Below are 72,089 nucleotides of genomic sequence, written 5' to 3'. Positions count from 1 at the left end.
CAGAGCAGTAAATAGATGGAACAGAGGTCTACCAAAATAAATAATGCTCTGTCAGACAACTCATTTTAAAAGAGGTTAAGAATGGTTTTGAAGGTGAAAAAAAATAAGTTCTGGCATGAATGATCAAATAATCTGGGGAGCTCTGATGCTGTTGGGACCATGGAAGTGCCGTGTGTGGAATACAATTGATCAGACTGAATAATATAGAATGAAATGTTTTATTGGTATCTTGGAGTTTCTCTCAATTATCTTCAAAAACCATGGAGAAATTTCAGATTTTCTTGATGATTATTCACCTCACACAGAAGGTTAAGTATATTAGATTGAGTCCTTTGACAGTGTAAATTGTAAATGATCTACTGGCAGAAACGGGTTCAATGAGCCACATAGCACTTTTCTCAATTCAAGACTTTTTTATGTTCTGAACTGTTTATTCGCTAACCATCAAGACTTGCTCTCCAGAATTGTCTAATCATGAAAATAATTGATGGCAAACAATATTTTGAAGAAAAGTGCAGGAAAGACAAAATCAATCTGCAACCAGGGCCAGAATTTTCACATTGTAAAGCGTGTGGGGTTGGGAGCGGGTCAGCAGTTAAAAGTGCTGAAATTGACAGTGCGTTGGGAACCTGCCGTCATCCCAGTGACTTCACATTTAACTGTTGTGCGTTTCGAAGCGGCGACAGCAGCAGAAGCAGTACCGCAGAAAAATCAACGCCGGGCACTCAAAGACCCAGCTAAGAGAGCCCTATACAGCCAGCGCCTCACTGCTAACCTGGCGACCCTCGATGACCCCAAGACGCAGAATGCCCACAGTGCTTGGTCTGCCCTCCAGGCCACCATAACCAGTGCCTGCAAAGAGACACTTTGTTACTCAACCAGGAAACACCAGGACTGGTTTGATGAGAATGACCAGGAGATCCAAGAGCTAATAAATCACAAGCGCAGGGCATTTCTGAACCGAATTCAACAACCCAACGCGGGAGCAGCAAAGCAGCTTTACAGACAGCTTAAGGCTGAGGTTCAACTAAAAACCCGGGACCTAAAGAATAGATGGTGAGTGGAGAAAGCACAGGAGAGTCAGCAGCTGGCTGACAGCCATGACGTGCGAGGATTCTTCACCGCAGTCAAGGCCACCTACAGCCCAAGCACCCAAGGCCCCACCCTACTGCTGGCCAAGAATGGGGAGATACTCATCAAGGACACCGAGGCAGTCAGGACCTGTTGGAAGGAGCACTTCGAAGATCTACTTAACCGAGACTCTGCCTTTGACTCGAGTGTCCTTGACTCCATCCCGCAGCATGCTACCCACCACCATCTCAGCAAAACCCCAGCCCTGCACGAGGTAGAAAAGGCCATCCACCAGCTCGAGAACAACAAGGCATCAGGAACGAATGGAATCCCCGCTGAGGCACTAAAGTATGGCGGAGAGGCACTATTGGCACGAATGCATGATCTCATCTCTCTCATCTGGAAGGAGGAGAGCATGCTGGGAGATCGCAGAGATGCAGTAATCATGACCATCTTTTTAAAAAAAAAAAGGGACAAGTCTGACTGCGACAACTGCAGAAGAATCCACTGTTATCAGCCATTGGGAAGGTCATCACTCGAATCCTCCTCTACCGTCTTCTCCCTGTGGCTGAGGAGTTCCTCCCGGAGTCACAATGCGGATTCCATCCACTACAGGATACAACGGACATGATCTTTACGGCACAACAACTGCAAGGTAAATGCAGGGAACAAGGCCAACCCATTTACATGGCCTTCTTTGACCTTACAAAGGCCTTCGACATGTTGACTATGGAGCGTCCTCCTCCGTTTCGGCTGCCCCCCAAAATATGTCGCCATCTTCCACCTGCTCTACGACAACATGCAAGCTATGAGCCTGACCAATGGACCCACCACAGACCCAATTCACGTCCGGACCGGGGTCAAGCAGGACTACTTCATCACGCCAACCCTTTTCTCGATCTTCCTCGCTGCAATGCTCCACCTCACACTCAACAAGCTCCCTGCTGGAGTGGAACTAAACTACTGAACCAGTGGGAACCTGTTCAACCTTCGTCGTCTCCAGGCCAGATCCAAGACCGTCCCATCCTCTGTTGTCGAGCTACAGTACGCGGACGACACTTGCGTCTGCGCACATTCAGAGACTGAACTCCAAGTCATCGTCAACATCTTCACAGAGGCATACGAAAGCATGGACCTTACACTAAACATCCGTAAGACAAAGGTCCTCCACCAACCTGACCCCGCCACACAGCACTGCCCCCTAGTCATAGTCATTAAGATCCACGGGGTGTCCCTGGAAAATGTGAACCACATTCCATACCTCGGGAGCCTATTATCAGCAGGGGCAGACATTGACGACGAGGTTCAACACCGCCTCCAGTGCGCCAGCGCAGCCTTCGGCCACCTGAGGAAAAGAGTTTTCAAAGATCAGGCCCTCAAATCTGCCACCAAGCTCATGGCCTATAGGGCTGCAGTGATACCCGCCCTCCTGTATGGCTCAGACATGGACCATATACAGTAGACACCTCAAATCGCTGGAGAAATACCACCAACGCTGTAAACGCAAGATCCTGCAAATCCCCTGCGAGGACAGACGCACCAACATTCGCGTCCTCGATCAGGCCAACATCCCCAACATTGAAGCACTGACCACATTCGACCAGCTCCGTTGGGCAGGCCACATTGTTCACATGCCTGACACAAGATTTCCAAAGCAAGCACTTTACTCTCAACTCCTACATGGCAAGTGAGCCCCAGGTGGGTAGAGGAAACATTTCAAGGACACTCTCGAAGCCTCCTTGATAAAATGCAACATCCGCACAGGCGGGTGACCTCATTGAGGTAATTAACTGCTCATTGAGAGACCTTTAACAGCCTTTTTAACATGAGATTTCAACTTTAACTGGTTGCGCACGGGATTCACGGCCCTCGGGAAGCTCACCTGTGAAGGCAAGGCGGGAGCTCAGTGGCCATTGTGCTACTTCATTAAGTGACAGCTGGAAAAAGCATAAATACACACAGCTTACACCAGCTTCCTTGCCTAAGGGAAAGGCTCTTGCTGCCACCATTTTGTGCATAGGTTTTGCTTTCAGAAGTTTACAGGTCATTTCTGCAACTCTCACTGCATTGGAAGTCAGTCTCACTACATTGGAGGATTGTGCCTCTGATCTCCACTTTACCTGCCATCTATCAGATCAGCATAGGTGCCTCTTATGCTGTCTCACCTTGGATCTTAGATTTAGACCAAGATGAGCCCCAACACCAACAACACCATCTACATCAGCAACACCACCAGTAGCAACAACAACACCAGCAGCCTTCTCCTCACTGACCTGATGATCCACAGGAGAGAAGGGATCAGCACTGTGTCAGAGGCGATACCCCCAACACGGTGTACAGGACGTGGATGAGCTTCCTGGAAAAGACTGAGCAGCAGTGCTTCAGGAGGCTCAAGCTATCGTGCCAGATTATGGCAGACATTTGTAGCTTGCTGGAAGAACACCTGTTGCCCAGAGATCCTGGTGAAAACGCCTTACCAATGGCTGTCAAAGTTACCACCGCCCTCAAATTCTTCATCTCAGGCTCTTTCCAGGGATCTGCAGCAGATATTTGCAGAAGTCACCGATGCCATGTTTCACAAGTCAGCCAATTATGTAAACTTTGCCACTGATGAAGCCAGTGTTGCTGAACGAGCGCTCGGCTTTGCTACTCTGGCTGGCTTACCACAGGTGCAGGGCATCATCGATTGCATTCATGTGGTCATCAGGGCACCCCCATATCATCCAGGAGTGTTTATGAACCGTAAATGCTTCCACTCCCTCAATGCGCAGCTCGTCTGCAACCATAGGAAGATCATCATTCACTTTTTAAAAAAGGAGGGAGAGAGAAAACAGGGAATTATAGACCGGTCAGCCTGACATCGGTAGTGGGTAAAATGATGGAATCAATTATTAAGGATGTCATAGCAGTGCATTTGGAAAGAGGTGACATGATAGGTCCAAGTCAGCATGGATTTGTGAAAGGGAAATCATGCTTGACAAATCTTCTGGAATTTTTTGAGGATGTTTCCAGTAGAGTGGACAAGGGAGAACCAGTTGATGTGGTATATTTGGACTTTCAGAAGGCTTTTGACAAGGTCCCACACAAGAGATTAATGTGCAAAGTTAAAGCACATGGGATTGGGGGTAGTGTGCTGACTTGGATTGAGAACTGGTTATCAGACAGGAAGCAAAGAGGAGTAAATGGGGACATTTCAGAATGGCAGGCAGTGACTAGTGGGGTACCGCAAGGTTCTATGCTGGGGCCCCAGCTGTTTACACTGTACATTAATGATTTAGACGAGGGGATTAAATGTAGTATCTCCAAATTTGCAGATGACACTAAGTTGGGTGGCAGTGTGAGCTGCGAGGAGGATGCTATGAGGCTGCAGAGCGACTTGGATAGGATAGGTGAGTGGGCAAATGCATGGCAGCTGAAGTATAATGTGGATAAATGTGAGGTTATCCACTTTGGTGGTAAAAACAGAGAGACAGACTATTATCTGAATGGTGACAGGTTAGGAAAAGGGGAGGTGCAACGAGGTGCATGGTACATCAGTCATTGAAGGTTGGCATGCAGGTACAGCAGGCGGTTAAGAAAGCAAATGGCATGTTGGCCTTCATAGCGAGGCGATTTGAGTACAGGGGCATGGAGGTATTGCTATAGTTGTACAGGGCCTTGGTGAGGCCACACCTGGAGTATTGTGTACAGTTTTGGTCTCCTAACCTGAGGAAGGACATTCTTGCTATTGAGGGAGTGCAGCGAAGGTTCACCAGACTGATTCCCAGGATGGCGGGACTGACCTATCAAGAAAGACTGGATCAACTGGGCTTGTATTCACTGGAGTTCGGAAGAATGAGAGGGGACCTCATAGAAACGTTTAAAATTCTGATGGGTTTAGACAGGTTAGATGCAGGAAGAATGTTCCCAATGTTGGGGAAGTGCAGAACCAGGGGTCACAGTCTAAGGATAAGGGGTAAGCCATTTAGGACCGAGATGAGGAGAAACATCTTCACCCAGAGAGTGGTGAACCTGTGAAATTCTCTACCACAGAAAGTTGTTGAGGCCAATTCACTAAATATATTCAAAAAGGAGTTCGATGAAGTCCTTACTACTAGGGGGAATCAAGGGGTATGGCGAGAAAGCAGGAATGGGGTACTGAAGTTGCATGTTCAGCCATGAACTCATTGAATGGCGGTGCAGGCTAGAAGGGCCGAATGGCCTACTCCTGCACCTATTTTCTATGTTTCTATGTTTCTATCATGCAAGTGTGTGCCAGATTCCCAGGGAGTTATCATGATTCATTCATACTGCGTCTGTCATAAGAGCATATGAAATAAGAGCAGTAGTAGGCCATTAAGCCCCTCGATCCTGCTCTGCCATTCAATAAGATCATGGATGATCTTCTACCTCAACTCCACTTTCCTGCACTATCCCGTTTTACCTTGATTCCCTTAATATCCAAAAATCTATCGATCTCATTCTTGAATATACTCCACAGCCCTCTGGGGTAGAGAATTCCAAAGATTCACCATCCTCTGAGTGAAGAAATTTTGGCCTCATATCAATCCTAAATGACCGACCCTTTATTCTGAGATTGTGATCTCTGGTTCTGGACTCCCCAGCCAGAGAAAACATCCTCCCTGCATCTACCCTGTCAAGCCCTGTAATAATTTTGTGTGTTTTAATGAGGTCGTCTTTCATTCTTCTAAACTCTAGAGAACATAGGCCTAGTCTACTCAGTCTCTCCTCATAGGACAATCACCCCATCCCAGGAATCAGTAAGGTGAACCTTTGTTGCACTCCCTCTATGGCAAATATATCCATCCTTAGGTAAGGAGACCAAAACTGTACACAATACTCTGGGTGCGCTCTCACCAGAGCCTTATATAACTGCAATAATACGTCATTACTTTTTGTCATGTATGTAAGCTTGGGGTTACTAGCCACCAGGGGGCGCCACTGTCGGAGGTCATTGGGTTGTATGCATGTGTGTGTGTGCCAGATATATAAAGGAAGCCACCATATAAGGTGGGCACTTTGGGCCCAAATAAAGTTGAGCCAGGTTTGCACCTGAGTGAGTTTACAGTATTCAGTCTATCAAGTTATTACATACATAACATTTGGCGACGAGATAACGCAAGAACCTTCAGATGCAAAATGAGCACCATTGGAATTCTGGAGAGATTCGTGGAGGGAGAGGACTGGTCGGATTTTATCGATCACCTGGACCAGTACTTCGTGGGCAACAAAATGGAGGAAGCTACTGACGCAGTTAGGTGCAGGGCAGTTTTCCTCACTGTTTGTGGTCTGAAAATCTATGGCCTCATAAAGAATCTCATCTCGCCTCCATGTCCAATGGACAAGGACTATGAGGAATTGTGTTTCTCTGGTACGTGACCATCTCAAACCAAAAGAAGGCATCATCATCTCACGCTATCGATTCGACACACATGTTCGCTCTGAGGGCCAGGATGTGTTGGAATTCGTCGCCGACCTAAGATGTCTTGCTGGGCCATGTAAGTTCAAAGACGCGTTGGGAGACATGCTGCGAGATTTCTTCGTAATAGGATTTAACCACTAGGTGATCCTTTGGAAGTTATTGACTGCGGAGACGCTGGATTTGAGCAAGGCCATCGCGATTGCCCAGGCATGCATGATGACAGATGATAATTTAAGGCAGATATCATCGAAGAGTCAGAGCTCCACGGCAAGTACTGTAAACAAGATTGTGTCATCGTATGGCAGAGCTGCTTATGGCAGGGCCTACTCGACTGCGTATGTGAAACCTGTAGCTGCTCAAAGTCTACCAACGGGTACGAATCCGAATTCACCCTGTTGGTGTGGTGGGGGCAATCATTGGCATCATCAGTGTCGTTTTAAACAGTACATCTGTAAAGGCTGTTCGAAAGTGGGGCATCTTCAGCGAATGTGTCCATAACTGAGCAAGCATGCTGCATTTCACCACATGGATGATGCCGACCAGTCCAGCGCGGACCGGATATTCAACCCGAGATACCCGAGGAGGAAGAGTATGGACTGTATTCATTCCTGACAAAGAGCCAACCGATAATGGTTAATGTGAAACTAAATGGCGTGCCGGTATCGATGGAATTGGTCACGGGTGCAAGTCAGTCAATAATGAGCCAAAGGACATTCGACAAGCCGCGGGACACTAAGGCTGTGAAGCCTAAGCTGAGTCCAGTCAATGCCAAGTTGCATACTTACACCAAAGAACTCATACTGGTGATTGGCAGTGCAGTAGTCAAGGTGGCGTTTGATGGTGTGGTTCATGATCTACCATTATGGATTGTTTCAGGAAATGGTCCAACGCTGTTCAGCAGGAATTGGCTTGAAAAAATCAAATGGAATTGGAATGATATCAAAGCATTGTCATCGGTGGATGACACTGTGTGCTCAAGTGCTGAGCAAGTTTCCCTCGCTGTTTGAACAGGACATTGGCAATTTCACGGGAGCCAAAGTGCAGATTCACCTGGACTTGGGTGCAAGACCCGTCCATCACAAAGCTCGGGCTGTTCTGTACATGATGAGAGAGAAGGTCGAAATTAAGCTGGACAAACTCCAACGTGAAGGGTTCCTATCACCGGTCGAATTTAACGAATGGGCCAGTCCCATTGTTCCTGTATTGAAGAGTGATGGCAAGGTTACGATCAACCTATTTTCAAAACAGGATCAGTACCCATTGCTGAAGGCTGATGACCTGTTTGCAACATTAGTCGGTGGGAAGTCGTTTACCAAACTGGATCTGACGTCAGCCTATATGACACAGGAGCTCGTCGACACGTCGAAGAAACTTACGTGCATCAACATTCATAAAGGACTGTATCTACAACAGGTGCCCTTTTGGAATTCGCTCGGTTGCAGCCATATTTCAGAGGAACATAGAGAGTCTACTGAAGTCCATCTCTAGTACCGTCGTGTTTCAAGATGACATTCTGGTCACAGGCCATGACACTGCCGAACACCTGAACAACCTTGAAGAGGTTCTACATCTGGACAAAGTGGGACTCGGTGAAACGTTCGAAGTGTGTCTTCATGGCACTGGAAATTGAATTTCTGGGGAGGAAGATTGCTGCTGATGGCATCAGGCCTTCAGATTCGAAAACCAAGGCCATCAAAAATGCACCCAGGCCTCAGAATGTGACGGAGCTGCGTTAGTTGCTAGGTCTACTCAACTACTTCGGTAATTTCTTACTTAGATTGAGCACTTTATTAGAGCCACTGCACATGCTGCTCAGAAAAGGCGACAACTGGGTTTGGGGTGTGTCTCAAGAGAGAGTTTTCGAGAAAGCTACAAATCTGCTTTACTCTAACAAGTTGCTGGTACATTATGATCCGTATAAGCATCTAGTATTGGCCTGTGATGCTTCATCATATGGGGTTGGCTGCGTGCTCCAACAAGCTAATGAGTAGGGTAAACTACAATCTATTGCGTATGCTTCGCAAAGTTTGGCAAAGGCGGAAAGAGCCTACAACATGGTAGAAAAAGAAGCTTTAGCCTGTGTGCATGGGGTTAAAAAGATGCATCAGTACCTGTTTGGTCTATGTTTTGAACTCGAAACGGATCACAAGCTAGTCATTTCATTGTTTTCGGAAAACAAAGGTATCAATACCAATGTATCGTCCCACATCCAGAGATAGGCACTGACATTATCTGCCTATGATCACCGAGAATTGTGCCGATGCACTGAGCCGTCTGCCTTTGGCCACACCAGAGGTGGAGACGCCACAACCTACAGATCTACTGTTAGTTATGGATGCTTTTGAAAGTGAAGGAATCCCTGTCACTGCTCAACAAGTTCGGATCTGGACCAGACAGGACCCAATTTTATTGGTTGTAAAATGTTGTGTCCTTAGTGGTGATTGGTCTGCTATACCTATGGAAATGTGTGATGAGACCAAACCTTACAACCGTCGCAAAGATGAATTTTCCATTTAGTCAGATTATTTACTGTGGGGTAATCGGGTTATTATGCCTAAGAAAGACAGAGAAATTTGTACATGATCTACACAGCTGTCATCCTGGTATTGTCATGATGAAAGCCATCGCCAAGTCTCACGTATGGTGGCCTGGCATTGACTCTGCTCTGGAATCATGTGTGCATCAGTACAACACTTACATGCAGCTAAGCAAAATACCAGCGGAATCTTTGCTGAGTCTGTGGTTGTGGCCATCTAAACCATGGTCCAGGATCCACATCAACTTTGCGGGTCCTTTCCTGGGTAAGATGGTTTTTGTTATGGTGGATGGATATTCCAAGTGGATAGAGTGTATAATCATGTCATCCAGCACATCCACAGCTACCATTGAGAGCCTTCGTGGCATGTTTGCTACTCATGGTCTGCCTGACATCGTTGTGAGCGACAACAGATTTTGCTTCACCAGTCTGGAGTTTCAAGAGTTCATAAAACTCAATGGTATTAAACATGTGAGGTCAACACCATTCAAACCTGCTTCTAATGGTCAAGCAGAGCATGCTGTCCAATCAAGCAGAGGATGAAATGTGTGAACTCAGGGTTCACTGCAGACTCGCTTGTCATGCATATTGCTTAGTTGCAGGACAAGACCCGACACGCTTACCGGGGTCTCCCCTGCTGAACTATTGATGAAGAGAAGTCTCAAGACCAAGCTCTCTCTCGTCCATCCTGACTTGAATGATTGTGTTGAAAACAGACGTCAAAATCAGCAGTGGTATCATGATCGTGCTGCTGTGTCACGCGACATCTCTGTTAACGAACCTGTGCATGTGCTAAATTATGGTCAAGGTCCCAAGTGGGTCACTGGTACTGTTATGGCCAAGGAGGGTAACAGAGTGTTTATTGTTATGCTCAATAATGGGCAAACATGCAGGAAACATGTTGATCAGATAAAGCTGCGGCACATGGATGAACTGGAACAAGTTGAGGAAGATACGATCAGTGACCAACCAACCTGTATTCATTCATCAGAGGACTTCGCCGTCATCAATGAATCTGGACTTTCAATTTCTGACATGGTCATTGCTGCTCCCATCAGATCGGCTATCCAGCCTCCAGTCATAACTGACTCAGAACGCTCGCCCAGAACTGGAGTTGAACTGAGACGATCAATTCGTGAGCGGAAAGCCCCGGAACGTCTTAACCTGTAAAAAGACTAATACTAAGACCTTGAAGGGGGATGTCGTCATGTATGTATGCTTGGGGTTACTAGCCACCAGGGGGCACCACTGTCGGAGATCATTGGGTATAAAGGAAGCCACCATGTAAGGTGGGCACTTTGGGCCCGAATAAAGTTGGGCTAGGTTTGCACCTGAATGAGTTTACAGTATTCAGTCTATCGAGTTATTACATACATAACACTTTTATACTGTCATCCTCTTGTAATAAAGGCCAACATACCATTTGCTTTCTTAATTGCTTGTTGTCCCTGCATGTTAACTTTCTGTGATTCATGTACAAGGACACCCAAGTTCCTCATAACAACAACATTTCCGAATCCCTCACCATTTAAAAAATACTCTGCTTTTCTATTTTTTTCTACCAAAGTGGGTAACTTCACATTTCTCCACATTATATTCCATTGGCCATTTTCTTGCCCACTCACTTAGCCTGTCTATATCTCCTTGAAGCCTCTTTGCATCCTCCTCACAACTTACATTCCCACCTAGCTTTGTATCATCAGCGACTTGGATATATTACATTTGATCCCCTCATCCAAACCATTGATAAAGATTGTGAATAGCTGAGGCCCAAGCACCGATCCTTGCGGAACCTCACTAGTTGCAGCCTGCCAACCCAAAAATTACCCGTTTATTCCTACTCTTTGTTTTCTGTCCATTAACCAATCCTCAATCCATGTTAGTATATTACCCCCAGTCCATGAGCCCGAATTTTGTTTAAGAACCTCTTATCGAATACATTCTGAAAATCCAAATACACCACATCCACTGGTTCCTCCTTATCTATTCTGCTAGTTACAATCTCAAAAAAATCTAACAGATTTGTCAAACATGATTTCCTTTCCATAAATCCATGTTGACTCTGCCCAATCCTATTATTATTTTCTAATGCCCTGTGACCACATCTTTAATGTTGGGGTGAAAATTGCAGCCTCGCAGGATGCATATGGAGTGCAAGGCCTCGCAAAAGCCGATTCTCGGGGTGCAATGCCCATACGGGGGTTGGGGTGATTCGCACATTGGGATGTAGTTGAATGCGGCATTATACTCCCCTTTCTTGATCTCGTTAAATCTCTTCTGGCATTGAATCCAGGAGTGACTGACAACAGCCTTGCTGTGCATTTCTTCGGCGATCTCCAGCCATGCCCTCTTGGTTTCTCTTTTCCTGCCACTGCGAGGGAATAGGACCTACCTGCATGCTCTGACTTCCTGGAGCAGAAGCTGCAACACAGGACAACATGCATGCTAAAAAGCGGAAGCAGCTTGCTATAGGCAAGGCTAAGCGATCTCACAACCAACAGATCAGATCAAAGGTCGGTATTACTGCCACATGCAGTCATGAATGGTGGTGGACAAATAAACAACTAATGGGAGGAGAAGGCTCCAGGAATAGCCCCATCCTCAATGATGGTGGAGCCCAGCACCCGAGTGCAAAAGACAAGACTGAAGCATTTACAACCATCTTCAGCCAGACATGCCGAGTGCATGATCCATATCAGCCACCTCCTGAGGTCCCCACTATCACAGAAGCCAGTCTTCAGCCAATTCGATTCACTCCACATGATATAAAGAAACGGCTGAGTAGATTGAATACAGCAAAGGCTATGGGCCCTGACAACATCCCGGCTGCTGTGCTGAAAACTTGTGCTCCAGAACTAGTCATGCCTCTAGCCAAGCTGTTCCAGTATAGCTGCAACACTGGCATCTCTCCGACAATGTGGAAAATTGCCCAGATGTGTCCTGACAACAAAAAGCAGGACAAATCCAATCAGGCCAATTACTGCCCATCAGACTACTCTTAATCATCAGCAAATTGATGGAAGGTATCGTCAACAGTGCTATCAAACGAGACTCACTCACCAATAACCTGCTCACTGATGCCCAGTTTGGGTTCTGCCAGGACCACATGGCTCCAGACCTCATTACAGCCTTGGTTCAAACATGGACAAAAGAGCTAAGTTCCAGAGGTGAGGTGAGAGTGACTCTCCTTGAAATCAATGCTGCATTTGATGAGTGTGGCATTAAGGAACCCCAGTAAAACTGAAGTCAATGGGAATCGGGGGAAAACTCTCCACTGGCTGGAGTCATACCTAATACAAAGGAAGATGGTTGTGGTGGTTGGAGGTCAATCATCACAGCCCTAGGCCATTTCTGCAGGAATTCCTCAGGGCAGTGTCCTAAGCCCAACCATCTTCAGCTGCTTCTTTAATGACCTTCCTTCCATCCTAAGGTTAGGATTGGGGATGCTCGCTGATGATTGCACAGTGCTCAGTGCCATTCACAACTCCTCAGATAATGGAGCAGTCCATGCCCGCATGCAGCAAGATCTGGACGACATTCAGGCTTGGGCTGATAAGTGGCAAGTAACATTCGCACCACACAAGTGCCAGGCAATGACTATCTCCAACAAGCGAGAGTCTAACCACCTTCCCTTGACATTCAACGGCATTACCATTGCCGAATCCCCCACCATCAACATCTTGGGGGTAACTTTTGACCTGAAACTTAACTGGACCAGCCACATAAACACTGTGGCAACAAGAGCAGGTCAGAGGCTGAGTAATCGGTGGAAAGTGTCTCACTTCCTGACTCCCCAAAGCCTTTCCACCATTTACAAGGCACAAGTCAGGAGTGTGATGGAGTACACTCCACTTGCCTGGATGAGTGCAGCTCCAACAACACTCAAGAAGCATGACTCCATCCAGCACAAAGTAGCCCGCGTGATTGGCACCCCATTCATCACCTTAAACATTCACTCCCTCCATCACTGATGCACCATGGCTGCAGCGAGTACCATCTACAAGATGCATTGCAGCAACTTGCCAAGGCTTCTTCGGCAGCATCTCCCAAACCTGTGTCCTCTACCATCTAGACGGACAAGGGCAGCAGGCGCGTGGGAACACCATCACTTGCACATTCAACTCCAAGTCACACACCATCTTGACTTGGATGTACATCACCATTCCTTCATCATCGCAGGGTCAAAATTCTAGAACTTTCTCTTTAACAACACTATGGGAGTACCTTCACCACACGGACTGCAGCGGTTCAAGAAGGCGACTCACCAGCACCTTCTCAAGGGCAATTAGGGTTGGGGGATAAATGCTGGCCTTGCCAGTGACACCCACATCCCAGGAACAAATTAAAAATAATATCACAGAATAAAATTTATCTAACCAAATTAATATATTTATTGACATTTGTCAATGGTTCTACAATTCAAAACATTAAATGTTCCTTTGCATTGACAGTTTGGGGATAAAAAAATCCTGCAAATTCTAGAAAACTGAAATCAAAAGAGAAAATACTGGAAATGCACAGTAAGTCCATAAGCATCTGAACAGAGGTCAGTGAGGTCAACATTTCAATTGCAGACCCATCTTGTTTCGTTATTTTAGCTGGTCTAAAAATAATTTAATAAGTATCTCCTCTTAATAAAAGATGTATTGAAGTGGTTTGATGAGTAATCAGCAATGTTTCCAATTTTATCACAGAAATCCGATTGATTGCAACACAAGTTTCAAAATCTATTAAATAAATAAAAGGGATGCATAAGCTGTAAATTACTAAAGAAACTTGGAGGCATTAGAGCTGAAGTGCAGATGCAACATTTTTAATGAGTGCATTATTTTACCCAATTAATACTTGTCATTGTGAATTTAAGCATCATTACATTCAGGCATCTTCAGTTTTATTTTATTTTGAAATATATAATTGAGGATCCTGGGAACCATTGGAATAAAACATGATTGAAGAGATATTCTATGGTTCAGTGAAAATACTAAATCCAAAATAAAGCAAGAAGTTAAATCCGTCATCGCTGTGTCTCATCTGAAATCTCCATAAATTACAGAACATTTCAGAAGACATCATATTTTTGAAACAGGATTGGAACAACATCTTAGTGTATTGTAGTACTGCTCTGACCACCATTTGCATGTTTATAAAGTTAATATTTTCTCAAGAAATTATATCTAAGATTACTGTACTAAGCATTCAGTAGGCAGTTCATATAATTAACAAAATTATACTAAGATGAAAATATTCTGGAATCAAAGCAATTCTAACAAACTAGTTTAGATACAGTGCTCATCATTGACCTTTAATCAGCTATTAGATCACTAATGGGAGCACTGTGATTTTAACATTATTTAGACCATGCAGTTCATTGTAAATTAATGTTCAATTCAAAGTCCAATCGTTCCTTCTGCATGCCTTTTTCTTTCAATGTTTTTCCTGTTTAAATGCAAATACAAATATATTTTTAAGATGCATAGCAAAAAATGAAGAAGCTGTGTGTGGAGCAGGTAATTTGCTATAGCAGCAACAGTTTTAGGGTTTAGTTCAAAACCCTCAACAGAATAGAATCATAAATATATGCATCCCTTGTCATTCAGCATTGGATTATTATTAAATCAATACATAGTCCTCTGTGAATTTCACTTTATTATATGTTTTATTGCCACTTAAAGTTAACTGTCGCAAGGGATTTGAAAAGATGGTTAATTAGAAGTTTTGTTCAAACCATTAATTCTAATTATTGTTTAGATATTGATGTGTCTGCCTGATAGTTTGGAGAACAATAAAGAGGAAACCAGATTGATAAATAAAAACTACAAACACAAGGTTCACACAATACAAGCTGTAACCCAATCTGAGAGTATGGAATGTTTGCAGCCTCTCTGTTTCTAGGTATTGTGTAATGTGTTCTTTATTCACCGTTCTATGCATTAGAACTTTAATAGGAAGATTCACCATCAGTATAAAAAGAATTGCAAATGAAATTATGATCAAGTACAACTTCTCAAATATTATTATTGCTGTTACGTTGATAAAAAGAGACCTTACATTAAAAAAACTCAAAGGAAATCAGGTTTTCTTTTAGTTACTTTTTTGTATTACTATTTAGAATCATCAAGAATTATATAGAGGGTTTTAATTGAATTATACATTGAGCAATTACACATTGTCGACGTATTTACTGAGGCGTACAAAAGCATGGGTCTTATGCCAAACATCAGTAAGACAAAGGTCGTCCACCAGCCTGTCCTCACCGCACAGCACTGCCTCCCCATCATCAAGGTCCACGGCATGGCCCTGGACAACATGGACCACTTCCCATATCTCGGGAGCCTCCTATCAGCAAGAGCAGACATTGACAACGAGATTCAACACTGCCTCCAGCGCGCCAGTGCAGCCTTTGACCACCTGAGGAAAAGAGTGTTTGAAGACCAGGCCCTCAAATCTACCACCAAGCTCATGGTCTACAGGGCTGTAGTAATACCCGCCCTTCTATATGGCTCAGAAACATGGACCATGTACAGTAGACACCTCAAGTCACTGGAAAAATACCACCTACGATGTCTCCGCAAGATCGTACAAATCCCCTGGGAGGACAGACGCACCAACGTTAGCATCCTCGACCAGGCTAACATCCCCAGCATTGAAGCACTGACCACACTTGATCAGCACCGCTGGGCAGGCCACATAGTTCGCATGCCAGCCACGAGACTCCTAAAGCAAGCGCTCTACTCGGAACTCCTTCATGGCAAATGAGCCAAAGGTGGGCAGCGGAAATGTTACAAGGACACCCTCAAAGCCTCCCTCATAAAGTGCAACATCCCCACTGACACCTGGGAGTCCCTGGCCAAAGACCACCCTAAATAGAGGAAGTGCATCTGGGATGCCGTTGAGCACCTTGAGTCTCATCGCCAAGAGCATGCAGAAATCAAGCGCAGGCTGCGGAAAGAACGTGCGGCAAACCTGTCCCACCCACCCTTTCTCTCAACGACTATCTGTCCCACCTGTGACAGAGAGTGTAGTTCTCGTATTGGACTGTTCAGTCACCTAAGAACTCATGTTAAGAGTGGAAGCAAGTCTTCCTCGATTCCGAGGGACTGCCTATGATGATGATGATGACATTGAGTAATAATGATCAAAACTGTATGTATCAAGGCTTTGGTGTCAGCTTGGCTCGGTCGGAGGCAGTCTTGCCTCTGAGTCAAAAGGTTGTGGGTCCAAGCTGTTTAAGTACTTAAGGGCTAGAAATTTAGTTGGTTAGCGCCACCCGTTAGCGCAAACCGCCCAAGCACCGCGCTGTCAGTGCCTGCCGTGAACTTCAGTGAAGGTTTAGCAGCAGCGCTGACAGTTTGCGCTGTGCTCGCTAGTGCCACACACTTGGTGACATCACCGAGTGTGCAACGCCCCTGTAGCGCCGCGTTTACAAAATTCAGTCTTTCGCCTGCCATAGCGCCTGGCACTGAGACCGGCAGGAGAAAGTACTCGGTGCTGCGCCGATCCCAGCGTGATATCGTCCGGAGTGCAAGATAAGTGCTGAAATTTCATTTTTTCAACTATTATTCATTTGTTGCAGTCATGGGGAAGTGTGGGTGAGATTTATTGAATTTTTCAACAGGATTTTTTTTCATCTTGAGGCGTGAGAATGCCTGCATCCTAGCACCAAAAATTGAGTCTACATCCTGCGCTACCTCTCCATTAGTGCCTGAAGAGGAGTGTAGAACACTTCTCTTGGTGCTCCATTATCTTCTTGAGGCAATATAATTGAATATCCCACTTTGAGGCGGTAGACATCGCGCAGCGCTAAAGTTAACGTACCGGCGGCGTCACTGCCTCAAAGTGGGCGATATCGGATTTCGAGCCCTTCGTACTTAAGGTGATGAACTAGGCAGATAGTCAGCACTGAAGGTGTACTACATGTTTAGGATTGCTATTTTTCAGATGGATAACATCAGTAGTAGGGAAAATGCTAGAATCTATTAAGGATGTGGTAACAGGGCTCTTAGCAAAGAATAATAAGATTGGGCAGAGTTAACATGGATTTATGAAAGGGAAATCATGTTTGCCAAATCTGTTAGAGTATTTTGAGGTTGTAACTAGCAGAATATATAAGGGGAACCAGTGAATGTGGTATATTTGGATTTTCAGAAGGCATTCGATAAGGTGCCACTCAAGAGGTAATTAAACAAAATTAGGGCTCATGGAACTAGGGGTATTATACTAACATGGATTGAGGATTGGTTGAGGACAGAAAGCAGAGAGTAGGAATAAACGGGTCATTTTCGGGTTAGCAGGCTGTGACTATTAGCGTGCCACAAGGATCAGTGCTTGGGCCTCAGCTATTCACAATATATATCAATGATTTGGATGAGGGGACCAAATGTAATATATACAAGTTTGCTGATGATACAAAGGGAATGTAAGTTGTGAGGAAGATGTAAAGAGGCTTCAAGGAGATATAGACAGGCTAAGTGAGTATACAAGAACATGGCAAAAAATGGAATATAATGTGGAGAAATGTGAAGTTATCCACTTTGGTAGGAAAAATAGAAAAGCAGAGTATTTTTTAAACGGTGAGAGATTGGGAAATATTGGTGCTAAGAGGGACTCGAGTGTCCTTGTACATGAATCACTGAAAGTTAACATGCAGATACAGCAAGCAATTAAAAAATTAAATGGTATGATAGCCTTTATTACAAGAGGATTTGAGTTAAGAATAAAGACATCTTACTGCAATTATATAGGGCCCTGGTGAGACCACACCTGCAGTATTGTGTACAGTTTTGGTCTCCTTGCCTAAGGAAAGATATACTTGCCATAGAAGGTGTGCAACAAAGGTTCACCAGACTGATTCCTGGTATGGGGTGGTTGTCCTATAAGGAGAGATTGAGTAGATTAGGCCTATATTCTCTAGAGTTTAGAAGAATGAGAGGTGATCTCATTGAAACATACAAAATTCTTACAGGGCTAGACAGGGTACATGCAGGAAGGATGCTTCCTCTTGCTGGGGAGTCTAGAACCAGGGGTCACAGTCTCACAATAAGGGGTCGGCCATTTAAGACTGAAATGTGGAGCAATGTCTTCACTCAGAAGGTGGTGAATATTTGGAATTCTCTATCCCAGAGGGCTGTGGAAGCTCAGTCATTGAGTATATACAAGACTGAGATCAATAGATATTTGGATATTAAGGGAATCAAGGGATATGGAGATAGTGCAGGCAAGTGGCGTTGAGGTAGAAAATCTGCCATGATCTTATTGAATGGCGGAGCAGGCTCGAGGGGCTGAATGGCCTACTTCTGCTCCTATTTTTCATGTTATGTTCTTATAGAATAGTAGGGAATTTTCCTGGTGTCCTGGCCAACATTCTTCCCGTAACCAACACTAAATACATCTGATTTACTGTTTGTGTGCAAACTGGCTGCTGCATTTGCCTGCTTAATCACTGTAACTACACTTTAAAAAGTAATTACTTACTTCTACTTTAGGTCAGCCTGATGAAGTGATACGGTGCTATGCAAATACAGCTTTATTTTATTTATGTTTTGGATTGACAATGATTGTTTCAGTGTGAAATTAATAGATTAGAAATAATATAAAAGCCTAAGTTTTTCAGCTACAAACTGGCAGTGGCTAAGAATCCTCACTGCTGGAACATATTTGAGAACGATTCACTTTTGGATAGAAAGATCACCGGTTGCAGACCTGCATTTCCCTGACATTCACTCCCTGCAAGCAATACTCCTCTCTTGGAGCACCTGGTTTAAAATCAGCCCTTACCTTCTTGCTTTTATATACAATGATTTTTTACACCTGTGCTCCCACCTTTTAAATATAAATATATCTGCACCCTTAGATCTTTCTTTTACTCCACTCTTAAGTTATACTTCCTTTAACAGTTTTTTTAAATTCAAAATTGAATACATCTTATTTTTCTCATCAAGCTCCATCCGCCACTCCTATATATGTCCTCTGATGTTCTTCTTCACTGATTGCCAAAACTTTTGTAGCATCAGCAAACTTTAATATCATTCCTCTTGTCCAAATTATTTGTATAAATGGAAATAGAAGGAGTCCCAATGCAGACTCCTGGGACAAATCGTTAGCTTCATCCTGCCAACCTGAAGGATGTTCATTTATCACGACTCCCTGTTTGCTGTCTCCGAGCCTTCCCTCTATCCATGCAACTACTTCGTCTAAAATGCCATGTGCTGCCATCATCAAATGCCTCAGAAAATCCATATCTATAAAATCCAAAGTATTCTCTTTAACTCTACATTCTGCGATTTCCTTAAAGTTGAATTGAATTAGTCAAACACAACCTGCTCTATACAAATCTATGCTGGCTGTCAAACTGCTCACTAATTTCATCCGTATTATGAATTCTATCGCCCAGAGTTTGCTCTATGTTTATATCCATTTCGGGATGGTTTAGCATCAAATAGGCAAGACCAATTTTTGCTAACTCCGTGATCTCTATTGCCACTGCCAAGCTTTTCCACTGGAAGTGGCAGTGGATATTGAATACAGTTGTCAATATTTAGATGAGCAGGTACAAATTGAAGGGGCATTATGGGAAAATATCATCTGATGCATTTAATCTCATTAATTGCAGCAGCACTCAGCATCAGGAATCTTATTGTGCTCCTGGCATCCCACATGGCCAAGGATGTGTGGGTTTAAAAAAATGAAAGAGTCACCTTGCTTAGTATAACCTACGAGCAGGATGGATAAAGGGGAACCAGTGGATGTGATGCATTTGGATTTCCAGAAGGCATTCGATAAGGTGCTGCATAAAAGGTTACTGCACAAGATAAAAGTTCACAGGGTTGGGGGTAATATATCAGCATGGATAGAGGATTGGCTAACTAACAGAAAACAGAGAGTCGGGATAAATGGGCCATTTTCCGGTTGGCAAACTGTAACTCGTGGGCTGCTGCAGGGATCGGTGCTGGGGCCTCAACTATTTGCAATCTATATTAATGATTTGGATGAAGGGACCGAGTGTAATGTAGCCAAGTTTGCTGATGATACAAAGATGGGTGGGAGAGCAAATTGCGAGGAGGACACAAGATACAAGACAGGCTAAGAGAGTGGGCAAAAAATTGGCAGATGGAGTATAATGTGGGAAAATGTGAGGTTATCCACTTTGGCAGGAAAAATAGAACAGCAAATTCTAATGTAAATGGGGAAAAGTTACAAAGTGCTGCAGTACAGAAGGACCTGGGAGTCCTTGTGCATGAAAGATAAAAAGTTAGTGTTACACTCATAATAAATGGTGAGACTAAGTATTGTGTGTAATGTGCAAGTGTGACCTTAGCTCCTTTATTAAGGCTCTTGAGTGCAGGTACCTCGTGGGTGATCTGCTTATATACTGTGCTCCCAAAGGATGCTGGGATCCTTTGAGACTCCAACAGGTGGGCCCTCTGATGGTCAGGTGTAATGCAAATTACAAAGGGTTAAATACATAACATCACTCCCGCGTGAAGTCAACAGTATACTTATTTACAAGGTGAGACGATCTGGGGCTTTGCGCTCCCTTGTCGATCATCTCGATACAAATGCTGGTGTGGGTGGGTTGGTCAGTTCTTCACTGGGCTGTTGGGCAGCCGGCCTTTCCAGGCTGCTGGGGATGATGAATTTGTTTTCGTGGTCAACTATGATGTCAGTTGCCACTTGTGTATGTGTTGGAAGGTCAAAGTTGGTGGTATCTTCTTCGGGTTGTTCGTAGCTGTTGGTGAACCGCAATTTGATTTGGTTCAAATATTTTCTGTGCGTTTGTCCATTGGTCAGTTTGACCTGAAGCACCCTACTCCCCTCTTTGGCTGTGACCGTGCCAGCAAGCCATTTGGGGCCATGTCTATAATTGAAGACAAACACCGGATCATTGATCTCTATATCCCGTGACAAATTTGAGCGGTCATGGTACATACTTTGTTGATGCTGCTTGCCCTCCACATGATCATGGAGATCAGGGTGGACAAGAGAGAGCCTTGTTTTAAGCGGCCTTTTCATGATCAGCTCAGCTGGGGGAATCCCGGTGAGTGAGTGGGGTCTGGTGTGGTAGCTGAGCAGCCTGGAACAACCGGGTCTGCAGGGAGCCTTCCGACACATGTTTCAAGCTTTGCTTGATGGTCTGAACTGCCCGTTCTGCCTGGCCATTGGATGCGGGCTTGGACGGGGCAGATGTGACATGTTTGATCCCGTTGCGGGTCATGAATTCCTTGAATTCAGCACTGGTGAATCACGGCCCATTGCCGCTGACTAGGACATCAGGCAAGCCGTGCGTGGCAAACATGGTTCGTAGGCTTTCAACAGTGACCGTGGACATGCTTATAGACATTAACGAACATTCAATCCATTTTGATTAAGCGTCCATGATAACCAAAAACATTTTGCCTAGGAATGGGCCCACATAGTCTACACGGTTTGGATGGCCATGACCACAAACTTAGCGGTGCCTCTCTGGGTGCGTTGCTCAACTGAGAGCAAGTGTTGCACTGGCGTACACATGACTCTAAATCTGAATCGATGCCAGGCCACCACACGTGAGATCTGGCTATGGCTTTCATCATTACAATGCCTGGGTGGGTGTTGTGCATTTCGCAAATAAATGTGTCTCTGCCTTTCTTGTGCAAGACCACGCGATTGCCCCAAATAAGACAGTCCGCCTGCAAGGACAACTTGTCTTTGCATCTGTGGAATGGCTTAATTGTTTCCTACATCTCCACTGGGACAGCTACCATGGAGGACACAGTTTTTTTTACCAAGGACAGTAAAGGATCCTTGCTGCTCCAGGTCCTGATCTGACAGGCCATAACATTGGACTTCTCATTCTCAAATGCCTCCATGACTATGAGCAAGTCCACTGGCTGTGCCATTTCCACCCCGGTGGTGGGCAATGGTAGCCGACTGAGAGCATCTGCGCAGTTCTGTGCCCGGTCTGTGGCGGATTACATAGTTGTCTGCCAAATAAGTACTGGTGCATTTTTGTTACCCCATAAATGCATGTCAGAGCCTCTTTTTCAACCATTATGTAGGCCCTTTCGGCCTTGGACAAACTCCTGGATGCATATGCAACCGGTTGCAAAATCCTCGAATCATTAGCCTGTTGTAACACACACCCGACCCCATATGACGACGCATTGCAAGCTAACACTAATCGTTTACAAGGGTTATACAGGACAAGCAGTTTGTTAGAACACAATAAATTTTGGGCTTTCTTAAAGGCAGCCTCTTGTGAATTCCCCCATACCCAGTCGTCTCCCTTGCGCAGTAGCGCATGTAAGGCTTCTATCAGTATGCTTAACCCAGGTAGGAAATTACCCAAATAATTAAGGAGTCCCAGGAACAACCGTAGCTCCGTCACGTTCTGTGGTCGTGGCGCATTCTTGATGGCCTCCATCTTGACGTCGGTGGGTCTGATGCCGTCTGCTGCGATTCTCCTTCCTAAGAATTCAACGTCCTGTGCCAGGAAAACACATTTCGAGCGTTTCAACTTGAGCCCCATGCAATCCAACCAACTAAGCACCTCCTCCAGATTCTTCAAGTGCTCCATGGTGTACTGACCTGTCACCAATATGTTGTCCTGGAAGACCACTGTGTAAGGAAACAAATTTAGCAGGCTCTCCATGTCCCGCTGGAAGATCGCCGCGGCCAACCGAATCCCGAACGGGCACTGGTTGTAGATAAACAGACCTTTGTGCGTGTTGATGCAGGTGAGGCCTTTCGAAGACTCCTCTAGCTCCTGCGTCATGTAGGCCAAGGTCAAGTCTAGCTTGGTAAATGTCTTCCTCTAGCCAGGGTCACAAATAGGTCATCTGCCTTGGGTAGCGGGTACTGGTCCTGCAGCGAAAAACTGTTAATCTTTAGTTTATAGTCCCCTTGAGTACCGGAACAATCGGACTGGCCCAGTCGTTGAATTCCACCGGCATGATGATGCCTTCACGTTGCAGCCTGTCCAGCTCAATTTCCACTTTTTCACGCCTCATGTACGATACCGCCCGAGCCTTGTGGTGGATGGGTCGTGTACCAGGAATCAAATGGATCTGCACTTTCGCCCCCTGGCTCGAATAGCGATGGGAACTTGCTTAGAACCTGGGTACATGAGGCGTTGTCAATGGACAAAAGCACTCTGATGTCGTCCCAGTTCCAGCGGATGTTCCCCAGCCAGCTTCTGCCAAACAACATGGGGCCATCCCCTGGCACAATCCACAGCGGGAGTTCATGTACTGCTCCAGCATAGGAGACTTTGACTTCTGCACTGCCAATTACAGGGATTAGTTCCTTGGTGTAAGTCCTTAATTTAGTGTGAATGGGGCTGAGCTTGGGCCTGTGAGCCTTCTTTCCCCACAGCCTGTCGAAGGCCTTTTTACTCATTATGGACTGACTTTCCCCTGTGTCCAGCTCTATAGATACTGGAATGCCGTTCAGTTCAACTTTCAACATTATTGGTGGGCATTTCGTTGTGAACGTGTGTATCTCGTACACTTCTGTGTCCTCCGTACGAGTTTCCAACTCCGTCTGATCCACTGTGGATCGATCTTCCTCTGCAACGTGGTGGTTTGCAGGGTTTTCAGGGTTTGCAGCTCATCTGCAAATTCGTTGGAGGTGTCCCATGGTTCTGCAACAATTGTACGTATAGTGCTTAAAGCGGCATTGATGAGGCCGATGATCACCTCCGCAGTGCCAACAGGTTGTTAACTGCATCGCATTAACAGATGATGGCGGTCTCTGGGTCAATTGAGGTCGGGCCACAACAGCCAGTGTGTAATTTGTGCCATGTACATTTCTGCTTAAAACTGACCTTACTTTATGCACAGTACTGGCCGAAACTTCTTTGTTCTGCGAAATCTGCTTGATGTTGTCGCTGGTGCTCATAAATGCCTGGGCTATCGTTATGGCTTTACTCAGATTCGGAGTTTCTACAGTCAACAGTTTGCAAAGGATTGTTTCATGTCTAATGCCCAGTACAAAAAAGTCACTGAGCATTTATTCTAGGAATCCCTCAAACATACAATGTCCTGCGAGGCGCCTTAGTTCGGCGACGTAACTCGCCACTTCCTGGCCCTCCGATCGTTGACACGTGTAGAACCGATATCTCGCCATCAAATTGCTTTCCTTAGGATTTAGGTGCTCCCAACCAGCATACACAAGTCATTGTAGGATTTCTCTGTTGGTTTTGCTGGGGCCAGGAGATTCTTCATGAGGCCATAGGTTGTTGCCCCACAAACAGTTAGGAGGATCGCCCTTCGTTTGGTGGTGTTCTTGGCCCCTTCCAGCTCGTTGGCCACAAAGTATTGGTTGAGTCTCTCCACAAAGGCCTCCCAATCGTCCCCTTCTGAGAACTTCTTCAGGATGCTGACTGTTCTTTGCATTTTCGAGGGTGTTTTTCGTTACCTCGTCACCAATTGTTATACTCATAATAAATGGTGAGACTGAATACTGTGTGTAATGAGCAAGTGTAACCTTAGCTCCTTTATTAAGGTTCCAGACTGCAGGTACCTCTTTAGTGGCCTGTTTATACTGTGCTCCCAAGGGATGCTGGGATCCCTTGGAACTCCAACAGGTGGGTCCTCTGGTGGTCAGGTGTAATGCAAGTCACAAAGGGTTAAATATATAACATTTAATATGCAGGTACAGCAAGTAATCAGGAAGTCAAATAGAATGTTGGCCTATATTGCAAAGGGGGGTGGAATATAAAAGCAGAGAAGTACTGCTACAACTGTACAGGGTATTGATGAGGCCACACCTAAAGTACTGTGTACAGTTTTGGTCTCCATATTTAAGGAAGGATATATTTGCATTGGAGGCTGTTCAGAGAAGATTCACTAGGTTGAGTCCCAAGATGATGGGGTTGACTTATGAAGATAGGTTGAGTAGGTTGGGCCTATACACATTGGAGTTCAGAAGAATGAGAGGTGATCTTATTGAAATGTATAAGATAATGAGGAGGCTCGACAAGATGGATGCAGAGAGGATATTTCCACTCATAGGAGAAACTAAAACTAGGGGGCATAGTCTCAGAATAAGGGGCCGCTGATTTAAAATTGATATGAGGAGGAATTTCTTCTCTGAGGGTTGTAAATCTGTGGAATTCTCTGCCCCAGAGAGCTGTGGAGGCTGGGTCATTGAATATATTTAAGGCGGAGATAAACAGATTTTTGAGCGATAAGGGAATAAAGGTTATGGGGAGTAGGCAGGGAAGTGGAACTGAGTCCATGATCAGATCAGACATGATCTTATTAAATGGTGGAGCATGCTCAAGGGGCTAATTAGCCTGCTCCTGCTCCTATTTCTTATGCTCGTATGTTCAATCCACCACAACATTAGCCGTGCTAAGCTATGGCAGGAATCTCCCCCATCTCACAATCTCCCAGAACAGAATTACCAATAGATCTGTTAGCCCATTGTAAATATATTAATGAGCCTTAATCTGGCAATTCTTCAGATTAGAGTAGCTTCATACCAGCAAAAGTCTCACACCAATGCACTTCTCGTGGAAATTCCACCATGGAGGAAAATCTAAGCCTCAGAGTTGACTCAAAACTGAGATAAGACTAAAACCACAGAATGCTGATTTGGGCCAAGGCATATGTAATGTGTATCTCCATTGGGGAACCATAGAATGGAGGCAAACCCAGTTACTCTGAAATGTTGCTGCATTTGCGCCCTTAGAAAAAATTCCAGTTGTGGGCCAGGGTGGGGGTGGGGGCAGCTGGTCGGTGGGCATGGACGAATCTTCCGCCTGCTCGCACTATGTCAAAGCTTGTGTCTGGGATGGTCTCTTGGGCTTCACTAGGAGTTCCACCCAGTACACCCATTAAAGGCCTGAGGAAAACTCTTGCCAAGGAAAGTATCCAAAACCCTTCCAGGTAAAGGTAATCAATTTAAAGGCTTCCATTGGAGCAGCATAGCAATGCAATGACTGAGTTGGCAGTGGATGCCACTGATGTACCCTTACCTCCTGTGCCCTTAACCCCATCGCTACAATTACATATGGAGTCTGGACCTCCTCACGTGGGTACACTTATGGCCCATTCTATCACAATTCTTCTGGTGGAGTGAGCCAATTAAGATTCTGGCACCTCAGATAATATCCTTGATTATCCCTTTACCCTTTATAAAACAGGGGTATAATATTTTCTGCCCTCCAGTTTCATAACACAATTGTTATCGCCAATCGTGGCTCCAACACATTCTCCTCATGTATCTCTACAGTCCCACTTAACGAAAGTGACATCTCAGCCAGTCCCTCATTTTCCCCTTTGAATATTAACACCAACATTAATGTTCAGGTTAATTCATATATCTCTGAAAATTACAAATGTTTGAAAAAGAAGATAAGGAGGAAAAGAGTACCATTGTGCTGCAGAGTTTAAGCTTTTTAAAGGCTCTCTGAGTCTGCTTGCCTCAATTGGTTGTACACTCACTTCTAATTTGGAAGCATATGAGTTGAAGCAACTAGCCTTGAGCATATAATCTAGGATGGTGTGTTCTATTGTAAGAGGCGCTGTCTTTTGAATGAGTTATTAGACTTAATCACGTGAATGCAAAAGATCCCATGGCACTGTTTGAAGAAGAGCATGAAGTTCTATTTTCCTGGCCAAAATTTTTCTCTCAATCAATGCCATCAAAAATAAAATGGTGATCCATCTCATTTTCTGCTTTTAGGAACCTTGCTATGTGTGAATTACTGTTGAATCGAACTACATGACAAAAGTGACTGCACTTCAAAATTTATTGATGTGTTAAGATGCAAGTTCTTTCTTTATATATCTGGTAGATGTGGCTTACGATAAATTTATAAACGAATCAGACACATGCAAAAATGTACTTTCCAAAAATGGTGCAGGTAAAACAATTCAACTATCACAGACTTGACTTCAAAATTCAAGTTCTCATTTTTTGGGGGGGTACGGAGGGCGGGCAGTAGGTGTTGAAGTATACCTGTGTCAAAGAAGCCTATGCTAAAGTTAGGAGATGTATTTTCCGATGCCACTCTGAAACCTGATGGTCAGAGGTATGTGAAAAAGGTCCATAGATGACTATCCAACTACCTCTGCCCTCCTCCTCGCCCCACACCAACCATATAGGCAACTGTCTAGCCTTCACTCAACAGCTTCCCACAGCAGCAAAGCTGAGATGTAGGGTTTTTCAACAGCCCAGTCATGTTAATAAAATTACCGCTGGTTAACTGTTATTATTAGCAGTACAAATCCATGTATTAATATTGAATGTGCAAAGTTTCAACACATAATAGTCAGTTAAATTTAACATTGGTGTGAATTTCATAATCCCTGCTTGGCTGGAAGAAAATGTCCCAGTGACAATTGTGTTGAGATTAAGAATTGAGCCTTTGGTGCACAGCAACCATCAACTTAATTCCAACATGACAATATTTTCATTTTTAAATAGCTGCTGGAACAAAAATGATCAGATAATTGTTCCATAACTCATTTTAAATAGAAATGTGATCAATAAAGAATTACATTTAAGTTCTATATTTCAAATAATATTTTCCATTGCTACATAAGCTGCACCACAATATTTTCCTCCTTGGCCATGATGGACTTCCTCTGAAGAGCAACGACACTGTTGGGAACACGCCATGCATACTTAAACAGTGGATGCTGGTGACATCATCAGAGCAAACTACTGGGGAGGACGTCCTCACCTTGCTGAACACAACCAAAGACAGTAAAAAAGCTGCTCTGTATTTATGCCTTGTGATTAAACCAAAAATCAGTGAACAGGGCACTCTATCTACTTTGGAAGTAAATGAAAGAATCACATCAAAGATCTTATCCCGAAAGGGACAGGTGAAAGACAAGCAAATTTGAATTTATGTAGTTGACCTAGAATTGACAAATTGATTGCCAGTAACTGATTTGGAAGTTTCGAACAGGTGTTTGCTTTGCCTTTTCCACTGTGTACCTGGATGTTCTGCAGTTTAAGTGATTTACTTTGATTTGCAGCAGTTGTCATTACTGCATACATTGATAGATGCTCTGTACCTTTATAGGAGTGAAAGTGACAATGAGAAACTGCACCTTGACAGCACATTATTGATAATTTCTGGGGGAGAGGAGCAGCAATAATTAAAACAGTTGGTCTTGCATGCCAGTCTAAATTGAAATTGTTGTTAACCCTTCAGTGGATAAAGATGACCTAGCTTTAAACAGCACAGGAGATGCCTCTTAGAACTCTTAAGTCTGATCAGATAGCAAGGTTAAGTCATCAGGGTACAGCACATTTATCAGTGGTTGAGGTATTTACAGAATTTTTTACTTTATATTTGTGTTAATGATATTTTGTACGATAATTATTTAGCAGATATAATTAACTGAGTATTTAATAGCCTTGTTATATTTTTATTATTGTATTATATCTACTTAAATAAAAACAAAAACTGCTAGAAATCTGCAAACAGTCAGTCAGTATCTGCGAGAGACTGGTTTATGTTTTGGGTAGGATCAATCATCAGCATTTTTTAGAGTTCTTTTTATGTTGTGTGAATTTTGTTCATGTCAAGATGAGTAATGTTAGTGCTGGAGAAGAGAACACTTTCATTTCCAATATGCAAGCCTGGATTTTTCTCTGCAAACCGACTCCATTCTCGGACAATCAAAGGGGCTTGGAGGAAAATGGGGCATGGAGGACTACTGCTGCAACTGTGTCCTAAAATAAGCCATTGATATTTACCACTCTGACCTCTTCCCCGCCCCCCCCCCCCCACACACCCACCGACCCACCTCCATTTATGTCAATCACCCATTTTTTGCATGTTCATGTAAATGGCAGTCAGCTCCTTACCTAAGGAAAGACATACTTGCCTTAGAGGGAGTGCAATGAATTTTCACCAGACTGGTTCCTGGGATGAGGGGGTTATCCTATGAGGAGAGATTGAGTAGACTAGGGCTATATTCCCTAAAGTTTCGAAGAATAAGAGGTTATCTAATTGAAACATATAACATTCTTAAGGGGCTTGACAGGGTTAATGCTGAGAAGATGTTTGCCCTGGCTGCGGATTTTTTTTTTATTCATTCAGGGGATGTAGGCATCGCTGGCAAGGGAAGCATTTATTGCCCATCCCTAATTGCCCTTGAGAAGATGGTGGTGAGCTGCCTTCTTGAACCACTGCAGTTTGTGCGGTGAAGGTAATCCCACAATGCTGTTGGGAGCGAGTTCTAGGAGTTTGACCCAGCGACGATGAAACATAGAAACATAGAAATTCAGTGCAAGAGCAGACCATTCGGCCCTTCGGGCCTGCACCGCCAGTCAATAAGATCATGGCTGATCAGTCAACCTAATACCCCTTTCCTGCTTTCTCTCCATACCCCTTGATCCCTTTGGCCATAAGGGCCATATCTAACTCCCTTTTGAATATATCTAATGAACTGGCCTCAAAAACTTTCTGCAGTAGAGAATTCCACAGGTTAATATCTCTCTGAGTGAAGAGGTTTCTCCTCATCTCGATCCTAAATGGCTTACCCCTTATTCTTAGACTGTGACCCCTGGTTCTAGAACTCCCCAGCAACGGGAACATTCTTCCTGCCTCTAACCTGTCCAATTGCATCAGAATTTTATGTTTCTATGAGATCCCCTCTCATTCTTCTAAACTCCAGTGGATACAAGCCCAGTTGATCCAGTCTCTCCTCATGTCAGTCCTGCCATCCCAGGAATCAATCTGGTTCCCCTCAATAGCAAGAACGTCATTCCTCAGATTAGGGGATCAAAACTGAACACAATGTTCCAAGTGTGCCCTCACTAAGGCCCTGTACAACTGCAACAAGACTTCCCTTCTCCGATACTCAAATCCTCTAGCTGTGAAGGCCAACATGCCATTTGCCTTCTTCACCGCCTGCTATACCTGCATGCCAAACTTCAATGACTGATGTACCATGACACCCAGGTCTCGTTGCACCTCTCCTTTTCCTAATTTGTCACCATTCAGATAATATTCTGTCTTCCTGTTTTTGCCACCAAAGTGGATAACCTCACATTTATCCACATTATACTGCATCTGCCATGCATTTGCCCACTCACCTAACCTGTCCAAGTCACCCTGCAGTCTCTTAGCATCCTCCTCGCAGCTCGCAGTGCCACCCAGCTTAGTGTCATCTGCAAACTTGGAGATATTACATTCAATTCCTTCATCTAAATCATTGATGTATATTGTAAATAGCTGGGGTCCCAGCACTAAACTCTACGGCACCTCATTAGTCACTGCCTGCCATTCTGAAAAGGACCCATTTATTCCGACTCTCTGCTTCCTGTCTGCCAACCGGTTCTCTATCCACGTCAATACATTACCCCCAATACCATGTGCTTTAATTTTGCACACTAATCTCTTGTGTGGGACCTTGACAAAAGCCTTTTGAAAGTCCAAATACACCATGCCCACTCGTTCTCCCTTGTCCTTCTACTAGTTACATCCTCAAAAAATTCCAGATTTGTCAAGCATGATTACCCTTTCATAAATCCATGCTGACTTGGATCAATCCTGTCACTGCTTTCCAAATACGCTGCTATTTCATCCTTAATGATTGATTCCAACATTTTCCCCACTACTGATGTCAGGCTAACTGGTCTATAATTACCCGTTTTCTCTCTCCCTCCTTTTTTAAAAAGTGGTATTACATTAGCTACCCTCCAGTCCATAGGAACTGATCCAGAGTCAATAGAATGTTGGAAAATGATCACCAATGCATCCACTATTTCTAGGGCCACTTCCTTAAGTACTCTGGGATGTAGCCTATCAGGCCCTGGGGATTTATCAGCCTTCAATCCCATCAATTTCCCCTAACACAATTTCCTGACTAATAAGGATTTCCTTCAGTTCCTTCTTTTCGCTAGACCCTCGAACCCCTCGTATTTCCGGAAGGTTAGTTGTGTTTTCCTTAGTGAAGACAGATCGAAAGTATTTGTTCATTTGGTCTGCCAGTTCTTTGTTCCCTATTATAAATTCACCTGAATCTGACTGCAAGGGACCTACGTTGGTCTTCACTAATCTTTTTCTCTTCACATATCTATAGAAGCTTTTGCAGTCAGTTTTTATGTTCCCTGCAAGCTTCCTCTCATACTTTATTTTTCCTCTCCTAATTAGACCCTTTGTCCTCCTCTGCTGAATTCTAAATTTCTCCCAGTCCACAGGTTTGCTGCTTTTTCTCACCAATTTATATGCCTCTTCCTTGGATTTAACAATATCCCTAATTTCCCTTGTTAGCCACGGTTGAGCCACCTTCCCAGTTTTATTTTTACTCCAGACAGGAATGTACAATTGTTGAAATTCATCCATTTAATCTATAAATGTCTGCCATTGCCTATCCACTGTCAACCCTTTAAGTATCATTTTCCAGTCTATCCTAGCCAATTCACGTCTCATACCACTGAATTTACCTTTCCTTAAGTTCAGGACCGTAGTCTCTGAATTAACACTGTCGCTCTCCATCTTAATAAAGCATTCTACCATATTATGGTCACTCTTCCCCAGGGGGCCTCGCACAACAAGATTGCTAATTAGTCCTCTCTCATTACATAACACCCAGTCTAGGATGGCCAGTTCTCTAGTTGTTTCCTCGACATATTGGTCTCGAAAGCCATCCCTAATACACTCCAGGAAATCCTCCTCCACTGCATTGCGACCAACTTGGTTAATCCAATCTATATATAGATTAAAGTCGCCCATGATAACTGCTGTACTTCTATTGCACACATCCCTAATTTCTTGTTTGATGCCATCCCCAACCTCACTACTACTGTTTGGTGGTCTGTACACAACTCGCACTAGCGTTTTCTGCCCTTTGGTATTCCGCAGCTCTACCCATACAGATTCCACCTCATCCAAGCTAATGTCCTTTCTTACTATTGCGTTAATTTCCTCTTTAACCAGCAACGCTACCCCAGCTCCTTTTCATTTCTGTCTATCCTTCCTGAATGTTGAATACCCCTGGATGTTGAGTTCCCAGCCTTGGTCACCCTGGATGAAGGAACAGCGATATACTTCCAAGTCTGGATGGTGTGTGACTTTGAGGGGAATATGGAGATGATGGTGTTCCCATGCGCCTGCTGTCCTTGTCCTTCTAGGTGGTAGAGGTCGTGGGTTCGAGAGGTGCTGACGAAGAAGCCTTGGCGAGTTGCTGCAGTGCATCTTATAGATGTTACACATTGCAGCCACAATGTGCTGGCGATGGAGGGAGTGAATGTTGAAGGTGATGGATGGGGTGCCAATCAAGCAGACGCTTTGTCCTGGATAGTGCCGAGCTTCTCGAGCGTTGTTGGAGCTGCACACCTCCAGATGTATTAGATCACACTCCTGATTTGCGCCTTGTAGATGGTGGAAAGGCTTTGGGAAATCAGGAGGTGAGACACTTGCAGCAGAATACCCAGCTCTGACCTGCTCTTGTTCCACAGTATTTATATGGCTGGTCCAGTTAAGTTTCAGGTCAAAGGAGACCCCTCGGTTGTTGATGGTGGGGAATTTGGTGATGGTAATGCCATTGACTATCAAGGGCAGTGGTTAGACTCTCGTTTGTAGGATATAGTCATTGCCTGGCACTTCTGCGGCACGAATGTTGCTTGCCACTTATCAGCCCAAGCCTGAATGTTGTCAGGTCTTGCTGCTTGCAGGCATAGACTGCTCCATTATCCAAGGAGTTGCAAATGATACTGAACACTATGCATCATCAGCGAACATCCCTCTTCTGACATTATGATGGAGGGAAGGACATTGATGAAGCAGCTGAAGATGGTTGGGCCTAGAACACTGCCCTGAGGAACTCCTGCAGCGATGTCCCAGGGCTGTGATGATTGACCTCCAACCACCACAACTGCCTTCCTTTGTGCTAGATATGACTCCAGCCAGTAGAGAGTTTTCCCCATGATTCCCATTAACTTCAGTTTTACTAGGGCTTCTTGATGCTACGCTCGGTCAAATGCTGCCTTGATGTCAAGGGCAGTCACTCTCACATCACCTCTGGAATTCAGCTCTTTTGTCCCTGTTTGGACCTAGGTTGTAATGAGGTCTGGAGCTGAGTGATCCTGGCGGAACCCTAACTGGTTATTGGTGATTAAGTACCGCTAAATAGCACTGTTGAATACACGTTCCATCACTTTGCTGATGATTGAGAGTAGACTGATGGGGCGGTAATTGTCCCGATTGGATTTGTCGTGCTTCTTGTGGACAGGACATACCTGGGCAGTTTTCCACATTGTCGGATAGAGGCCAATGTTGTAGCTGTATTGAAACAGCTTGGCTAGAGGTACGGCTAATTCTGGAGCACAAGTCTTCAGCAGGACAGCTGGGATGTTGTCAAAGTCCATAGCCTTTGCTGTATTCCGGATGCTCAGCTGATTCTTGATATATTAAGTGAATCAAATTGGCTGGCTACTGCAATGGTGGGGACTGCAGGAGGAGGGGATATGGATCATCCACTCGGCTTCTGGCTGAAGATGGTTGCAAACTCTTCAGCTTTGTCTTTTGCACTCACATGCTGGGCTCCGCCATCATTGAGGATGAGGATATTCATGGAGCCTCCTCCTCCCGTTAGTTGTTTAATGGTCCATCACCATTCACGACTGGATGTGGCAGGGCTGCAGAGCTTTGATGTGATCTGTTGATTGTGGGAATCTAGAACACTGGGTCAGAGTCTCAGAATAAAGGGTCGGCCATTTGGGACTGAGTGGAGGAGAAATTTCTTCACTCAAAGGGTTGTGAATCTTTGGAATTCTCTACTCCAGAGAGCTGAGTATATTCGAGACAGAGGTTGGTAATTTTTTGGGAACGAAGAGAATGAAGGGATATGGGGATAGTGCAGGAAGATGGATTTGAGGTAGAGGATCAGCCCTGATCTTGTTGAATGACGGAGCAGGCTCGAAGGGCCAAATGGCCTACTCCAGCTCCTATTTCTTATGTTCTTATGTTCTAATGATGTTGTGGAGATTGACACCACATTCTATTTCCCTTCCTGTGCCACCGACAAAGAGCATGACTGGTATGAACAAGGCAGTAGATGGACTGTTGAGGCAGAAGGAATCCCTGAAAGGAAGGAGAGGACCTTGATTTGGCCACCTCTCCCTCTCCTATCCCCTTCACCTGCCAACTTTGTTTCAGAAGCGTTTATTTCGAGCCAACTAACATTTAACTATTAAGCGGATTCTGGATCACCTATAACAATGGATTCTGGACCACCTATGACAATGGATTCTGGACCACCTATAACAATGGATTCTGGACCACCTATAACAATGGATTCTGGACCACCTATAACAATGGATTCTGGACCACCTATAACAATGGATTCTGGACCATCTATGACGATGGATTCTGGACCACCTATAACAATGGATTCTGGACCACCTATGACAGTGGATTCTGGACCACCTATAACAATGGATTCTGGACCATCTATGACAGTGGACCAGCCAATTTCCACGGCTGCAAGAAGTACTTCAATGCAGCACCACTATGTTTTCCCCCGTGGCAGTGTGGACTCCCTCTGAAGAGCAGAGATACCACTGGTCACCCACAATGTACATATAATTGAACCAACACAGGAAAATGTGTCAAGTCTCATGGCAGAGTTAGGCCAGCGAGCTGATGGTCCACCTCAACCCACTTGCAGCAGTGAAAATGTCGAGAAGGAAATTCCAGGCCCCAGTGTCAGCATCAAGCACTTCCAGGTCAGTTGAAACATGGTTAGCTCCCACTACTCTGCCTCAGCAATGTACATCATATTCCATTTTAGAAGGGCAACTTTGATTGCACAAGTATAATATTTTTCATTTCTTACGCCAAGCTCCCCTGTGGCCTCTCTGAATGAGATTGCCAACATGATGCCAACTAGTGAACTGTTTGTTCTGTGGCCTTCCACTCACTAAGAACTGGATTAAGGTTACCTAAATTTACTCCACATAGGACTTTTACAGCCTACAGAGATGAACACTGCATTATGTACGCACCCAAGAGACGTTTGAAAAACCAGGTGGTCCCACGGTTCAGTCGGCGGTATTGCCGCAAATTTAAATTGAGGGAGGAGGATCCTACATCGCAGATCATATTGACTGCAATATTTGCGCACAGTATGCTGCGTAAAGCTCTGACTTGAAAGCGGCAGTTTTATCTGCCATTACAGTGTCCTTACAACTTCAGTAAGATAATTTAATGGGGGCGTTACTCGTTCGTCAGCGTATCATGCTCCATGCTATTGCTTGGCTTCATCAGGATAGAAGAAGGGTACTTGGCCATTAATAAACAATCTCCTAGTAAAGGATCCCCTAGGAATGAGTGATCATAGCATGATTGAATTTCTAATTCAGACAGAGGGTGAGAAAGTTGAATCTCTAACCAGTGTACTAAGCTTAAATAAAAGAGACTATGAAGGTATGAGGGCAGAGTTGGCTAAAGTGGACTGGGAAAATAGATTAAAGTGTAGGACGGTTGATGAACAGTGGTGTACATTTAAGGAGATATTTCACAACTCTCAATAAAAATATATTCCAGTGAGGAGGAAAGGGTGTAAGAGAAAAGATAACCATCTGTGGCTAACTAAAGAAATAAAGGATGGTATCCAATTAAAAACAAGGGCATACAAAGTGGCCAAAACTAGTGGGAGGACAGAAGATTGGGAAGCATTTAAAAGCCAACAAAGAATGACTAAAAAAATGATTAAGAAAGGGAAGATCTATGAAAGTAAATGAGCATAAAATATAAAAACAGATAGCAAGAGTTTCTATAGGTATATAAAAAGGAAAAGAGTGGCTAGAGTAAATGTTGGTCCCTTAGAGGACGAGACCGGGGAATTAGTGATGGGGAACATGGAGATGGCAGAAACTCTGAACAAATATTTTGTATCAGTCTTTACAGTAGAGGACACTAACAATATTCCAACAGTGAAGTGTTAAGGGGCTATAAGGGGGGTGGGGAGGAGCTTAACACAATCACAATCACTAAGGAGGTGGTACAGTAAGATAATGGGACTAAAGGCAGATAAATCCCCTGGACCTGATGGCCTGCATCCTAGGGTCTTAAGAGAAGTACCGGCAGAGATTGTGGGTGCATTGGTTGTAATTTAACAAAATTCCCTGGATTCTGGGGAGGTCCCAGCAGATTGGAAAACTGCAAATGTAACATCTCTATTTAAAAAAAAGGAGGCAAACAAAAAGCAGGAAACTATAGACCAGTTAGCCTGACATCTGTGGTTGGGAAAATGTTGGAGTCCATTATTAACGAAGCAGTAGCAGGACATTTGGAAAAACATAATTCAGTCAGGCAGAGTCAGCATGAAGGGGAAGTCATGTTTGACAAATTTGCTGGAATTCTTTGAGGATGTAACGAACAGGGTGGATAAAGGGGAACAAGTGAATGTGGTGTATTTGGACTTCCAGAAGGCATTTGACAAGGTGCCACATAAAAAGTTACTGCACAAGATAAATATTCATGGGGTCGGGGGTAATATATTAGTATGGATAGAGGATTGGCTAACGAACAGAAAACAGAGAGTAGGGATAAATGGTTCATTTTCGGGTTGGCAATCAGTAACCAGTAGGGTGCCACAGGGATAAGTGCTGGGACTCCAACCATTTACAATCTATATTAACGACTTGGAAGAAGGGACCGAGTGCAACGTAGGCAAATTTGCTGATGATACAAAGATGGGAGGAAAAGCAATGTGTGAGGAGGACACAAGCAATCTGTAAAAGGACATAGTCAGGCTAGGTGAGTGGGCAAAAATTTGGCAGATGGAGTATAATGTTGGAAAGTGTGAGGTCCTGCACTTTGGCACAAAAAAATCAAAGAGCAAATTATTATTTAAATGGAGAAAGATTGCAAAGTGCTGCAGTAAAGCGGGACCTGGGGGTACTTGTGCATGAAACACAAAAAGTTAGTATGCAGGTACAGCAAGTGATCAGTAAGGCCAATGGAATCTTCGCCTTTATTGCAAAGGAGATCGAGTATAAAAGCAGGGAAGTCTTGCTACAGTTGTACAGAGTATTGGTGAGGCCATACCTGGAATACTAATCCGATCCATCTTCGACATTAACATAGCCCCAAAGCAGAGGGGACAGCAGAACCAGTGCGGGGAAAAAAGTCAATGCCGGGGCACTTAAAGACCTAGCTAAGAGAACCCTATACAGCTAATCTGGCGTGCCTTGATGACCCTGAGATGCTGAATGCCCACAGTGCTTGGTCTGCCCTCCAGGCCTCCATAACCAGTGCCTGTGAAGAGACACTTGGTGACTCAACCAGAAAACACCAGGACTGGTTTGATGAAAATGATCAGGAGATCCAAGAACTAATAGATCGCAAGCGCAGAGCATTTCTGAGCTTCAAGCAACAACCTAATTCGGGAGCAGCAAAGACGGCTCAAGGCTGAGGTCTAACAAAAAACCCGGGACCTAAAGAACAGGTGGTGGATGGAGAAAACACAGGAGATACAACAAATGGCCGACCGCCACAATATGCGAGGATTTTTCAACACAGTCAAGGCTACCTACGGTCCAAACTCCCAAGGCCCCTCACCACTGCTGGCCAAGAACGGGGAAACACTCATCAATGCCACCGAGGTTGTCAGCGCCTGTTGGAAGGAGCGTTTTGAAGATCTCCTCAATCGATACTCTGCCTTTGACTCAAGTGTTCTTGACTCCATCCCGCAGCATGCGACCCGCCACCACCTCAATGAAACCCCAATGTTGCATGAGGTAGGCAAAGCCATAAAACAGCTCAAGAACAACAAGGCTACGGGAGTGGATGGAATCCCTGCTGAGGCACTAAAGTATGGTGGAGAGGCACTGTTAGCGCAGATACATGACCTCATCTCTCTCATCTGGAGGGAGGAGAGCATGCCGGGAGATCTCAGAGATGCAGTGATCGTGACCACCTTTAAAAAAGGGGACAAGTCCGACTGCGGCAACTACAGGGGAATCTCCCTGCTATCAGCCACTGGGAAAGTTGTCGCTAGAGTTCTCCTTAACCGTCTGCTCTCTGTGGCCGAGGAGCTCCTCCCCAAGTCAAAGTGTGGATTTCGTCCCCTACGGGGCACAACGGACATGATCTTTGCAGCGCGACAGTTGCAAGAAAAATGCAGGGAGCAGCGCCAGCCCTTAAACATGGCCTTCTTTAATCTTACAAAGGCTTTGACACTGTCAACTGTGAGGGTCTATGGAGCGTCCTCCTCCATTTCGGATGCCCCAAAAGTTTTTCAACATCCTTTGCCTGCTCCACGATGACATGCAGGCCGTGATCCTTAACAACGGATCCATTACAGAGCCAATCCACATCCGGACCGGGGTCAAACAGGGCTGTGTCATCGCTCCAATCTTCTCAATCTTCCTCGCTGCTATGCTCCACCTCACAGTCAACAAGCTCCCCGCTGGAGTGAAACTAAACTACAGAAGCAGTGGAAAGCTGTTTAACCTATGCTGCCTCCAGGCCAGGTCCAAGATCACCCCCGACTTTTGTCGTTGAGCTACAGTCTGTGTCTGCGTCTGCGCAAATTCTGAGGATGAACTCCAGGATATAGTCGATGTATTTACTGAGGCATATGAAAGCATAGGCCTTACGCTAAACATCCGTAAGACAAAGGTCCTCCACCAACCTGTCCTCGCCGCACAGCACTGCCCCCCAGTCCTCAAGATCCACGGCACGGCCCTCGACAACGTGGACCATTTCCCATACCTCGGGAGCCTCTTGTCAACAAAAGCAGACATTGATGCGGAAATTCAACACCGCCTCCAGTGCAGCCTTCGGCCGCCTGAGGAAAAGAGTGTTCAAAGACCAGGCCCTCAAATCTACCACCAAGCTCATGGTCTACATGGCTGTAGTAATACCCGCCCTCCTGTATGGATCAGAGGCATGGACGATGTACAGAAGACACCAAGTCGCTGAAGATATATCACCAATGATGTCGCCGCAAGATCCTGCAAATCCCCTGGGAGGACAGGCGCACCAACATCAGTGTCCTCGTCTAGGCTAACATCCCCAGCATTGAAGCGCTGACTACACTCGATCAGCTTCGCTGGGCAGGCCACATTGTCCGCATGCCAGACATGAATCCCAAAGCAAGTGCCCTATGTGGAGCTCCTTCACGGCAAACGAGCCAAAGATGGGCAGCGAAAAAGGTACAAGGACACTCTCAAAGCCTCCCTGATAAAGTGTAACATCACTACTGACATCTGTGAGTCCCTGGCCAAAGACCGCCCTATGTGGAGAAAGTGCATCCGGGAGGGCGTTGAGCACTTCGAGACTCATCGCCGAGAGCGTGCAGAGGTCAAGCGTAGGCAGTGGAAGGAACGTGCGGCAAACCAATCCCACCCACCCCTTCCCTCAACGACTATCTGTCCCACCTGTGACAGAGTTTGTGGCTCTCGTATTGGACTGTTCAGCCACCAAAAAACTCATTTTAGGAGTGGAAGCAAATCTTCCTCGATTCTGAGGGACTGCCTATTATGATGATGATTGGTGAGGCCACACCTGGAATACTGCACGCAGTTTTGGTTTCCATATTTAAGAAAGGATATACTTGCTTTGGAGGCAGTTCAGAGAAGGTTCACAATGTTGATTCCAGAGATGAGGGGGTTGACCTATGAGGAAAGGTTGAGTAGGTTGGGCCTTGCTCATTGGAATTCAGAAGAATGAGAGGTGATCTTATCGAAACGTATAAGATTATGAGGGGGCTTGACAACGTGGATGCAGAGAGGATGTTTCCACTGATGGGGGAGACTAGAACTAGAGGGCATGATCTTAGAATAAGGGGCCACCCATTTAAAACTGCGGTCAGGAGAAATTTCTTTTCTCAGAGGGTTGTGGATCTGTGGAATTCGCTGCCTCAGAGAGCTGTGGAAGCTGGAATATTGAATAAATTTAAGACAGAAATAGACAGTTTCTTAAATGATAAGGGAATAAGGGGTTATGGGGAGCGGGCAGAGAAGTGGACCTGAGTCCATGATCGGATCAGCCATGATCATATTAAATGGAGGAGCAGGCTCGAGGGGCCGTATGGCCTATTCCTGCTCTTATTTCTTATGTTCTTATGTTGGCCCATAGATGAGGAGAGGCCGAATACGTCTGGGGAGGAGGCCTTACCCCCCACGGGTTTACAGGCACCAACGCTCTCTGAGGAGCAGTGTGAGAGAAGGCTGTGCTTCTGAAAGGAAGTGCTGACAGAGATATGCCATCTCCTACAGAGAGACCTACAGCCTTACAGCACCAGCAGGACTGTGCTGCCCGTCGCAGTGAAGGTGACTATGGTGCTGGCCTTCTATGCCTCCGGCTCCTTCCAGGCAGCAGCTGGGAACGTATGTAGCATCTCACATTACGCTGCACATCGCTGCATTCGCCACGTCACAAAGGTTCTATATGCCCACAAAATGGACTTCATAAAGTTCCCAATGAACAGGGACAGCCAGAATAAGTGGACATGTGGGTTTGGCAGAATTGCAGGTTCCAGAGAGTTCAAGGAGCCATTGACTGCACACACGTGGCCTTGCGAGGTATTCAGAAACCGAAAGAAATACCACTCCCTAAACGTGCAGCTAATTTTCGACCACACTTAATGCATCCTCACAGTGAATGCCTGCTATCCAGAGAGCGCATATGATGCTTTCATCTTGAGCGAGAGCACTTTGTTTCAACCACCAAGGGAACGGCATGGCTAGCTGCTCTGGGACAAAGGATACGGCCTTGCCACCTGGCTCATGACCCGCCTCTGCAACCCCACAATAGAAGTGGAGCCATGCAGCCACCTGCAACATCATCGAACAGACAATTGGGGTGCTCAAGCAGTGATTCCGATGCCTGGACCACTCTGGAGGAAGCCTTCAATACTTCTCTCAACAGGTCTCCGATTCATTGTGGTGTGCTGCATGCTGCACAACTTGGCCATCATGAGGGGCCAGGCATTGCCAGTGGGGATTGCAGGCCCACCTCAGAAGGAGGAGGATGATGAAGAGGAACTTGGTGAGGCCCCGATTGGATAGCCACACCATCCACAGGGGAGGCATCATGGAGATGCTGCCGGACTAAGAGCCACAAGTTGCCAGCTCATAATGGACCGGTTCTCTTGAATGGAGGAAGATGAGGGATGGAGCAAATACTGGCCAGGCTATGTGCCACCATGAAGGCACATCTCCAGTGAACTTTGGAATGATACACAAGACAACAATGGCAAAGGGTCAAAGTGACATTTTACTGCAACAAGGTAACAAACAGTCCCTCCACCAAAAGACAACCATACAATATACAATGTTCTATTGCAAGGCATTCAAGAACAATGAAGTGCATTAATTCAACTTAACTATTCACTGGCGTCATACCGAAATATCAGGGCATCTCCACAATGTTCTCCTACACCTCAGTCGGACTTGCACTGAACTTTGCTCCCCCCCCTTCACTTCATCCCCCTCCCATGTCTGCTGCTCCTCCTCAATGAGGCCTCAGTGCCTAAATCAAGGCTGCTTAAGGGCTGCTTTGATAGTGGGCCAGATAGTGCAGACAGCCTAGGAGGACACCCTGGACGAGCTCTCTGTCTGGAACCCTGCTGCAGTCTCTGATGGATCAGGAGTCGACCGTGTTAGGTGCAAGGTCAGAGTCAGTGCTGGGAGCTGGAATGCTATCATTTTGAGGAAGGACAGTGTTATGTATTTAACCCCTTGTAACCTGTATTACACTACCACCAGAGGGCCAACCTGTTGGAGTCCCAAGGGATCCCAGCATCCCTTGGGAGCACGGTATATAAGCAGGCCACCCACAAGGTACCTGCACTCTGGAGTCTTATTAAAGGAGCTAAGGTCATACTTGCTCATTGTACATAGCACTCAGTTTCATCCTTTATTATGAGCATCTCAATTGGCGACGAGGTAACGAATAACCACGCAAAAATGCAAAGAACAGTTGGTATCCTGGAGAAGTTCTCAGAAAAGGACAATTGGGAGGCTTTCGTGGAGAGACTCAACCAATACTTCGTGGCCAACAAGTTGTAAGGGGACAAGAACACTACCAAACAAAGGGTGATCCTTCTAACTGTTTGTGGGGCAACAACCTATGGCCTCATGAAGAACCTCCTAGCTCCGGCAAAACCAATAGAGAAATCCTATGAAGAATTGTCTACACTGGTCCGGGAGCATCTAAATCCGAAGGAAAGTGTTTTGATGGTAAGATATCAGTTTTACACGTGTCAACGATTGGAGGGCCAGGAAGTGGCGAGCTATGTCGCCGAACTAAGGTGCCTCGCAGGACATTGTGAGTTTGAGGGATTCCTAGAACAAATGCTTAGAGACTTTTTTGTACTGGGCATTGGCCATGAGACAATCCTTCGCAAACTGTTGACTGTAGAAACTCCGAACCTAAGTAAAGCCATAACGATAGCCCAGGCATTTATGTCCACCAGCGACAACACCAAGCAGATTTCGCAGAATAAAGAAGTTTCTGCCAGTACTGTGCATAAAGTAACATCGGTTTTGAGCAGAAATATACATGGCAGAACGTACATTCTGGCTGCTGCTACACGACCTCAGGAGGCAGACGGAGAGGCGGGAGTTCGGGGCAGCGTTGGAGAGGCATATAAAGGCCCAGCGGCAGAGTCGAGGAGACAGTCAGAGAGACCTGCTGGTGCAGCTGCAGGGGCAAAAGGTAAACAAAGAAGTAGAAAGAAATCAAAAGGTGACGTCACAGCCAAGGGGGTAAGTGATTGGCTGGTGATAGGTGAGTAGTGATTGGCTGGTCATTGTTGTTGCCAAATTAAGTTAATATAAGGGTTAAGTCATGGCAGGAGAGCTCAGACATGTGTTATGCTCCTCCTGTGCTATGTGGGAAGTCAGGGACGCTGTGTTCCTGACGACGACATGTGCGAGAAGTGTATCCGCCTGCAGCACCTGACAGACCGCATTTCAGCACTGGAGCTGTGGGTGGATTTACTCTGGAGCATCCGCGATGCTGAGGATGTCGTGAATAGCACGTTTAGTGAGTTGGCCACATCGCAGGTAAAGGGTACACAGCCAGATAGGGGATGGGTGACCAACAGGAAGAGCAGTGGAAGGAAGGTAGTGCATGGGTTCTCTGCGGTCATCCCCCTGCAAAACAGATACACCGCTTTGGGTACTGTTGAGGGCAGGGCAGCAGCAGCCAAGTTCATGGCACCGTGGGTGGCTCTGCTGCACAGAAGGGCAGGAAAAAGAATGGGAGAGCTATAGTGGTAGGGAATTCTATTGTAAGTGGAATAGGTAGACGTTTCTGCGGCTGCAATCGAGACTCCAGGATGGTATGTTGCCTCCCTGGTGCAAGGATCAAGGATGTTTCGGAGCGGGTGCAGGACATTTTGAAGCGGGAGGGTGAACAGCCAGTTGTCGTGGTGCATATAGGTACCGACGATATGGGCAAAAAACAGGATGAGGTCATACAAGCTGGGAGCTAGGAGTTAAATTAAAAAGTAGGACCTTAAAGGTAGTAATCTCAGGATTGCTACCAGTGCCACGTGCTAGTCAGCGTAGGAATCGCATGATAGCTCAGATGAATACGTAGCTTGAGAAATGGTGCAGGAGGGAGGGATTCAAATTCCTGGGACATTGGAATTGGTTCTGGGGGAGGTGGGACCAGTACAAATCAGATGGTCTGCAGCTGGGCAAAACCAGAACCAATGTCTTAGGAGGAGTGTTTACTAGTGCTAATGGGGAGGGGTTAAACTATTATGGCAGGAGGATGGGAACCTATTCAGCGACACAGAGGGAACTAAAATAGGGGCAGAAGCAAAAGATAGAAAGAAGAAAAGTAAAAGTGGAGGGCAGAGAAACCCAAGGCAAAAATCAAAAAGGGCCACATTGCAGCAAAATTCTTAAAGGGCAAATTGTGTTAAAAAGACAAGCCTGAAGGCTCTATGCCTCAATGCGAGGAGTATTCATAATAAGGTGGACGAATTAACTGCACAAGCAGCAATTAATGAATATGATATAACTGGCATCACGGAGACATGGCTCTAGGGTGACCAAGGCTGGGAACTCAACATCCAGCGGTATTCAACATTCAGGAAGGACAGACAGAAAAGAAAAGGAGGTGGAGTAGCGTTGCTGTATAAGAGGAGATTAAGACAATAATAAGGAAGGACTTTAGGTTGGATGATGTGGAATCTGTATGGGTGGAGCTGTGGAATACCAAAGGGCAGAAAACACTAGTGGGAGTTGTGTACAGACCACCAAACTGTAGTAGTGAGGTTGAGGACAGCATCAAGCAAGAAATTAGGGATTAGTGAAGTCTGGTTTTAGTAGGTTAATTAACCTTATTCCAATTTAATCCAAATCAATATCTTAGTTCAACCTGTAAACAACCTTCCCTTAAGCATAACATACCCCTGTGCCACATACAGACGGTATGCTGGGACCTGCAAGGTGTCTCACCTGCGGGACAGCAGCTACAGCCGCCTGGTTGCAACAACATTTAATCAACATAAACAAACAATATAAAAGTAAAACAATTACAACAAATAGAATTAAACCTTCCACGAATGAAGTTCCTATTGAACCTAGCCATTCAGTGGCTCCACTCCACAAAGTGAATGATGGGGGTTGTTTAAGTTTTTCTACCTCCTTTTGGATATGCTCCGCGAAGTGGGTAATTTCTTCGGAGCTATCTGGGATATATGTGTAACACTCAGTTCCGAGTAGGGTGCAAGTACCTCCCTTTTCAGCCAGGATGTAATCAAGGGCCAGTCTATTCTGTAGGGCTACTGTGTGGATTGCTACCATTTCTGCATTGATTTTAACTAGGACCTCTGAGGTATCATTGGCTACCCGTTCCACAACGGATGCCATGTTAATGGATTCCCTTGCCAGTCTGGCGGTCCCATACCTGGGGATCAGAATGGCAAAGAACCCCTCTGTTTCTGTGATAGCTCTCTTAGGACGGTGTAAATGTTCCGACAGTGACTTTATATGATATATATAAGGCACAATGTAGGCTAAATAGCAGGATCCCATCCAATTCTGGGGCAGCCAAGGGGAGGCCTTGTGGCCACACACCCAATAGGTGCCATTATAGGCAATGAATGTTAGCTGTTTCTTTGTCAGCAACACTCCGGGGCCTGTCCAGGCTTTTCCATCTGTTTTATTCAGAATCCCCGTTACGTTAAGAACTCCCACATCGGCCCAGTTTGGACGGTTCCGTGGCTTGATTATATTATAATTCCGGGAGCAGTTACTATACCCCATATTTTGGCCTCCTTTGATGTTTCTAATCAGACAGACCGATTCCCCCGGTTTCCTATTCCCGTTGTATTAGTGATAACAAAAAATGGGGGCCGTTTGGAATTATTGTTGCACGGTTGGTATCCCCCTTCAAAGGTAGTCAGATTGTAACCTGCTGACTTCCATTTACGTGCCCAGTTTTCCATATCCTGAAACGCATTGCCTGTTTTGTTTTCATTAATTATCCACTCAGCCATTTCCGAGATATTCAAGGGAACTGGCCTCAAGGGAATCCCTTCCTTTGAGTGAATAGGAATATGCGCACACACCCAACAACTAGAAATGTTACCTTGTTTGGCATAAATGTATGACATATATAAAAAGGTATTTACATGTAATTCCCTGGCTACCCTACTATTTCCCTTTGGTGCAGAAGGTCGGCTAGTAAGAAGTAGGCCTATGCCTAGAATACCTACAATCAATAATACAGTAAATGTATACATTTTTGCAAAAAGTAATTGTCCTTATTAGATTTCAGCTTCAGTTACGGGTGCTCATTTAACGTGTGAAGCGTGGATCCAGGCTTTCTTTCCTTGGACTTTAACAGCTGCCTGGGTGGTCAATAACACTTGGTAAGGTCCCTCCCACTTGGCACCCAAAGGTTCTTTATGCAACTTTTTCACATACACCCAGACTCCCGGGATGATGTCATGTCCTCCTTTGGGTGGATTACCCCAAGCTGCCGTTACCTGTCGGGAAACAGAACTAATAGCATTGGTTAAGTTCTGACAGTATGATAACAAAGTGTCACTCATTAATCGAACATCAGCTTTCCGTAAATCGATAGTTCCTGGCAGCGACATGGGTCTTCCTGTTATAATTTCAAATGGGCTTAGACCTGCAGTTCTGTTCGGGGTTGCCCTAATGCTACATAGCACTATTGGTAGTGCCTGGGGCCATGGTGTTCCTTCTTGGTGATATTTGGCAAGCCGTTGTTTCAGAGTTCAATTCATTCGTTCTACTTGTCCTAATGATTGTGGATGATAAGGACAGTGTAAATCCCACGTAATGTTCAGTAACCTACAGACTTCTTGGCAGACAGCACCTGTGAAGTGTGTTCCCTGATCTGAGTCAATGCTACTCGGGACGCCCCATCGGGGAATGTAATCCTTACACAAGACCTTTGCAGTATGATTGGCTGTGGCTCTTTTAGTTGGGACAGCTTCTACCCATCTAGAGAATCTGTCGACCATGACAAGAATGTTAGTGTATCCTTGGCATGAAGGAAGAGATATATAATCAACCTGCAGATGCTGGAATGGTCCGACAGGGGCAGGGGGCCTCAGTTGGGGCATTACCGTGATGGGTCCAGAATTATTTTTCTGGCAGACCACACAGCGGTCTGTTACCGGCTGGGCATGTTTTTTAAATCCCCAACCCCACCAGCTTTTCTGGAACCGTGCCGTCATCTGTTGTGAGGCCAAGTGTCCCCACGAGTGGATCTGTTAGGCTAAAAAAGGCATAAGCACTTGTGGCGCGACTGGCTTGTCGGTAACTCTTTGTCTCCAGACACCACCTTCGCATAGCTTAATTCCTGCCTCAATCCATGTCCATTTTTCCTCTTGGGAGCACTCGCCTTCCATTGTTTGAAGGTCTCGTGTCAGAGTCCTGAGTGCTTTCAATATGCATATTTGTGTTGGTTCTTCTGAAGGAACGCCCTGTGAGGCGGCATCTTTAGCTGCCTGGTCGGCTAGGGCATTTCCCTGAGCTTCTGTGGTATTTTCCTTGGTATGGGCCTTACACTTCAGGATGGACACTTTCTGAGGTAATTGTATGGCCTCTAGTAAGTCTCGGACTTCTCTTCCATTTCGGATAGGTGTACCAGCAGCAGTGAGGAATCCTCTTTTCCGCAATAACAGACCAAGGTTGTGAGCGACTCCAAAAGCATAAAGCGAATCTGTGTAGACATTAGCTGTCTGTCCTTCTGCTATTCGACATGCTTCTGACAGGGCCCGTAATTCGGCCTGTTGTGCTGACGTTCCTGAGGGTAAACATCCTTTTGCCATTACCTCATATAAGGTTGTAACTGCCCATCCTGCCTTTCTGGTATCATTGTCAACAAAGGAGGAACCATCTGTAAACAGGATGAGGTCTGGGTTGTGTAGAGGCTCCTCTGCTGCTAAGGCTGCTTCTTCTGTTTCTTTTAAAATCTCCACGCAGTCATGCTCTTCACATTCTCCCCGCTCTTGCTCCCTTGATTCTGACATCGGGAGCATAGTTGCGGGATTAACCGGGCTGGCCCGGAAGATATGGAGATTAGGAGCTTCCAAAACTGCTGTCCAGTGGGTTCATCTTGCTGCCGTCACCTGAGACATTCTATTCATAGACAGCAAAGCGTATACGGTGTGGGGACACTTGACAATCAGCTTTTGGTCGAGGACTAGACCCGCAGTGGTCATTACCGCTCGACATGTAGCTTCCATGGCCCTTAGGCAACTTCCCCATCCGAGGGCTACTGCATCCAGTTTTGCCGAATAATAGCCAATAGGTCTTTGCCGATCCCCATGTTCTTGTCAGTGTCGCTTTCATATATCCTTCTTTCTCATGGACAAACAGGGTAAATGGCTTACCACTGTCGGGGATTTTCAGAGCTGGTGCCGAACACACAGCCTTTTTCAAACTCAGGAAGGCCTCTTGCTGTTCTTTAGTGAGGGTGATGGTTTCTTTAGAGGCACGTTTCCCCTTTAAAATATCATTCAGTGGCTGAGCAAGCTGTGTGAAGGAGTCAATCCAATTTCTGTTAAAGTTACACAATCCCAAAAAAGACCTTAGTTCCTGAATAGTGGTGGGTTTTTTAGCAGCCCGAATGGCTGCAGTTCTATCCTGGGTAAGTTCTCTCTTTCCTTGTGAAATCTTTTGTCCCAGGTATACAACCTCTTCTTGGGATATTTGTGCTTTGTCGATGCTGGCTTTATGTCCTTTGAGCTGAAGGTGATCCAGCAAAGCTCGTAAATCTTGTTCATGCTGTTCTTCCGTGTTTGAAGCTTGCAAGATATCGCCTACATATTGGATGACTGTGGATAACGGGGGAGGTAATTCTCGCAAATGGCTTTGTAAAGCCATGTGGAATACCGTAGGGCTGTTGTGGAAACCCTGCGGTAACCGGGTCCAAGTATACTGTTGTCCTTGGATAGTGAAAGCAAACCACTGTCGAACCTCCGGTGCCAGAGGCACCGACCAAAATCCGTTGACCATATCTATAACCGAGAAATATTTATGTTCTGGTTTGAGGGCATTAAAAATGGTGGAGGGATCTGCGACCAAAGGAGCTTTTTGATCAACACACTGGTTAGCTTTCCTGTAATCGACAGTCAAACGCCAAGTCTCATTAGATTTCTGTACAGGCCACATGGGGCTATTGGAGGAGCTATGCGTTTTAATAAGCACCCCTTGTTTCTCCAATTGCTGAATAACCGGTAAGATTCCTGCGATGGCAGTTGGACTGATGGGATACTGTTTAGTGCATGGAGGCTTGGTCCCGGTAAATGACGCAGGCTCCATCTGGAGTAGGCCACAATCGTTCTTATCTTTAGCCCATATCGGGTGTTCCTTCAATTCTTCTTTCTTCAAAGTTCTAATTGACCATGTCACCCGACCATTCTCGAAATGCAACGATGAATCTATTTAGATTAGAACGTCCATTCCCAAAAGGGGTTGATCTACTGGGCCTATCCAGACCAGCGTGGTTAGTTCATGTGGACCCAGCCCTATAAGTACCGGTGTTGTCCTTTTAATTTCCATTTTATGGCCCCCAACTCCATAGGCTGTACATGCCCTACCATCCAACAGCAAAAAGTCTCCATATTGTAGGGGTAAGCATGTTAATTCCGCCCCTGTGTCTAAAAGACAGTCCACATCCTTATCGCCCACCCTCACAGTTATATATAGCCCATCTCCCCTTTGTTGTATTAGTGCGAGGAGCGAGGCCAGGATGGGCTCTAATCGTTTTTTGCTATCCCAAGTAACTCCTTCTGTTGTTGTATTGTCAGTCGCTTAAATGCTTCTATGAGGTTGTTATCTTGTGACAAGTCTGGCTTGTTGGCTGAATTGTATCCCTGGCTGCGTCCTCTTCCCCAGCCACGACCTTGCTGTTTTGCCCTGCATATCTTGGCCCAGTGACCTTCTTTCCCAGAATAATGACATTTTCCGGGTAATTTTCCTAATGACTGTTTATCGGAATCCTGGGATTTCCATCCCATAGCCTGTACAGCTCGGACTTTAGCTCCCATATCCCGGTCTAATTGGTTACATCGATCCACCAATGCTGCAAAGGTAGTTCCTCTACCTTCCCAGTCTGGTAACACTAACTTAAGCATTTTGGACAGTTCTGGCTTTAGACCTGCCACGAAAGCTGCTTTCAGGTGTCCAAACACTTGTTCATCCATTTCCTCATCCGTATTATTCATACCCGAATGTTCTAGCCACGTGCATCTAAACCGCTCGTCATACTCCAGGACCTCCTCTTTTCCTTTCTGTTGGCAGGCTGCAATTTTTCCCCAGTCTGTCTTCGCTGGACTGAAGGCTTGCAGCCAGTGTTTAATCGCCTCCCATCTTCCGTCTAATTCTTGCTCATCCTGCCCCAAAGCTTCTTCTACCTTTTCGTGCAATTTTCTTCCCTGTGTTTTTGGCACCATTATGGTCAAAATTTGCACTCCGTCCCAGGGATGAAGTTGATATATATTTCTTAAGCGGTCCAATTGGTCCCACGTTTTTACTCCCCCTTTCTTTGGATTGGGCAATTCCTTGGACCATTTATCAATTTTCTCTGGATCTGCCGGATCATGAAATAAGTATTCTGCATACACCCTTTTCCTCATTTTTTTGGTTCCGCCCTCATCCGCAGTCTCTTCTGATTTGACTACAACTCGTCTTTTTTTAAACGGGGCAAAGCACACCCCTAATTCTTCATCCTCCAACCCTGTATCGTCGGAGGATTCAGAATTCGTATCTATTCCTCGGGTTTTCGGGTTTGCGCTTTTAATTTATCCAAACATGGGTACCCTGGGAATTGACCGATACATTTTCCTTTTCCTATTACTGTCTCTTGACCTAATGATTTTTTCCATTCTTTAATTTCACCTTTAAGATCTCTAACTTCCGCTTCCAGCTTTTCAAGTTCAAGTTTTTTCTGTCGCAGCTGTGCAAACAGCTTGCAATTGATCCTTTGTACTGGTCAGTTCTCGATCATGTTGGGAACGCATTATAATTTCATTCCAGTTTTGGATCCTTCCCATAACCGCTAGGGACCATCTAGTTCGCTCCTTATTTTTCATACGGGTCGTTTTTTCCCAGACCTTTTTAATCTCGTCCAAGGACCATTGTCCTTTGGAGGTTCCGTACTTTTGTTTGATCTTAATATAGGTTTTAGATAAATTGAATTGTTGCTCTATGTATTCTTTCAACTGTTCGTGAATTAAATCTAGCGAAACTGCAGGTGGTGCCTGCCCACCTTCAACAGTTGTAGCCAATTCTTTGCTCTTATCTCCTGCTGCCATAATACTGATTTCTTTACTGGGGTCACGAGTCGTCGGCTTTCCAGCCGATCAATAGGTCAGTGATTAATTAACTAACACGCCGCCGAAGTTTAGACATCTATGGGACCTCGAGCCGACTACCAACCGGAGGGTTCGCAAACCGGAGGCTTTCGGAATCGCGTAGAAGGAGAGGCGAATTTAGACTTTTGACCGAGGACTTTTTTATAAAGAGGAGTCCTTACCTCAGTATGTAGGTCTGATGTCCAAAATTCAGTTTCTTTCCTCAGCGATCGTGTTCATGACACCAAAATTGTTAGATCTCTTAATTTCCAATGAGATACGAACTCCGATTGTAGTTTTAATGTCACTTTATTTTTGGCAGAGAGCAACAAGCTTCTGGCTTTAAGCCAGGTCTTTGTCCTTCTCAGACCACATGGTCAAAATGGCTGTACTTATACCTGGATCAATTTACAGAAAAGAACTTGTCTTCTTTGACCTTATTGGCTCAATTAATAGTCTTTTAACCTTTTAATTGGCTCGCTACCCAAGGGTCCTAAAATGTCAAGTTGTTTGATGACTTAATGCAACATGCTACCACTCATGTAGCATCTCTGACTTGTTGTCTGTGAATTTTCACAGCCTGTCTGAATGCAGCCTGTTTGAATTCTCTATCAGGGAACAAAGAAATGGCAGACCAATTGAACAAATACTTTGGTTCTGTCTTCACGAAGGAAGACACAAATAACCTTCCGGAAATACGAGGGGACCGAGGGTTTAGTGAGAAGGAGGAACTGAAGAATATCCTTATTAGGTGGGAAATTGTGTTAGGGAAATTGATGGGCTTGAAGGCCGATAAATCCTCAGGGCCTGATAGTCTGCATCCCAGAGTACTTAAAGAAGAGGCCCTAGAAATAGTGGATGCATTGGTGATCATTTTCCAACAGTCTATCGACCCTGGATCAGTTCCTATGGACTGGAGGGTAGCTAATGTAACATCACTTTTTAAAAAAGGAGGGAGAGAGAAAACAGGGAATTATAGACCAGTTAGCCTGACATCAGTAGTGGGGAAAATGTTGGAATCAATTATTAAAGATGAAATAACAGCGCATTTGGAAAGCAGTGACAGGATCGGTCCAAGTCGGCATGGATTTATGAAAGGGAAATCAAGCTTTTCAAAACTTCTGAAATTTTTTGAGGATGTAACTAGTAGAGTGGACAAGGGAGAACCAGTGGATGTGGTGTGTTTGGACTTTCAAAAGGCTTTTGACAAGGTCCCACACAAGAGATTGGTGTGTAAAATCAAAGCACATGATATTGGGGGTAATGTACTGACATGGATAGAGAACTGGTTGGCAGACAAGAAGCAGAGAGTCAGGATAAACGAGTCCTTTTCAGAATGGCAGGCAGTGACTAATGGGGTGCCGCAGGGCTCAGTGCTGGAAACCCAGCTATTTACAATATACATTAATGATTTGGATGAAGGAATTGAGTGTAATATCTCCAAGTTTGCAGATGACACTAAACTGGGTGGCGGTGTGAGCTGTGAGGAGGACACTAAGAGGCTGCAAGGTGACTTGGACAGGTTAGGTGAGTGGGCAAATGCATGGCAGAAGCAGTACAATGTGGATAAATGTGAGGTTATCCACTCTGGGGGCAAAAACACGAAGGCTGAATATTATCTGAATAGCGGCAGATTAGGAAAAGGGGAGTTGCAACGAGACCTGGGTGTCATGGTGCATCAGTCATTGAAAGTTGGCATGCAGGTACAGCAGGTGAAGAAGGCAAATGGCATGTTGGCCTTCATAGCTAGGGGTTTTGAGTATAGGAACAGGGTGGTCTTACTTCAGTTGTACAGGGCCTTGATGAGGCCTCACCTGTAATATTTGTGTTCAGTTTTGGTCTCCGAATCTGTGGAAGGATGTTCTTGCTATTGAGGGAATGCAGCGAAGGTTCACCAGACTGATTCCTGGGATGGCAGCACTGACATATGAGGAGAGATTGGATCAACTGGGCCTGTATTCACTGGAGTTTAGAAGGATGTGAGGGGATCTCATAGAAACATATAACATTCTGACGGGACTGGACAGGTGAGATGCAGGAAGAATGTTCCCGATGTTGGGGAAGTCCAGAACCAGGGGACACAGTCTAAGGATAAGGGGTAAGGCATTTAGAACTGAGATGAGGAGAAACTTCTTCATTCAGAGAGTTGTTAATCTGTGGAATTCCCTACCGCAGAGAGCTGTTGATGCCAGTTCATTGGATATATTCAAGAGGGAGTTAGATATGGCTCTTATGGCTAAAGGGATCAAGGGGTATGGAGAAAAAGCAGGAAAGGGATACTGAGGTGAATGATCAGCCATGATCTTACTGAATGGTGATGCAGGCTCGAAGGGCCGAATGGCCTACTTCTACACCTATTTTCTATGTTTCTATGACCCAGAGTCCGCCATCAATCGTTAATCCGAGGCGGTTAACACCTTGATGGAGTTGTGGAGGTGATCCTCGCCCCATCAGTGCCGCTTCAAGCACTATGCGTGTAACGGTTGCAGAACAATGGGGCACCGCAAGTGAATGTGCAGGCGAGCTGCAAATCCAGCAAACCACCATGATGCAGAGGAAGATCGATTTACAGTGGATCAGGCTGAATTGGAGACTCGTACCAAGGAGGCAGAAGTGTACAGTGTACACACATTCACCACGAAATGTCCACCAATAATGTTGAAATTTGAACTCAACGGTATTCCAGTATCTATGGAACTGGACACGGGTGCAAGTCAGTCCATAATCAGTAAAATGGCCTTTGACAGGCTGTTGGGCAAAAAGGCACACAGGCCCAAGCTCAGCCCCATTCACACCAAACTAAGGACTTAAACCAAGGAACTAATCCCTGTAATTGGCAGTGCAGAAGTCAAAGTCTCCTATGACGGAGCAGTACATGAACTCCCGCTGTGGATTGTGCCAATGGATGGCCCCACGTTGTTTGGCAGAAGCTGGCTGGGAAAAATCCGCTGGAATTAGGATGAGATCCGAGCACTTTCGTCCGTCAACGACGCCTCATGTGCCCAGTTTCTGAGTAAGTTCCCATCGTTGTTCGAGCCAGGCATTGGAAGCTTCTTGGGGGCGAAAGTGCAGATCCATTTGGTTCCCGGTACGCGACCCATCCACCACAAGTCTTGGCCAGTACCATACATGATACGTGAGAAAGTGGAAATTGAGCTGGACAGCCTGCAGCGAGAAGGCATCATCACGCCGGTGGAATTCAACGAGTGGGCTAGTCCGATTGTCCCGGTACTTAGAGGACGGCACGGTTAGAATTTGTGGGGACTATAAAGTAACGATTAACCGTTTTTCGCTACAGGACCAGTAACCCGCTACCCAAGGCAGATGACCTATTCGTGACCCTGGCTGGAGGGAAGACATTCACCAAGCTGAACCTGACCTCGGCCTACATGACGCAGGAGCTGGAGGAGTCTTCGAAAAGCCTCACCTGCATCAACATGCACAAAAGTCTGTTCATCTGTAACTGGTGCCCGTTCGGGATTTGGTCAGCCGCGGCAATCATTCAATGGTACATGGAGAGCCTGCTAAAGTCGGTTCCTCGCACCATGGTTTTCCAGGACGACATACCGGTTACAGGCCGGGACACCATTGAGCACTTGAATAATCTGGAAGAGGTTCTTAGTTGGTTGGATCGCATGGGGCTCAGGTTGAAACGCTCGAAGTGTGTTTTCCTGGCGCAGGAGGTCGAGTTCTTGGGAAGAAGAATCGCAGCAGATGGCAGCTGACCCACCGACGCCAAGACGGAGGCCATCAAGAACGTGCTGAGACCACAGAACGTGACGGAGCTGCGGTCGCTCCTGGCACTCCTCAACTATTTCGGTAATTTCCTATCTGGGTTAAGCACCCTGCTAGAACCTCTACATGCGTTACTGCGCAAGGGAGATGACTGGGTATGGGGGAATTCACAAGAGGCTGCCTTTAAGAAAGCCAGAAATCTGTTGTGTTCAAACAAACTGCTTGTCTGTATAACCCTTGTAAAAGATTAATGCTAACTTGTGATGCATCGTCATACATGGTCGGGTGTGTGTTACAACAGGTTAACGAATCGGGGATCTTGCAACCGGTCGCTTATGTGTCCAGGAGTTTGTCCAAGGTCGGAAGGGCCTACAGCATGATTGAAAAAGAAGCTCTGGCATGTGTTTACGGGGTAAAAAAAATGCACCAGTACTTATTTGGACTCAAGTTTGAGTTTCAAACTGACCACAAGCTGCTCATATCGCTGTTCTCTGAGAGCAAAGGGATTAACATCAATGCCTCTGCCCGCATCCAAAAATTGGTGCTCACGCTGTTGGCATACAACTATGTAATCCACCACAGACTGGGCACAGTGAACTGCGCTGATGCTCTCAGTCAGCTGCCATTGCCCACCACCGGGATAGAAATGGCACAGCCAGCGGACTTGCTCACAGTCATGGAGGCATTCGAGAACGAAAATTCCCCCATTACGGCCTACCAGATCAGGACCTGGATCAGCCAGGATCCTTTACTGTCCATGGTAACAAACTGTGTCCTGCATGGGAGCTGGTCCAGTGTCCCAGTGGAGATGCAGGAGGCGATTAAGCCGTTCCACAGGTGCAAAGATGAAATGTCTCTGCAGGTGGACTGTCTGTTTTGGGGCAATCGCGTGGTCTTGCCCAAGAAAGGCAGAGATACGTTCAGATGTGAACTGCACAGCACCCACCCAGGCATTGTAATGATGAAAGCCATAGCCAGATCCCATGTTTGGTGGCCCGGCATCGACCCAGATTTAGAGTCAATCGTGCGCCAGTGCAACACTTGCTCTCAGCTGAGCAATGCACCCAGAGAGGCACCGCTAAGTTTGTGGTCGTGGCCCTCCAAACCATGGTCGAGGAGCCACATGGACTGTGCGGGCCCATTTCTAGGCAAAATGTTCTTGGTTGTCATGGATGCTTATTCAAAATAGATTGAATGTGCGATAATGTCTGTAAGCATGCCCACGGCCAATATTGAAAGCCTACGGGCCATGTTTGCCATGCACGGCTTGCCTGATGTCCTAGTCAGTGACAATGGGCTGTGCTTCACCAGTGCTGAATTCAAGGAATTCATGACCCGCAATGGGATGAAACATGTCACATTTGCCCCGTTGAAGCCCGCATCCAATGTCCAGGCAGAACGGGCAGTTCAGACCATCATGCAAAGCTTGAACCATGTGACGGAAGGCTCCCTGCAGACCCGACTGTCCCGAGTGCTGCTCAGCTATCGCACCAGACCCCACTCACTCACTGGGGTTCCCCCAGCCGAGCTACTGATGAAAAGGGCGCTAAAAACAAGGCTCTCTCTTGTCCACCCTGATCTCCATGATCATGTGGAGGGCAAGCGGCATCAACAAAGTATGTACCATGACCACGCAAATTTGTCACGCGATATTGAGATCAATGATCCTATGTTTGTGCTCAATTATGGACATGGTCCCAAATGGCTCGCTGGCACGGTCATAGCCAAAGTGGGGAGTAGGGTGTTTCAGGTCAAATTGGCCAATGGACAAACAGAGAGAAAACATTTGGACCAAATCAAATTGCGGTTCACCAACAGCTACGAACAACCCGAAGAAGACACCACCAACTTTGACCCTCCAACACACACACAAGTGGCAACTGACATCATGGTTGACCACGAAACCAAACTCACCATCCCCAGCAGCCCCGCAAGGCCGGCTGCCCAACAGCCCAGTGAAGAACTGACCAACCCACCCACACCCGCATTTGTACTGAGACGATTGACAAGGGAGCGAAAAACCCCAGGTCGTCTCACCTTGAAAATAAGTGTACTGTTGACTTCATGAGGGAGTGATGTTATGTATTAAACCCCTTGTAACCTGTATTACACTACCACCAGAGGTCCTACATGTTGGAGTCCCAAGGGATCCCAGCATCCCTTGGGAGCACAGTATATAAGCAGGCCACCCATGAGGTACCTGCACTCTGGAGTCTTATTAAAGGAGCTAAGGTCACGCTTGCTCATTGTACACAGCATTCAGTTTCATCTTTATTATGAGCATAGAAGACAGCACCTTCCATTTCCTGTGGGCCACTGACACTCACACAGGGCTGGACCTCAGCATCTGGAGCACGATGTGTGACCACAACTTGCTGACCTACTTCAGCACCGTCACTTCCCCGGTGGACAATGGGGAACACAGAGAGGATGGCAGCAGTCAGTGAATGCTTGACATCACCAAGCTGGAGCGTATCTTGTGCATGCGATGCGATCGCTGCTGCAACATCACCCTTGGCACGTGCCATGCACTCTGGAACTCCACTGTCGCTGTGAGTGGGAAAGGATGGGCTCACTGGAGTCCTCAGATGCACGTACAATTCGTGAGACGGCCTCCGCCACGCTCACAGGTGCATTTCCGTGTTCTCCCTGTCCACCAAGTCCAGGTCCAGGTCTGCCTGTCTCTGAGCAGGATTACTGGGCCGACTCACCCTCCGGGGAGCTGGCCTCCGAGCTTCCCCTCCCACTGAACGTTGCTGTAGGCCACTGGGGCCAGGAGCCTCAAAATCACCATCCTCCCCCGATGTTGTTTCCCCACACGGTCGTACTGATGGAGTCTCACGCTCAGTGAGTACCCTGTCCGCCCCTCCCTCATTATCTCCCCCATGGCCAGACATCGACGGCTCATGGGAAGGTTGCTGTGCTTTTGGTTGGCCATCTGTAAGCACGAAACAACAGATGTGTGGTTAGCAGCAGGGGAGGGGGCAGGCAGATAAGAGGAAGGTGGCATTGAACATATATATGTAAAGTGGCTAGGCCCTTTGATATTAGGAGCCAAGGAAGTCACATCAATCGCAAATGCCATTCACATACCGTCACTACCCGAAGGGGGCTCGACCTTGCCCCCGGCCACCGTCCAAACTGAGGTGCCCTTGAGGGCCGACACTCTTTGCTCGACCTCTGTCAGCTCCAGTCGTTCAGGCTGTCTGCCTCCGGTGCGATCTCTACTACTGTGATGGAAGTAGGCCGGGTCATCTGCACATGTGCAAAGGCAATCACCCCGGCCTAAAGTTTCGCCTGCGCCCAGGAAGATTGGAACGCATCTGCGCATGTGCGAAATATAGATCTTTTTTAACGCTGTGATTTTTGGCTGGGACGCAAAAACTCCTTTGTGAACACCTGATTTTGCACCCCCGATCTTGGAACCTCACTTGTTGCTGAATTTTGCAGATGAGTGCGCAAACTTTTTCCAGGCGGTATCAGGACCGCCCCGCTGACATTACCGTCCCGAAATCTCAAAAGCTGAAAATCCAACCCTTGAAATGTTAATTTGTCTTTCTTTTTCATCTGCTGATTGATTTGCCATGTATTTCCAGCATTTTATTTCAGATTTCCATCATTCACAGTTTTTATTTTTATCTATTCTACCTAAAAAATTGTGCATCATTACAATACTGTTGTAGGGGGAAAGGGGGCTTTAAATCCTCACAAAATAGCTATACCTGCTGCCACACCTCCTACACCATGTTAGCACCTCCTAGTTAATGACCATCAAGATAGATTTAGTCCTTGTTGCTCCCAGATAAACTGAAGTAATCATCATTTTTTCTTCCTCAGAATTCCAATTGTTCAGATGAAGTGTTGACTGGAGACATCTTCCTGTTTCAGTGGATATTAAAGATCCCATGGCACTAATCATGAGAAGAATAAAGAGTTCTCCTAGTGTTCTGGCCAACATTCTTCCCTAAATAAATACCTGATTAACTAGTAATTAATTTCACTGCCATTTGTGCAATGTTGCTGGTGTAGAATGGCTGCTGAATTTTCCAATATAAGTCACTGCTATCCTAAAGCAATTAATTCTATGATGCACTTTGAGATATGAGGACCTGATATGGATCTATCTAAATGCAAGAATATTTTGCTGAACGCAATGGAGTCACCTAATAGAGTAGTTTGTAGCCATTTAGAAACGTTGTAAAACTGTATTTAAACATAATGACCACAGAAATCGACAGGTAGGTCCTGGCTTTAAGTCAGGGATTCTCTGATGGACTGGTAGGGGTAGAGCGTCCACCTACCCTTGTAAAGTCAGTACAGGGACTCCAGAGTGCTGTAGACCCCCCCACCATAGCTCTACGTCAGGGCTTGGTGCAGCATTGATGCAAGTTCACTTTCTTTTCCCCCGATCCACAATACATGCCATCAGGCCAGTCTGAAGAGGGGGACTATATTTTTTAGTAAATATTTAAAAATGGCTCACTTACAAAGCGGGGTCAGGAGGGAACATGATATGTTTGCTTTGTGGGCAGAGTGGTTGAGGGGAAGTGGGCTAGTATCCCCCGCAGCCAGCTACCTACATCATTAAATGAAGCTTTTCAGCTTTGGGGTACCCAAGATGCACCCAGGTGCCAAAGGCTGACTTCTCCTGGAGTTGCCCCGACCCTGTGAATTTTGGTCGGGTTAGTGGCAATAGTTTGGGAGTAGTTTCATCCTGGCACCTACACATGAATGTTCCGGGCCAACGTCAGAAGTTTTGAAGGAGTTTCACATTCCTACATTCAAAGAATATATTCAAGCCATCTGATATACATATTCAATATGGAGTCTAACTCCTTGTCATTAAGTAGACAACCAAGGACTAGTTTCCATATTAGTGTGCCATGATGAACAAAGATTTGCTTAATTATCTGCTAATTATCTCAGTTTATCACAGCAGCATCAGCTGCCAACTGTGAAGCTTCTTGCCACATTTCCATAGTTACTCTGTCACAATGACTTATTAATGCGAGCTAAGAATTTGCAGTTTGCTTTACCTTCAAATTATCAAAAACTCAACAAAAGATTTTACGGCCAAAATTGCCCCTTTTAGCAACGGCCGTTAGCACTGCCGGGAGGCGCTAACAGAGCGCGAAATAGATTTTGCCCGGGTGCGGTGAGAAAATCGACAAGCACGGAATTGGGCAGTGGTTTTGCAGAGGCGCTACAAGGTAGCATCCCACTGCTGACGCAAGTGCCCTGTTCAACAGTGCATGGCGATGATGATGTAATCGCCGTGCGCATCGACCCCTTACCATCCTGGAAGTGAAATTGCCCCACCTGGCGATGACAATGACAGCTTGAGCTGTCGAGTTGCAATCGGGCACTGGATGCGCCAGCGCTATTTAAAGGCGCCATCTTACAAAGTTTTTTTTTTTGTTGGCCATTTTCCATTTCTGGTTTGCAACAGTTAGTCAGTGTGGCTGTTGTACCGATCTCAGCGATTTGTTGCTCAACCAGTGTTCTGCCTCCGACCTCTTCCCCTGTAGCATTCACGGCACTTTCAACATTGTACCGTTTCTGTCGTTTCATGGGGTCTGTGCTGGCAATCGACCGTCTGCTCCGACTTCATCATCAGAGGATGCTTCGCCGAAGACTACGGCACTGCCAATTGCAGAGGGAAAGACACTGAGAGAGGGAGAGAGAAAGATTACAATTAAGAGAGGGAGCAGTACAGTGAGAGGCCCATGGAACGCAGCACAGTGAGAGGGAAACCGAGAGGGGAAGGGAGAAGCACGTCCAGCAGCACAGGGAGAAGCACATCAAGATGCTGCCAGAGGAAGAAGGCACCACAGGGGGAAGTCTTACTCTCCACGGGTATTCCAGCAGCAGTTCTTCTACATCAATTTCACTAATGAGCAGTGTGTGCATAGGCTGCATTTCAGGAAGGATGCGATAACAGAGCTCTGCCATCTGCTGCAACTAGACCTCAAGCCACAGACCAGGGTGAGGACAGCTCTCTCTCAGTGGCAGTCAAGGTCACCATCGCTCTCAATTTCTGCACCAATGAATTTTTCCAGGCAGCAACAGGAGACATCTCCAACATCTCCCAGTTTGACATTCATTGCTGCATCTGTGAGGTCACAGATGCTCTCTACAGCAGGAGGAGGGACTACATCTCCTTCCCCATGAGCAGAGAGAAGCAGCATGAGCATGTACATGGCTTTGCCAGGATAGCGGGCTTCCCCTTGGTGCAGGGGGCCATTGACTGCACCCACGTCACTTTGAGGGCAACTCAGCACAATCCTCAGGTCTTCTGTAACTGCAAAGGCTATCACTCACTGAATGTACAGTTGGTGTGTGACCACACACACAGAATAATGACCATCAATGCTCACTATTCTTGCAGCAGCCACAGTGCCTTCATCCTACATTAGACTGGTGTGCCAGCTCTGTTGCAGCCTCTGAATGAAGCTCGCGACTGGCTGCTCGGAGATAAGGGCTATCTACTATGAACCTGGCTCAAGACTCCCCTCCACAACCCCAACACTCCTGGCATTGTATGAGAGCCATGCCACCACCAGGAACATCATTGAGCAGACCATCGGAGTGCTGAAGCAATAGTTCCGCTGCCTTAACCGCTCTGGAGGAGCCCTCCAGTACTCGCCTGAGCGAGTGTCCCTATTTGACGTCGTCTGCTTCATGCTGCACAACCTGGCCATCATGAGGGCACCGCCATTGTCACCAGGCATAGCCATACCACCTCAGAAGGAGGACCTTAAGAAGCAGGAGGAGGAGCAAGAGCAGGAGCATCAACAGCCACAACAGAGGAGGCAGCGACTCCATCGCGATCCTGCAAGGGAGGCCCACGACCCTCTCATCAGAGCTCGATTCCACTGATTACCATCCCACTTCCTGGTTCCTGTGTACGTCCCCATCACCACATCAATTTGCCCTTCCATACCAAATCCCCACACTGAAATGAGAGGCTTCAGCAACATTAAACTTTCCAATCACCATTTATGAAACAACAATAAAATCTATTACTGTGTATTTAATTAGCACCCTTGTGCATTTCCTTGAAACCACTTTTGCGATGACCTATTCTGCAACTTCTCCGCAGTGTCTCCCCTGTAGCTGCAGCATGGCTGGTGGAAGGCTGCTGTGTGTCAGGGCCAGAGACTACAGATGGCCTTGTAGGACATCCTTGACAGCTCTTGGCCTAGAAGGCCAGGCTGTAGACTGCATCACCTCAGGCTGGGAGGTGGCAGTCTGGGTTGGCTGGGTGACAGGCATGGAAAATTGCAATGGCAGAATGGCAGTGGTGGGATCAGTAATGCTGTCATCCTGAGAGAGGACAGCAGGTTCCTGCTCCATTGACCCACTGTCACTCCTCTGGGGCAACACCTCAACATCCCCACCAATCTGATGGAGCACGGATTGCTGGGCTGCTGTGAAACCGTGTGATCCCCGGTCAACTGTGGTGGACCCAGCGTCGATGGCAGCAGTCAGGGCTGAGACTGTATGACATCACCAAGATGTTGCGTGGCATCAAGCTAAGACTGCATGAGAGCAGTCTGAGCATCCATGCGAGCAACCATTGACTCTATAACAGCACCAAGACATTGCGTTGCTTCCGCCTATGGCACAGTGGAAGCTGCCACATCGCCCATGACACACATCATAATGTATGGATCCACACAATCTGCCTGGGAGTTCACCATCGTCTGCACACTAGCAATGATGGGCTCCATGGTGTGCACAGAGCTCTGTGCAATGCTGGAGGCGAACTCCGCCACGCTCCTTACCAGTTGCAACAGGTTATCGGGCACCCTTGCCATTGCACCTATCATGTCGGAGTGCATGGTCATCACCCCTTGTGTGAATGCCTTCCCATCGAGGTCCTCCTCTTGTACCGCAGAACTCACGTGAAAACTCGCCCTCTGGGGAGATGGGTCCCGAGCTTCCCTTTCCCCTTGATACTGCTGCAGCTCACTAGAGCCCGGTGAATCACCCAGTGCCTAAACTATCCTCTACTGACCATGTAGAGCCAGTATCTGAACTGCTTCCTGTGGATGAGAGAAGCAGTGATGCAGTGCTTGGCTCCTCCTCCTCCTCCCCGTCCCCCTCCTCATCCTCGTCCCTCTCTTCCTCTCCCTCATGACTGGGTTGGGGGGGCTCAGATACAGGCTCCTCATCTTCTGGCTCATTATCTGAAAGCATAAATGAGACAAGAGTTGCATTAAGGTGAGGGGTGGGAGGTCGGAATGGAGCAAGGAAGGCAGACAGAATGAGAAGGTGGAAAGTGATAAAGCCTTCTCCTTTAAGGGAGAGGTGGGATGAGGAGGGAATTAAGATACCATTGGTGCCCCCAGCAGGCTCACCACCTCCAGAGGCCATGGGGCCCACCACCTGCGGGCCAATGAGCCGCAGTACTCACTCCTCCAGGTCGGAAAGCTGGCACAGTTCACCTTTTCCCCCCTCCAGTCTGCTGGTCCACTTTGACCACCAGAGTGAAGTTGTTGAATTTCTTTCAACACTGTGTTGGGCTTCTATCCACCACCATGCTGCCCGACAATTCCGCAGCTACCTCTGCCCACACGGCCCTAAAAACCTGTGGAGTAGGCTTTCTCCCAGATGGAGGGAACAGTACCTCCCTCCTTCCCTTGACTGCCCCCACCAATGTCTTCAACGCCAGGTTGCTGAACCAAGTGCTCCTTGCATAATGCTCTGCAGCAGCCAGCGTGCACCTTCCTTGCAGCTTAGTCAAGTGAACAAATGATGAGAATGACAAGTGCTGCCTGAAACAAATACCCTTTAAGAAGTCCCTGAATGAACAGCAGCCTCATTATCAGTGAATGAAAATCAGCTGAAATTGGGGGCAGCCCCAGTAATAGCGCCCCTGCAGCGCCCCACTGAGGCCATTAGTGCCACTGATACCGCCTCACTGCATTTCTGAGGGAAAAGTGCTCTGTCTTGCTGCGCACTAAATCGTCAAAATTTTAAAACTTAGCGCCCCAAACGTGGCACTTAAATAAGATAAGAATAAGAAACAGAGGGAGAGAAATTCAATTGAATAACGCCAGCTGTTAGTGCCTGAGAGGGGCGCTAATGGGCCACTAAATGCTTACAGGCCGAGCGCTGCGCTGGCAGAGCCTCCCGGGAACTTGAATGCAGGTGTGGTGGCGATGCAAACAGTTAGTGCTGTGCCCCCTAGCGCCATCAACTTGGTGATGTCAATGAGTGTGCACTGCGCTGTTAGCGCCCCAGATGCGAAACTCAGTGGCTTCGCCTGCCTTACCACCTAGCGCTAATCATGGCAGAAAAAGAAGGTGTTCGCAGCTGTCAGAGAAGTGCCTGGAGCGCTAATTAAAGGGATGGGCAGTTTAGTCTTTATCAGTTAAGAATCTGACATATGATTGCACTTTATTTCCATTGATTTCACTTTCTTTGCCGTCCAACACTCTTCCTGATGTTCAAATTAGCTTCCTTGCATTTTTTTCTAAGTGTTCAGGTGCTCCAGCTTACCTCCCCTTTAGGCGCTAGGATGCCGCTATTACCGCGCCAGAACTTCATTAGTGCTCCTGTGCTAGCGCCCCGCGAATCCAGTTTAGTACCCTAAGAGAAGTGAGAAACGCTTCCCTTAATGCTCCACTCCACTCTTGGGGTGCTAAAAATTGAGTTAGCGACCAGGCGGTGTCACTGCCTCAAACCGAATTTTTAGCTAGAGCATTCAGTGCTTTTCTATGAAATGCTTATTTTTTATTTCCACTCAGGAGCATATCTGTAACTTGCAACTTTGATTATCTAGTTTGTCTGATGGGACTTTGGGGTAGACTCTCATCTTTAGTACTTGGGCATAAAGCACCACTTGGGAGCAACTCTGAGAGGAACATCGGTCGGGATAATAGTACGTCCACAATATAGCCCATCAGATTTTCCTTCTATTAATTTAAATAGCAGGAACATCCAACAAGCTTAGTGTAGGTTTGCAATCTTCCCATGTTTGTTTGAGTTGGTTACAAGAGTATTTGATTGTGAAATGCAATGCACTGATTTTAGATTTAATTTTCCATTTTCTACTGTAATAGTTCCTATGTTACTGCGAGGTGCTGAATAATTCGTCAGGATACGCTTGGGCTGAATTTTATTTTGTATGTTTGATTGCAAAGATGTGTTGGTGTTGTATTTCAAATATATCATGGCGCAAATCTTTTTTTTTAAGATCTCTGAAACTGAGGAAAATAACCAAGGCCCCTTAGTGAAGGACAACATAAAGTTGAAAATGAAAGATTAGATGCGAGAAAACAGGAGACAGTAATTAAAGGGTTTGCAAGTTTGGATTTTAAAAGCCTAAAGATGGTTAGAAGAAGAAAAAACTGTGGGAAGTAAGGAGTTCGACAGGTTCTGGGGAAATATGAGGTAAGAGTAGGAGCCTGTGTGATATGTCTTAATTTCAACACAATGATGGTGTGAGGAGGGGAAAGAGCCTGTATTAAGAGTATAAAAGGAACAAGAAAGGACATTTCAAAGAAGCACTGACTATAGAGTTATCAATAAAGTAGAGAGAGACAAGAATGGCTGCATTGTAGAGAAAAAGATTGAAGGGACGGTGTAGAGTGACAATCTTTTTGTTGTACTCAAGTCGCTGGAGCTATATCACCAACGATGTCTCCGCAAGATCCTGCAAATCCCCTGGGAGGACAGGCAGACCCACATCAGTGTCCTCGACCAGGCTCGCCCAGTATTGAAGCACTGACCACACTCGATCAGCTTCGCTGGGCAGGCCACATAGTTCGCATGCCAGACACGAGACTCCCTGAGCAAATGCTCTATGTGAAACTCCTTCATGGCAAATGAGCCAAAGGTGGGCAACGGCAAGGACACCCTCAAAGCCTCCCTGGTAAAGTGCGCCATCACCAGTGACACCTGGGAGACCCTGGCCCTGGGTGGAGCAAGTGCATCCGGGAGGGCGTTGAGTTCGAGTCTCAATGCCGAGAGCATGAAGAGGTCAAGAGGAAGGAGCACACGGCAAACTAGTCCCACCCACCCCTTCCCTCGACAAATGTCTGTCCCACCTGTAACAGGGTCTGTAGCTCTCGTATTGGACTGTTCAACCACCAAAGAACTCACTTTAGGAGTGGAAGCAAGTCTTCCTCAATTCCGAGTGACTGCCTATGATAACTCTATCTAGAAATGCATGAGGGGTCTTAGAAGAACATTTCAAGATGTGAAAATAGTTTTCAAGGCTTGGATTGCCTTGAGCTTTTTGGAGACTGAAGTGCTTTGAGGGGAAAAGAAATGTTGTCACCAAAGAGATATTTTATTTGTCTCAAGCATTTTTCAGCTTCCCAAGAGGGAGAATGCAAAGTTCATATTAATACATGAATACTGGAAATAGATGTGAATTAGACATATTTATATTTATTCATTAGTACAAAATTGTATTAAATGAAATGACCAAAATAATTTCTCGAGGCACCTTACAGCAGTGTACACAACACGCAGGTCAGAAATAAAATTAACTCTATGTTTATTACCAACGGTGAGTAAATATTTCCTTTGACCAATGATAAAGTCAAAACCAGAGTAGCTTAATAGTACTGATTCAATGTCTACCTGCCAACAATGGGTCATGAGCTTGATCTTTCAATGATTTGGATGATTTGAGTTTGCCTACTCATGCTTCGAAGCAAAGTTCATTAATTTTCAACTATGCCACTAGATGCCAGCATCTCACTGTGGTGAGATGCTTTTACTTTAGGGAGACAAAGCTTGACAGCATAGTGACAGTGAAGCCAGTATTGGAATATTGTCCTGACATTCTAATGGTGTGGCAATGAGAAACTCCTATCGGAAAAACATCAGCAAGGAAATAGGGATAAAGCCAGGGTTAAACTTCTGTCAGAAATCCAAACTATACTCTTTTTTGCCATATCATTGGAAGTCAATGGCAAGTAACATTGAAATCATCCCTTTCCATACCGAGACGGGAGGAGCGGGGGGTGTAGTGGGGTCGAGGGGGAGGGGTGGGTGGAAGAAGTGTCCACAGTTACCCCTTACTGTTTAGCAGTATAGTAGTTCCTGATAATCATTATATAGGCAAACACCTGCATCCAGGACGTCTGGAAATGGAAAAGGAGTTAAAAATATACTTGTATACAAAACCTATGCTGCTTCCAAGAAAACCTACAACTTTGGTCCTTCTTTTCTAGTTCTTTCTGAATCCTAGCTCAGATCACAACCAAATCCGAGGTTAAAGAAACGCCAACTTCTGAGAAAACTAAGATTCATATCTGCTAAAAGTTAGAGGTCATGCTGAGAGCCTTAATTGTTCATATGGATCCCGAACGAAGTAGCTTACTAACATTTTACCAGCCTAAAATAAGAATGCACCTAGTGAAGAGGAAATTTAGCTTGCTACAGTTCACTCTTCATTGCAAGATCAGCACATTACAGATTGGTATCTACAATGCCAAAAATATAGAGACCCCTTCCATAAGATAAGGAAATAGTTTCTAAATTCCTATGGGAGGGGAAGCACTGAATTTCAGTGTGAGCTTTCAGAAGCTACAGTGCTTGGGTCTACTAACATCATCAAAAAGAGGATGACTTGCTTCCACGCCAAAAAAGGATGATTTTTTTAACGTGTGGTGGCCGTTGCACACCAGCCACCACATGGGATTGACAGAGCTAGGTCTTGGTCCAGTGGCAAGGATTACCCAAGACGACTGGAGACCAGCTCTGCTGCTCGAACCTAGTGCGCTAAACCCCACCATCAGCTCTCTAACTGAAATGCAGGGGTTGCTCTTCATGCTGATTATTCATCAGGTGGGCTGGATGACTTCTATTCCTGCCCGATGGTGTTGACGGGAGGCCCAATGGATTTTCATGGGTTAATGAAACAGCTTATTGCAGCATTGATTCCTTTAAGTAGCACTGGAAATTGCTACCACCCAATCTGTATTGCCCGTGATTTGTGGGCGGGGTGAGGAAGTAAGAGTGGCAGTGCTAATTTGAGTCTTAACTGTGTCATTTGACCCTCATTTGAAAATAATCATCAGCCCCCCTCCATTGCGAGCTTCAGTTGAGAGTGATGGTTGCCTAAATCGAGGTCCAGCTGCAAATCAAAATTGGCGAACCTGCAATGGTAAGCCATCAGATTTCTTTGGGGAAGAGGGTGTGGGGTGGTTGGGAGAATTTTCATCATTCTACCATTAACAGGTAGGACCCAGTTTTCTATACAAATGAGTCAAACATTGCGACATATGGATCTTGCCCAATCAGTAAATGTACTCTTGTAGGACAACTGAGGTCTCCTCATGGATAGCAAACCAGCCCTCTTCAGAGGCAACAAGGATGATAATATCCTGAGGTTGAGAGCTTATCCCCAGGCAACATCTTCCTAACTCTTCTACAGCTAAAGCAAGATGATAATCCTAAGGATATAGGGTTCAATATTCCCCAGTGATTTGTGCCGGTTTTTTTGGCCTAAATTTAAAAATCCATGTTTCTCCAAAGATTGTGCGCCAGCGTAACTCAGTTAGTTATGATTTTTTTAGGTTAGGTTTTTTTCGCGTCATAGGGGGCGTAACCTGACGTCTGCACCAGTTTTTCACATTTATGCAAGTTTGGCCAACTTCCATTTCTCCTAGGACGGCGTATGTGACCACTCCCTAAAAACCTTCTGGGCACTGAAGAAAAACAAGCGCACATTAAAAAATTGGCGCAGAACGATGCCATTGTTTTTAGGTGAAGTTTTGGAGGGAGTCATGAACATATTAAATATGCATCATGAAGCTGAATTTTTTTCAAACTTAAAACACAAGAAATGGATTGTCGGTCAGTTCACCATTATGTGCTGCATGCTGCATAACTTAGCCATCATGACGCAGCAGCAGCTGGTAGTAGAAGACCCACTTGAGGTGAGAGTGGTTGATGATGAGGAGCAAGCTGCAGATGATGATGATGAGGAGGAGGAGAAGAGGAAGCCATGCAACTATCTGAACCCAGAGCACGACGGCGGAGGAGGGTGGGCCGTCGTACCTCTTTAACGATTGCTCGAGCCCTGTGCCAGTAGCTCATCCATGAATGCTTTGCTGCCTCAAGGCTCAATGCCAACTTTCCAAATGGACCATGTTTACTGTTTGGACCTGTTCAGTAATGTTGTGTTGTGTTAATGGAACAAATAATGGAAATGATTCTTCTTTACTTCAAAAAGTTGTGTTAATAATAGAACAAATAATGGAAATGATTCAGTTATAATTTAAAATATATTTTATTCAAAAGTTTAAGTTTGTACTAAACTTAACTTTAATAAAAATATTCTTGTATCAAACTTTAAAGTTTTCAGTTAAGATCACTTACAAACTTATAAACTTGTAAATTTATATAACTTATAAAAAACTTTTAATTTGAGAACAGTTACAACAGTAACAACAATAATAATAACAACAACAGCAGCAAAGAAAGGCTGCACCCATCTCTCCTGCACCTTATTCTAAGACCGCCCGCTACGCTTAGTCTTGTTGACTCCACCCCTGCCTGAAGGCAGTTGCGCAGCATTTCTTATGTTGGTACCAAGCTTATTCTTTCGAACATCTCGGGTAATTCTTGATGAGTGGCGAGGTGCAGGTGGTAATGTGGAAGGCCCAGCTTGGGCCGCTTCAAAGGCTGGTCTGGGGATTGGAGTGGGAGTGGCAGTTGATTCTGTCAATGGGCGCGGGATCTGGCCGTGTTCCCTTATTGCGGCAGCTAACTCCAACATTCCCTCCCTCATGTGGCCTGACAGTGTCTCAACTACCTCCAACATTCCCTCCCTCATGTTTGCCGACAGCGCATTAGCTACCTGCGACATTCCCTTCCTTGTGTACCAACATTATAACAGCTGCCTAAGGCATTGTCTCCCTCATGTTCCCGGACAGTGTTCCCATTTCTCGTGAGAGTGTTGTTACTTCTCCTGACAGTCCCGATATCTCATCATTCACCCCACTGATGGTATCCAGGAGTGATCGTGTACGGTCAATGCTCTCTGCACTCATTGCCATCATCTGAACAACATCTGTTAGATCCTGCACCTCAGGAGAGCACTGTCGTGCTCTCCTTCCCCTCCTTCCCTTGGGTGTGACTCGCTGCATCCCACTGGGACCCGCAGCCTCGGATAGTGGGGCCCTGGGTGTGCCTTGCTGCATCCCACTGGGACCCGCTGCCTCGGACTGTGGGAAACCATGGAATGTCCTACCAACCCTCGTACCATTCAGGAAAGGAGCTGGCTCCTCAATGGGCAGCACCTGCACCTCCTCCAGAGTGAGTACAAGTATGGGCTTCATCCATCATCTCCCCCTCCCCCTTAATCCCATGCTCTTGGTCTGGAAGGTGGGATTGGAAGATGTTCTCCTCTTCAGGCTCGTCCGCATCTGAATCTTCTTCTGCATCGGCTTCAGCCTCGTCAGGGTTGGCCTCAGGTTCTGCAAAATATAACACAACAGACACATGTTTAGCAGCAGAGGAGGGGGCAGGGTGGGTGGCATGAGTAGGGACACACAGTGCAGGCAGCAGGCTGATTTGAAGGACCACGATGAATGATAGCACATTGCATCAACTGAAGCGTAGCTGATGAAGACATCCCCATGAACCAAAGCATGGCTAGCCCGCGCAGTACTTAACATTTAGCAAAGCCAGACTGTGGAATTTGCAGGACTTACCCTCTCCCTTGAGTGTAGACCCAGCTTGTGCAGTGGTGGTTGCTTTTCTCCAGGCAAGACCCATCAAAGCAGCGACCCTCTCTTCCACGGGTGTCAGTGGGTGCAGATTTGCTCCTGTTCGAGTTCTTTCCCTTTTATTGTGTGCCACCTTCCTCTGCAAAGATGAAAATATAACCTTTTAGAGAGGGTTTCTTTCTGCTGGATGGGACATATACGGATGGCCACATTTACAATTGCAATTCCAGTGAATAAATGAAAATATTACTTATACTAACTACTTGACCAAGGTCCTGCCACTTTTTGCACAGGCTTCCAGACCTCGGGGTGATCACCATTGCACAGTAATCTTCTGCAAGTTGGTTTCAGCGTCTCTTCATTTATTTTGATGACATTTTTATGTTACCTCTGCTGGTGTCCAGCTCGTGCCATCTGACCTCAATTACAGTAACTAGTGCCTCCACTTCATCCTGTAAGAAATTCTTGGTTCTTGAGCCGCGTTGCATCTTGTATACAGCTCCGATTTTTCCAATGAGAATTAAAATTCTCACACACAACTGGCTCTTTAAAAATGGCCGAATGCTGACCGGAGGCTGCACTGGGCAAGCATGCCCATAGCAATTATGTCAAAAATTTCCACTTTTATTTGCACATGCGCAGAAATGGGGGCATTGTTATTTTTGGCGCAGACATTAGGCTCCACCCCCTGAAGCGAAAGGACAGGCTGCACGGAGCCAATTTCAAAAAATAGAATGGGGAAACTTGCTAGTTATTTTTTTTGAGCAGTCTGGGCCCCAAAAACCGGGCGTAACTCTTGCAGTACGACAAAAATGACATGGGGGAAAATTGGGCCCACAATTTTTAAACTATGTAGAGATCCAATACATTTTATCACAAACTTAGAGATCAGAATGTAGACTTGGACAAGGTAATTGAAATGCAATAGAAAGCACCTGTCTCACGTTGAATCCATTACCTCAAGAACTTAATCACAGCCATTCTTTTACTCACTCAACCTCAGAACCTCAATTAATTATTATTCTGTCTGTTTTGATTGGTTTCGCTCAAGTTTAAATTTGAAAGTAATTTAAAAATACTCAATTCCAAAATCAGCCAAATGTTGAAACTGCCTGACTTGGTCATGTACATTTTCAGTCATCCCATTAAATATTAAAGCACAAAAATCAAAGAAAATTGCTCAATGTTAGAAAACAACATTGTGCTGTCACACTGCAGATAATGTCATTTTAAATAGAACTTCCTTTGGATCATATTTTCCATAGGAATTAAAAAAATTACAGTTGATCAATGTTGTTGAAATACCATTGATGAAAATACTAAATGTTACCAGATATTTTAGGTTTACAAAGTGCAACAGTTTTTCATTATTAGCCTTTCCTACTCCATCAGAATACTTACATTTTCTATGAAGGAAACTCTAAGAAGGTGACAGTGCAGCACTGGAAATCTTCGAGCGAAAGGTCATATTTGCAGTAACCCATCACTTTAATCGAATGTAGGCAATTCTGTTTCTGCTGACTGACTTACTTCTACAAGGCCTTCTTGCTATCTCTGGGCATGAAAGAAAAGATATTCCCTCAGAGACTGTCCTTGCTGTGACCGTTCAATACTTTACTTAAATGAAGATGAAATGTTATCTTGATAAGGAAATGAAGCATGCTGAAATTTGGATCAAGTCAAGGAAAACAGAAAACAGCTGATGAAACTGTTACATGGACATATATCTATAACATGGCTTCACTCAAAATATACCTCCACTGATAGAACATTACTTTTTATACATTGTGATTGATATTTCCTGTGACTGCATTTATCTTTATCATTTTAGAAAATCCTATAGGGCTAGACTTTTTATTATTATCACT

This window comes from Pristiophorus japonicus, chromosome 5, assembly GCF_044704955.1.
Source record: "Pristiophorus japonicus isolate sPriJap1 chromosome 5, sPriJap1.hap1, whole genome shotgun sequence".
In the NCBI taxonomy this organism is placed as follows: Eukaryota; Metazoa; Chordata; class Chondrichthyes; family Pristiophoridae; genus Pristiophorus; species Pristiophorus japonicus.
This window is presented reverse-complemented; position numbering follows the sequence as displayed.